Source organism: Phyllostomus discolor, chromosome 8, assembly GCF_004126475.2.
Source record: "Phyllostomus discolor isolate MPI-MPIP mPhyDis1 chromosome 8, mPhyDis1.pri.v3, whole genome shotgun sequence".
NCBI lineage: Eukaryota > Metazoa > Chordata > Mammalia > Chiroptera > Phyllostomidae > Phyllostomus > Phyllostomus discolor.
In genome coordinates, this window is record NC_040910.2 from 104,921,724 (window position 1) to 104,984,582 (window position 62,859).

The 62,859-nt window shown below is 49.0% G+C and overlaps 3 protein-coding genes across 5 annotated transcripts; all 3 read left to right on the forward strand.

The window, feature by feature from the left end:
* The first annotated feature begins 1,625 nt into the window (after positions 1-1,625).
* MSL1 (MSL complex subunit 1) lies at positions 1,626-14,494 on the forward strand. Of its 2 annotated transcripts, XM_028520922.2 has the most exons (9): positions 1,626-2,956; positions 5,459-5,682; positions 6,675-7,057; positions 8,972-9,019; positions 9,482-9,546; positions 10,603-10,670; positions 11,098-11,222; positions 11,394-11,466; positions 11,873-14,494. In XM_028520922.2, the coding sequence occupies exons 1-9, from the start codon at positions 2,189-2,191 to the stop codon at positions 11,961-11,963; spliced, it is 1,845 nt and encodes a 614-aa protein (XP_028376723.1). In that variant the 5' UTR covers positions 1,626-2,188; the 3' UTR covers positions 11,964-14,494. The 2 variants fall into 2 exon arrangements, with proteins under 2 accessions (XP_028376723.1, XP_028376724.1); XM_028520923.2 differs by lacking the exon at positions 8,972-9,019.
* Positions 14,495-15,492: 998 nt separating this feature from the next.
* On the forward strand, positions 15,493-37,391 carry CASC3 (CASC3 exon junction complex subunit). 2 transcript variants are annotated; one of them, XM_028519591.2, is made up of 14 exons: positions 15,497-15,859; positions 16,240-16,267; positions 16,609-16,646; positions 28,442-28,600; positions 28,691-28,830; positions 29,364-29,540; positions 29,694-30,379; positions 32,409-32,473; positions 32,965-33,079; positions 33,317-33,415; positions 33,643-33,857; positions 34,506-34,628; positions 34,783-34,846; positions 35,800-37,391. In XM_028519591.2, exons 1-13 carry the CDS (start codon positions 15,629-15,631, stop codon positions 34,804-34,806), a joined length of 2,100 nt encoding a protein of 699 aa, XP_028375392.1. In that variant the 5' UTR covers positions 15,497-15,628; the 3' UTR covers positions 34,807-34,846; positions 35,800-37,391. The 2 variants fall into 2 exon arrangements, with proteins under 2 accessions (XP_035889760.1, XP_028375392.1); XM_036033867.1 differs by having other exon boundaries at positions 15,493-15,859; positions 28,442-28,830.
* A 3,082-nt stretch (positions 37,392-40,473) lies between these two features.
* RAPGEFL1 (Rap guanine nucleotide exchange factor like 1) lies at positions 40,474-54,764 on the forward strand. Its single transcript, XM_028522123.2, has 15 exons — positions 40,474-41,397; positions 44,192-44,270; positions 45,160-45,295; positions 45,532-45,629; positions 47,941-48,053; positions 48,211-48,378; positions 49,080-49,177; positions 49,289-49,411; positions 50,198-50,376; positions 50,497-50,587; positions 51,064-51,114; positions 51,449-51,536; positions 51,726-51,790; positions 52,175-52,229; positions 52,711-54,764. Exons 1-15 carry the CDS (start codon positions 40,875-40,877, stop codon positions 52,833-52,835), a joined length of 1,992 nt encoding a protein of 663 aa, XP_028377924.1. The 5' UTR covers positions 40,474-40,874; the 3' UTR covers positions 52,836-54,764.
* Positions 54,765-62,859: the final 8,095 nt, after the last annotated feature.

Consider the following 62,859-nt stretch of genomic DNA (forward strand, 5'->3'; position numbering starts at 1 on the left):
TATGTCTCCTAGGTAGTTCAATATACAATTTATAAAAATATTTTTAAATTTATTTTTAGAGAGAGGGGAAAGGAGGAAGAAAGAGAGGGAAGGAAACATCAATGTATGGTTGCCTCTTGTGCTCCCCCTACTGGGGACCTGGCCCACAACCCAGGCATGTGCCTTGACTGGGAATTGAACCAGCAACCCATTATTGGGTCATCCCTGAGGCACTCAATCCACTGAGCCACACCAGCCAGGGTTGAATATACAATTTTGGGGTTAGGAAGAAGATACACATTTGAGAGTTATCAGTGTCGAGATGGTGTTGAAAGTCTTGATAATGGAAGCGATCACCATATGAGATCACCTCCCCCGCCACACCCCTTCATTGGAATCCCTAACCCCAATACTTCCCTTGCACATCTGAGGCCACAGAATCTGGTGAAGAGGACTGGTGCTGTCTTGGCTTCTTAATACACTCACACCCATTTGTTTCAGTTTCCAGCGCTTCATGCTTTGGGCCCACAAGGCAAAGACGTAGTTTTAATTAGAGGTTTCACATTAGGCCAAGAATGTTAGTCATCTTCATTTCCATATGGATTGAATATATATATATATATATATATATATACACACACACACTTCAGCAGAAAAGAGAAACAACCAATTAAAACTACTTAAAACTTTTTCCACGAGGAATTCTGCGGGGATTTACTGGCTAAAGTTGCCTGGAAATGAGACATAGACACACACACAATGAATACAGAGATAGGAAGAAGTGCTCATCATAGCAGAATATCCTAAAGTATTTCTATTCCCAGTAAAGGTAAAAAAAAAATCCTTTCTGAGACTTCCTTTGCTTCAACCTTTCATGAACCTCTCAATTCTAGAAGATGCTAGAAATGACAAGAAGGCTGGGGAGACGGCCGTGGGGAAAGAACTGTTGGTAACTGGCCATACTCGCTCAAGGGAGGCTGTGGCCAAGTCCCTCGGCAGCAGACATCATGGATCTTCCCCACTCTGGGAACCAGAGGTTCCTCCGTTTCTGGTCTGGAACCCTTGCGGAGCTGCTGGGGAGTGGAGGGGGGGACGGGGTTAGAATGCTGCCCCTGGGAAACACCCACAGGCTCCAAGAGGAGGCTGAATCCTGACGCTGCTCCAGGAGGTTTGCAGGGTTGCGGGGGCCGCTGGGCCGGGGAAGGGGCCGCCCAGCGTCGGCTGGGAGCGTGGGGCGACGGGTACACGTCCACGAAGGAGGGCGCCCCTGCCTCCCATAGCCCCCTTCCTCCCTCTCGACTCCGTTCTCTCGCCCCCTTGTTCCTTTGGAGCCCCCGCAGTCCCCATCCGCCGTCGCCCTCTCTCCCCTCCCCCGGCAGCCCACCTTCACCCCGCTGCTCCGCGGCCTCCTGGGTCCTCGGCCCCGATCCCCGGCCTCCCCTCGCCGGCCCCGGGCGGCCCCCTCCCCGCCCCCTCGCCGCGGCGGCGGCCCCTTTCACAATAGCGCGGCCCGCCTCCCTCCTCTCCGCTCCGGGTTCACTCCCGCCCGCTGCCCTCCCGGCGCATGCGCCCTCCGGTCAGCGGCGGCTGCGGCTGTGGCGGCCACGAGCGGCTCCGTTTTTTTAAAGGGAAACGCTGAGGCGCCGGGGGTGACTGTGGGGGAGGGGACCCCGAGCCGCGGAGACCCCCGGGGGAGGTGACAGACCCCCCTCCCGGAGTAGGAGGGCTTTGGGCGGACCCATCCCTCCCACCCCCCTCCCGAGGAGGAGCGGGGGGAAATGGAGGCTCGGGGCGGCTGAGGCGAGCTCCGGGGCGGGGGGCCGGGGCGGGGAAGGGGGGTGTGGGGTGGGGAGACGAGGCGGGCCCGGCCGGGGCCAGGGGGGGCCGAAGCGAGCTCCGGGGATGAGCTCGGGGGCGGCTGGGCGCGAGCTCCTGCCTCTGAGGCGAAGGCGGCGGCGGCGGCAGCAGAGGCGGCGGCGAGGCCCCCATGGGCCGGCGGCGGGCCTCAGCCGCGGCCTCCACTTCGCCGCGTGCCGGCGGGATGGCGCCCGGGCCCCGGGCGAGCCGCGTTAGCCGAGGCCTGCCGCTGCCGCGCTGCTGAGGCGAGCCCGCCAAACTCCCCTCCCCCTCCTCCGTCCTCGACCCCCCGCACCTCGCCCCTTCCCCACCCCCTCCTCAGTCTCGGTCCCCGGCGCCGCTCCGGACCACTATGACCATGAGATCCGCGGTGTTCAAGGCGGCCGCGGCGCCCGCCGGCGGCAACCCCGAGCAGCGACTGGACTACGAGCGGGCTGCGGCGCTGGGCGGGCCGGAGGACGAGCCCGGGGCGGCCGAAGCCCACTTCCTCCCCCGGCACCGTAAGCTCAAGGAGCCGGGGCCCCCGCTGGCCTCCTCGCAGGGCGGGAGCCCCGCGCCCTCTCCGGCCGGCTGCGGCGGCAAGGGCCGGGGCTTGTTGCTCCCGGCCGGCGCGGCCCCCGGGCAGCAGGAAGAGAGCTGGGGCGGCTCGGTGCCCTTGCCCTGTCCGCCCCCGGCCACCAAGCAGGCCGGCGTCGGCGGGGAGCCGGCGGCGGCCGGAGCCGGCTGCAGTCCTCGCCCCAAGTATCAGGCGGTGCTGCCCATTCAGACGGGCTCTCTCGTGGCGGCGGCCAAAGAGCCTACGCCCTGGGCCGGGGACAAGGGTGGGGCGGCTCCCCCGGCCGCCACCGCCTCGGACTCGGCGGGACCCCCACCACTACCTCTGCCCGGGCCGCCACCCCTCGCGCCCACCGCCACCGCCGGGACCCTGGCGGCCGGCGAGGGCAGATGGAAGAGTATGAGGAAGAGCCCTCTCGGCGGTGGCGGCGGCTCGGGAGCCTCCAGTCAGGCCGCCTGCCTCAAACAGATACTTCTGCTGCAATTGGACCTCATCGAGCAGCAGCAGCAGCAGCTGCAGGCTAAGGAAAAGGAGATCGAGGAGCTGAAGTCGGAGAGAGACACGGTACGCGAGGGGTTAATCGGCGTTCGGGCCGAGGGGCGAGTTGTGCGCATGCTCAGGGGAAGGGGGCTGTAGGAGGTTAAGGTCTCCCTGGGTTAGGGGTAAGGAGGCTGGCCACCAGCAGAGGAGTACCCTAGGTGCCGGGCCCTTCGGAGCCCGGCCCACAGACACGTTGGGTCGGAGGGAAGGGTTAAAGGGCACCCTCCCAGGGGGGTGGGAGGGGTGGGAAGGTTGCAGGTGCCAAAGGGTTAATTTAAAATGACAGCCCCAGACTTAGGGGACAGAGATGTAGAGTGGGAAAAGACCTGGCCTGTGAGGGGCTGGAAATGAAAAGGTGGGGTGATGTGTGGTGGCTTCATGGAGGGGTGAAATTAAAGAGCTTTTGTGTTAGGCACGCATCCTGGAGGAGAGGGCGTAGCAGCTGTTGCTCTCAGCACTGCTGTAGCATCTTTGGATAGAAGAGTGGTAGGCCTTTTCATTGGCAGAGGGGTAGAGGTGATTCACAGTGGAATCCTGTTTTAGTTTTCTTAGATGATGTGGAGAGAATTGCTGCTTTTGATTTCAGACAGTTTTTGATAGGAATCTGTCCTAAAACCTGACCCACTGACCAGCCCTCTTGTGTCAGAATGGTGTTTAGAGGCTGGAAGATTTTAAGGCATCAGGGGAAAGTAAGCTTATTAAATGTGTTAAGTTGACCCTCGCCCCCCCCAAAAAAACCCTCTAGATTTTAGAATCTTAAGGTAGTAGGGAAGTCATTTATTTTTTTTCTTTGTACTTCTGAGCAGCATGACTATTGGCTTGTTTTTACTGCAGCAGTAGTTAAGGGCATCTTATGTGTTGAAACATATTCCTTCAGATATCAGGAAAGCTGTGGGGATGGGGTGTTACTGTGCTAGCATACCTTACAGCTGCCTAAAAATAAACATGGTTTCTACAATTGTGTTAAGGTTGCAGCAGCCTCTCTCTCTCCCTCCCTCTCTCCCTCTCCCTCCCTCTCTCCCTCTCTCTCCCTCTCTCCCTCTCTCCCTCTCTCCCTCTCTCCCTCTCTCCATGGTTTGTGCCAAGGGCTGAGCAAGGGAGCAGAGGGCTATTCATTTTGTCTGCTCTCCAAATGAATCGCACCAGGCAGTGGCTGTTTTACTGGAGAATGCATTCTGCAAGGTGGAATGGGAGCTGGGGCAGGTCTCTTTTAAAATATCTCATGGTGTTGATTTGTGGAAGTTACTCAACATGGAGGTGGCACTGCTCAGCTACTGTACTGCAGTCTAGGGGTGTGATGGTACTGTAATTACAACACAGCATCTCCTTACATTGGAGGGGGGTGTGGGAGAAGGAATTAAGGAAATGTCACCCACAAATGGTGGTTAAGTAACGTTAAGGCTGTGAATCAAAACAGAAGGAGGTGAAATGAGAGTATGGTGGAGAGGGGGGCTCGCTCCTGGTTGTGGAGGTTTATACTCAGTTCCTGAGGTAATGGCCTCTGCTGATTTTCCTAGGCAGGAAAAGTGGGGTGAGTTAAGGATAGAGTGTCAGTCTGAACTTGGCATTCACTGCTCCTGTTGTGTATTGCAGTCTTAGTGTTGCTTAAGCTTGTTTCTCTTATTCCAGTTGTTTGGCCTCTACTGAAATCCGTGCAGCTAAATAGATGTAACAGAGGCAACATTAATATCACCGTCTAACCCAAATAAAATTCTTACTATAGGGTATAAGTAGCACAGTTGGCACCTTTTCTCAGGACATTTTAATGTGCAGTTTTCAATGATAATAGACATCCATTTTCTGTTTGATTATGTAGTTTTCCCTTTAGAGTTAAAAGACTTTATTTTTAGTCAATATTCAGATAGATATAATTTTCTTCGGTTATCTCAAGTGCAAAGCAGCAAGGCCATGTGCATATTTCATCATTGATGGGATTTAGGGGTAATGGTTTCTATTATAATTCTTCAAAATTGAGAGTTCATTGTTTAGGTGACAATCCCCCATGCCAGGCCCCTTTCAGCTAACACTGCAATCCCTATTGGCACCGTGGCTGTGTGAGCTTTTAATTCCTTCTCAATGTACGCTTTGGACTTTGCCCTTGTGTATAGCATTTTGGCGTGGAAGTAGAGAGGATAGGATCACTAGGGTCTCCTTAGAGAACCTAAGGTTAATTCTGGAAACTACCAAGCTGACTTAGAGCCACATGGTTAGCAGTAGCAGAGACCATGCCATTTAAAAGGCATGTTGTGGCCCCTCCCAGTAAAGAGGATCCTCTTTCAGAAGAATAAACTACAAATTCCCCCACATCCCTGCCCAACTAGGTTAGCCCCTAAAATTAAGCAGTGTACTTTGTCTTCTCTATTGTGTTTAAGGGAAACTATTTAGATTAATATCTGCCTATTAAAAGTAAGTTGAATTACTATGGTTCATGGAAAGAGATAAAAGACCATACAGATTCCTAAATGGGACTAAGTATCTGCACTTAATTTTTTGTTTTAAGCCTGCATTTTGCTACTCTCTTTTTAGCTTCTTGCTCGGATTGAACGTATGGAAAGGCGGATGCAGCTGGTAAAGAAGGATAACGAGAAAGAAAGGCATAAGCTGTTTCAGGGCTATGAAACTGAAGAGAGAGAGGAAACCGAGCTATCTGAGAAAATTAAACTGGAGTGCCAGCCAGAGCTTTCTGAGACATCCCAGACTCTGCCTCCCAAGCCTTTCTCATGTGGGCGGAGTGGAAAGGGACACAAAAGGTGTGCTGATAACTTTGTTCTGCTGTTTGCCCTGATGAGGACACTTGTTTCCAGTGACAGTAGGGGATTGGGACTTCAGAATTAGTTTTAATACAGTCATATTCTGAATTATGAGGTCTTCTGTGCTGAGAAAGTATCTTGAGACATTCTTGTTCAGGCTATAAAAACCTGTTAGGAACATTTTGGTCACAGTAATAATTGCAGAATGCAGAGTACCTCCTAAAGAGAATGGGCAACAAATGTGACAGCTGAGTTTCTTAAAGAAAACTATAGCAGTTCGCTTCAAGTTAGGAAGTGTTAAATTCCTTCATTGTGTTAGGCATTGGTGGATATAAAACAATAAAATCTAATTGTCCTTGTACTCAAAGAGATTAGCTGTGAGGATGACATAAATTTAAAAAACTAAGAATTCAGCTGCAATAAAATAGGCAGATAGACAACAGTGAGACAAAGTTTTGTAATATTCAGGGATATTAAAGATTATTTTGGGTTAAAATAGTGAAACTTAAAGAAGCAGGTGGATCTTGAAAAAGAAGTATAAAATTTAAGTTGGTAAAACGAAAAGATGACATTCTAGGAATATGGGGTGCTGGGAGAAAGAGTGAACAGATAGCAAGAAAAATTGAGATTGTATCTAGCAGGGTATAGGATGGGGGTGTGGAATAAGAGACTGGTGTCTGATTGACAGGAATGGAATAAGCACCTAATGTTAGCTCAAGGATCTTGAGTGAAATAGGGACCTTTTTAGGTTTGGTAGACAATAGGATACTATTGAGGTTTTAAGCATGGAAACTCACTTGTTCAACAGACATTTACTAAGGGCCTGTTACATCTACTGTTAAGCAGGATGCTGTTTCTGCTCATGATTGCCAAATGAACCTAGATGTTTCAATACCTGAATACAAGCTAGTTTTCTTACCCCAAAATGAAATCAAATCAGATTTTATCTAAAAGTGAATGAATTGTATTATGTTTTCTTCCCCATCTAATAGGAAATCCCCATTTGGAAGTACAGAAAGAAAGATTCCTGTTAAAAAACTGGCTCCTGAATTTTCAAAAGTCAAAACAAAAACTCCTAAGCACTCTCCCATTAAAGAGGAGCCCTGTGGTTCCTTATCTGAAACTGTTTGTAAACGTGAATTGAGGAGCCAAGAAACTCCAGAAAAGACCCGGTCTTCAGTGGACACCCCGCCAAGACTCTCCACTCCCCAGAAGGGACCCAGCACCCATCCCAAGGAGAAAGTCTTCTCAAGTGAGATAGAAGATTTGCCGTACCTTTCCACCACAGAAATGTATTTGTGTCGTTGGCACCAGCCTCCCCCATCACCGTTACCATTACGGGAATCCTCTCCAAAGAAGGAGGAGACTGTAGCAAGTAAGGCATAGAGAACACTTGCTCTTATACCCTAGTGGTGGCGGTCAAGCTAACAAGTGTGAAAATGCCTTTGGCATTTTTTAAAAAGTGCAATCAATAAAGCAGAGTTCTGTCAAGAATGAGTAAGTTAACAGCCAGAGACAGACACTGTGCAGGCATTGCAAATAGATGGAATTACAGCAAAATGTGCTCAATGTATTTGCCTGCTTACAACACTGGGAGATGTGTTTGCCAGTAAGTTGCTCATCACAAGAGCACCAGACTTGGGGGTGTAATCTCCGGCAACTTGCATGCCCTCTGAAAGAAGGGTTTTCTGTGCTGTGAAATGCATAGAACTTATACTTTGCCGTGCACGACTGTTCCTGCAATTGATATTGTGTGAAACCTGGGAGGGTGCGGTCTTTGGGTGTTCTCAGGGGCCAATGGTAATTTTTGGGTTGGGGAGCCAGCGTGGGGTGGGGAATTTTTCCTGGGCCTCCGCTCTTTAACTATATAAACATTCATCTGTATCTCTATGTCCCGGTCTGGGGGTGCAGGAGGAATCTGCCAAAGACCAAACAGTCTTACTTTATCTTAACTATACTTCACAAAGGTTCTAAATGTGAAGAGTTTACTTGGATTGCAGTAGCCCATTGGTTGTTCATATATTTAAATAAAATGGTCTACAAACTATTTTTCAAACAATAAGGACTATCTTGGGATATCTGAGCTGCCTGGGGAGGGTGTGGGGTGTGGGACCTTGGTCTTCATTCCCTTTTTTTCCTTTATGGCTTCCACACAGAGATGCTCCCCTATCTCCTACATCATTCAGTAACTGCAATGTGCCTTCAATTGTGCGATGTTAGTGTATGACAGTCACTACGCATGTTCTGGGGTGATGGTGGGGGAAGCCGTGGACAGAGCTGCAGCCCCAAGCTTCTACCACTGTGTCTTGCCCCAGCAGGGATGGGGATGGGAATCCATTCCTAAGATAAGAGCATTCTCCAGGTTTTGTTAGGCTGTTCTGGTGACAAAAGTAAGTGGGAAAGATAGATTACTTTTCTTAATCATCTGAAATTCATTAGGGCTCACATTCGAGTACATGAAATAGACCAGGATCCTGATCTAGGTTCAGGCTTTCTTGTTGGTTCAGTCAGTTGAACAGGTTCATCCTTAAGTTAACCTTCTTGCTGCCATGGCAATGCTGTGTAACAAGAGAAACCGTGAAGCAACTTCCCATCCGGGATTGGGAAATGGCTTGGCCCAGAGCTGTTCTGTGTGACTGGCTGGTTTTGAAAACCCTATCTGCCCTAGTACAGAAAATTTGAAGCACCTCTGAGATTGTGGGCATAGCGGTACAGAAGGAGTCTGACTTGGGGGGGATCCCAGCCCTTTGAGGAGCCTGAGTTGTGAATAACCTGTGAATCCTTATTCTTGATGCCCTATCTCAAGAGGAAGTCTCAATGGCTTGTTCTAAGGAAGCCAAAGTCTTTGTGCATGTTGTTCAGGCTGGACCAGCAAGGTAGTTTGTTTGGAGGGAGGAGGGAGCTGTTTAAGAAGACTACATATGTAAGTTTTGAGAACACTGATCTTTTATTTGAAAAATAGGGTCAACTTTTACTCACCTGCCATGTTCTGAGTTTAAGGTTTGATATCCTTGGCCATCAACTGTTGCAGGGAAACCACCCTAAATAATGAAGAAAAGAAGTCGTCTCAGTGTAAAAAAAAAAGTGGTGGGCTTATTTTCTTTTCTTTTGTCTGTCGTTCCCTCTTCCCCTCCCCCAGAGAGAAATTCTCAAAAGAACAACTCAAAAAAAAAAAGAAACCTAAAATGGCTTCCTAGTGAGAACTTCAGTGATGATCCTTTCCTCCATTTTGGGTATGGGCTTTTTTTCTTTTTACACTGAGATGATTCTTCTCTCCTGCATTATTTAGGGTGTCTGATGCCATCAAGTGTTGCAGGAGAAACTTCAGTCTTGGCTGGTGAGTAGAATAGGAACCGTGCTGGCTGGGCCTGGGGCGGGGGTCGGCGGGATGGTGGATGGTGGGGAGCTGCATTCCCCATCAGTTGGATGTGGGAGACCGAGACTCCTTGGTACGATTCCACTATAGACTTCCAAATGACTACACGTTTCAGTTGTTTTTCAGGAACTGCAATAGCATCCATTATATGAATTGTCAGGTATTGGCTTAGGGCTTTTTTTGCGATCCTGTGTTTGGCAGACTGCAATGGCATTTTAGGTTCTTTTATACCGTAGCGAGGACACTGAATGTGGCTTCAGGTGAGGCCATAGAATGGATTCCTATCACTTGGTAACTTTGTCTTACTGGGGACTGACCTCTTGTCCTAGTGAATAACAGGAGGGTTGTATGACCTTGGATTTAAGAGTGGTTCCACCCCTCCTCCTTTTCTTTTTCTTTTTCTTTTTCTTTTTTTTTTTCTAGTTCCTTCTTGGAGGGACCACTCAGTAGAGCCTCTAAGGGACCCAAATCCTTCAGACCTTTTGGAGGTAGGTACCCAGGACCTATCAGTGGAAGAGAGGGAGAGAAACAGTACAAATGGGGGTATAACTGGAATATGTCATAATAACTGTATGGATGGAGTAAATAAAACTTTAAAACCAGAAGATAACTTGAGAAATTACCCACTCCTACTCCTTTGTTGTGTAGATGAGAAAACTGAGGCCCAGAGTGGTTAAGTGATTTATTAAAAAGTCAGTAGTTAGGGAGTGTTCAAAGCTAGATTTCATGTTAAGTAGAAAAGTTAGCATGTACCACCCCTCAGCAACAAAATGATATATTCAAAACTTATTCGACTCTTAAAAGGATGATATTTATTTTAAACTCAGATCCTTTTTTTTTTTAAAGATTGTATTTATTTATTTTTAGGGAGAGAGAGAGAGAGGGAGAGAAACATCAATGTGCGGTTGCTGGGGGTTATGGCCTGCAACCCAGGAATGTACCCTGGCTGGGAATCGAACCTGGGACACTTTGGTTCCCAGCCCGTGCTCAATCCACTGAGCTATGCCAGCCAGGGCTAAACTCAGATTCTTATAAAATATGGAGGTAGAGAGGGCTTATGACAGTTTCACAGGTTATTTCAGTTTGGTGTGACTTTTTAAAAAAGATTTTATGTATTTTTAGAGAGGGGTAGGGAGGGAGAGAGGGAAACATCAATGTGTGGTTGCCTCTCGTGCACCCCCTACTGGGGACCTGGCCCGAAACCCAGGCATGTGCCCTGACTGGGAATCCAACTGGAAACCCTTCAGTTCGCAGGTGGGCACTCAATCCACTGAGCCATACCAGCCAGGGCAGTTTGACATGACTTTCACTTTGGAAAGTTATGGAAATGATTTTGAAATTGGGAGATTCTACAAGGGTGGGGGCAGGAGAAGGAAGGGGTATGTGTTTTGTTGATTGTGTTACCAGGAGGTTCCCATAATATCCATAGAACTCACAGACTCAGGTGGGACCTGAAGGTGAAAGATTTTACCTTCCTGGAAATGAGTTAGTATACATGTGTCGTGTGTTGATGAATAACTTATCAGCTACTATTCTTTACACAGAACCTAGATGACAGTGTGTTTTCAAAGCGGCATGCAAAACTGGAGCTGGATGAGAAGAGAAGGAAAAGGTGAGGCTAGAGATGTTCATCCTGCGAACCACTGAGCCCTGGGACTCCGACACCTCTCTCATCCATGCTGTGGAGAACCTTAGAGCTCTTAGCACTCTTAAATTACTGGCTTTCCAGTTGGTTGAGTGTCTTTGTTTGAAGTGGTACTTGTAGGTAAAATGTTTGGCCTTTTTCTTTGGGAATGCCCTTCCTCAGTTCTACTCTTGGTGGAACACCAACACGTGATTTGGACTGCTAGACCCAAACAGTCTTCCCTGACCAGGCAGGCAGTTCTCTTTAACATCGCCCATCTCCAGCCCCCTAACCCCAATCAAGAAAAGCCAGCCAAGAACTTCCTAGCACCTGGATTGTGTGAGTTGCTTTTATAGAGCAGGTTTTCAGTAATGTTGGGTTTGTTTGTTTTGTTTGTCTGGTTTGTTTTTCCCAGATGGGATATTCAGAGGATCAGGGAACAAAGAATTTTACAGCGATTGCAGCTCAGAATGTATAAAAAGAAAGGAATTCAGGAATCTGAGCCTGAGGTTACCTCATTTTTCCCTGAGCCAGATGATGGTAAGTTTTGTGTATCTCAAAGTAGATTTTTTTTTTTTAAGGATAAAAAGGGTGTAAATCTCCAGGTTACAGCTTGCTCTGAATGAATAAACAATATGTTGGAGCAGGTATAGTTGCCAGGCATTTCTCATCTATGTCACTAACAAGGTTGCATTTGGCTTTCTTCCATAGTTGAAAGTTTGATGATTACACCCTTCTTGCCTGTTGTAGCATTTGGACGACCGTTACCAAAATTAACTCCACAGTAAGTATAAAGGGTTCTTTTTCCCTCCCCTCTCAGGTAGTCAGCACTTCACCTCCCTTTTCAGACTGCATGTAAGCCTAGATATAAGTGGAGCCGGTGGCTTAGGGATAGCCATGGTTCTTTGACGGAAGAAGTGAGCCTACCTGGACAACTGGTTTTTACAGTGGTAAGATTCCCAGGCCTGGAATCTTAGGAGGATTGCTATATAAGTTAGAAATAGATTATTCAATCAGTTCAACAGCATAGTATTTCTCTAGCTTTGAGACAGGAAAGGCATTCCAAACTTGGGACTTGGGAGTCAGGGCAGGGAGTGGTGAGGGACATTGTGTCTTTTTTGGAGTTACTGTCATGCTCACACTGAATCCCTATAGTCTTGGAAGTTGATTTCTTTATCCTTTTTTGCCAGCAATTTTGAGCTGCCCTGGTTGGATGAGCGTAGCCGATGCAGGTTGGAGATCCAGAAGAAGCAAACACCTCACCGGACTTGTAGGAAATAACTGTGTTGGCAAGAACCTTCTGTCTTCAGATAGTTGTAGCATGCCATTCCCAGAGAGTGGCAGAGACCTGTATATGTGACCTGTGTCCTTAACGTATGTTATCATTCACTGATAGTGCCCTCCCATACTCCCTTGATCTTGGTTTTGTTTTCATCACTCTGATTTCACAAAATCTCTTTCATCAGGCTAATTGTGAATTACAGAGGGTGACTGGGATATCTTTTCCTCTTTGGGGGAAATGAGCTCTCAAGCTAAATCTCTAGGATGGCAGATGTGGAAGCTTCCGGGATCTGCCTCTGTACGTTTGCCTATGTTAAAGGGGTAAAAGGGCTCTTTCATTAGACTTGTGGAAGATAAAGCATCCCCTGCGTTTGGATCTGTGCTGCATGGCACTCTTCTCGCCCTGGTATACCCTTCCATATAGATTGAGTGTAGTGGTTTTTACCCTATACGAAACAAAATGAAGAAAAACCTCACCATAAGCTTAAGGACTAGATGAGGAATAATAAGTGAAGTGATGGAGCAAGTCATCTTCACAGGGTAGAAGAGATTGGAGAGTTTAGTTGGTAAATGTCTGAAAAGGCAGTTCTGCCTATGGCCATACCACCCAGAACATGCCCGATCTTTACTAAAAAGGAGTTCTCTTAAAACTATTCTGTGATAAAGCCATGTGGGAAGGGATGTTTGGCTGTGATTGTATTTTTAGTTAATGGGTAACTGAATTTCTTCCCCTACCCTTCAGAAAGTAACATTTTTGGAAAAGAGAATGGGGATGGTTAATTTTGGACAAGTTATGGCTCTAAATGAAAGCAGTTGGCATTTGGGGATGGCATGCCAGACCCTGCATAGATGTCCTTGTGTCCATCACTTCTCAAGTATTCCTTTGTTGGGCAATATCCTTTTAGCTGAGCTCTTGGTGATGGGATAGAGATTTAGGGAAGGTGGGAGGGTGTATGTGGAAATATGTGCTTCCTCTGGCTGGCAAATGTCTACATCTTGAAACAAACAGATGTACCTAATGAGCTTCTCCACTCACTTTGTAAAAACAGATTTGTATGTGTACCACCTTGGTCCACCACCACTACCACCACACACACCCCTTTCGTTAAAAAAGGTCAGGACAGCACTCCAGGCCACTTTGGTCTCAGTGTAAGATCCCTGTAACTATCTGGAAGGAAAAGAGAGCCAAGACCTCTGGTCTTAACTATACAGGAATTGCCTTTCTTTAGTCTTTAGGACTATTGTGTGAAAACAAGTAGGGGCCTAATCTCCTAGAAGATAGGGGCTTTTATCCTTGAAGAGAATGTCCCCAGATTATTAGCACTTTTAGAGGAGAAGCCAAGGTATGTAGGGTGTGTGGCCGGCCCATCGGTGGAGCGAGCATGAGAGAATGGGATACCATTGTGGGAAGAAATGACAAGTTCCTCAGGGGCCTCCCACTGCTAAAGCTTTTGTGAGTTGTTGATCTGTGCTCCCTGGGTTTGACTTTTAAAAGGAATTATTCCGGCAGCACATGTATTCTTGGATGATCTTGCTGCTCTTATTTCTCCGTGTGTGTGTGTGTATGTGTGTGCGCGCGTGTGTGTGGCTTTGGGTTTTCATTTGTAACTCCATCTCTTAGGAGAGTGGACTCTCCACAAGGGAACCTGCTGTGAACTTCATCGCAGCAAGAATGTAGAGAGAAATAGGACTTACTCCACTAGGGGCTGTCATCTCACACCTTAAGTAAAGAAAGATTTCTAGAAAAACTGGGCCAGATTGTCCACATTCTCCATCATTTTAACATGGCAAGTTGTTTGGCTTTCTTACTCTGATCTATGTTGTTTCTTTATAACGTGCCCAAGCAGAAAAAAGACCAGTCAGTGTCTCTTTTACTTTGTTCCTTGATTCCTCTCAGTTTCTCCTTGATTTTCAGCATTTGTTGGATTCCTACTTTGGATATGGGTTAGCAAATTAACCTTTTCTTTGTGCCCTACCAAAGTGACTCCTCAGCTTCTGAACTTGAGCTAGACTAAGAAGAATCCATGAGGTGCTATCAGGCCAGACTTAAGTGGATTCTATTTCGTTGGTTCTCCCTCTTCCTAGAACCTCTTACTTTATTGTCCCCTTTTCTAGATTCTCCTTTGATTTGGATACATTGAGGCTTGTTGATAAGGAGGTTGGAGAGTAGATTAGCAAAGTCCAAGAATGAAATTACAGTGTGTTAGGGTGTGGGGGGAAAATTAGTCTTATTTTTTCCCTACATGGGGTACAACACTGTGAAATTCAATCTTCAACTGAAGGTCCTGCAGTTCTCTTAAAACATAGTCCTTTGTTTCTTTCTTTAACAAAGTTTAAGCTAGTGTTAATAAATTAAAAAGAAAAATTGCTTGTCTGTCCACTTCACCTTTGTTTTAAACCAATTTCATATTGTTGTCTGTGTTGTAATTCATACTTTTGATACCATTTCTGATGTGTAAAATTGGTTGTCTTGTAAATATCTTATAAAGAGTTCAATTGTAAATAAACTATTGTGGCTGTTAATTTTTGAACTTCTGCTTCAATTTATTTCATTGGGAAGCATCAAACAATTCTATTTGTAGAGTTTTTTTTAAAGATTTTATTTGTTTATTTTTAGAGAAGGGAAGGGAGGAAGAGAGAGGGAAAGAAACGCTGGTGCCAGAGATGTCAATCATTCGCCTCTCCCTGGCCCCGCAACTGGGGACCTGGCCCACAACCCAGGCATGTGTCCCGACTGGGAATCGAACCGGCAATCCTTTGGTTCAGAGGTCGGCGCTCAGTCCACTGAGCCACACCCTCCGGCGTACAATAATATACAATAATACAAGAAGGAACTGTCACATACTCACGACTTGTAAAGCTACTTTTGCCGCACCCTGTACTCCGATTTCTTTTTCACTGGGGACAGATGCCTTGCCCAGATCAGAGCATTCCCTCACCTGGTTAACAAAAAGGAAAACTGTGTCAGTATACTGAATCACCGCGGTCTCGAATCATCTCTTCCAAAATCTTGGTGAGATGAGACTAGCGTCACACCAGGCGGCACTTTCGGGGAGGTGATGCAGCTGGGGCGGGGAGACACACGAAGAGAGCAGAGGAAACGGAAACGGGGAAATACTTCTACACTAAGTCCTCGGGCTTCGGGGCAAGACAACTGGTGTTGGCGTCCCCCTTTGGCTTAAAATGGGATAGTGTGGCAAGTCTGATGCGACTTGAAAGGTTTACCTTGATTCGTGATTTACTAAACAACTTCAGTAAAATGATTTGCCTCAAACGTAATCAGAAGCCAGCAACTGAAAAGCGAAACCATGAACAGCTCCAGCGCCGCAGCGAAGCTGTGACAGGTCGACGCCTTCACTCGGAAAGCTCAAGATGGCCGGGCGAGGAGCCTAAGGCGGCTGCCCACACGCAGAACCCCTCGCCCGGAGCCTAGCCCGAGGAAGTCAGGGCACGCGCCACGCCCCCCTCGCGTAACCGATGACGTAATCCCGCTCGTCCGCATACGTGCCGCAGGGCGCCAGACCCGCCCCCAACCCTCTATCTCCCGAAAAACCAGGCGATCAGTGTCATACGTGAAGCATGCCGGGACTAGCTTTCCAGCCTCCCAGCAGCCCCTGCGACGGGCATACGTAAGGAACTAGCTGGCTACGGCCGTTCTCCGTAAGATGGCGGACCGGCGGCGGCAGCGAGCTTCGCAGGACACAGAGGACGAAGAGTCTGGTGCTTCCGGCTCAGACAGCGGCGGTTCCCTGGCGCGGGGCGCCGGGGGCTGTAGCAGTAGCGCTGGAGGCAGCGGCAGCGGCTCTCTACCTTCCCAGCGCGGAGGCCGAGCCGGGGCCCTCCATCTGCGGCGGGTGGAGAGCGGGGGTGCCAGGAGCGCTGAAGAGTCTGAGTGTGTGAGTGCGCGCGGGCGGGGTGGGCCGGGCCGGGTGGCTAGCGGGCCTGGGGGCGTGGTGTAGGTGATGAGGGGAGGCTGCGAGCTGGTAGTGGTAGATGCTGAGGCATATAGTGTCGGAGAAGAGCACGGTTATCCAGTTGCAGTTTCCGTCCGGAGCTCCGAGGGAAGAGGAGGGGTTGGGGGTTTCTGGGAGGAGTGCAGAGCCGCCGCGGATGGACAGCGAATGTTTTATCCAGAAGCCAGGGACCGTATCTCCCTTGGAGGCTACTTGATAAAGATGTGCCATTCCTCATTTCCCTTTTTCACCGTTTTGTGTTGAGTCTTCAGCTCTCCACCCTCTGGAAATTACAAAACTAACCCATGACTTCTTTCCTTCAGGAGAGTGAAGATGGCATCGAGGGCGATGGTGAGTAGCATCCTCTTGAGTTTTTTGCCCAAACACCCGGGTCACCTATTTCTAGCAGTTGACATCCTCTCCTGCTTTTGTGGCTTTGGGGGACGGTGCTGCAGACTGGTTCTCTGTAGCATAGTACTAAAGAACATAGCTTTTAGCAGCATGATCTTAGTCAAGTCACTCGTTGAGCCCGTTTCGTGGCTGTAACTGGGGACTATAATTTTATCCACCTCATAAGTTGCTGGTATCAGAATTAAATGAGAATTTTAGCCTGACTTACAGCATACAGTCAGGAAATGTAATTATAATAATTTGTTACTTTTTTTTCTTTACACATTTCTGTTTTCTTTCAGCTGTTCTCTCGGATTATGAAAGTGCAGAAGACTCAGAAGTGAGTGTGATAGGTTCTTTTTCCTTTGGTGTAGGTTAGAAGATGTTATTTATATGTATGTGTGTATTTTTTCTTTTGAAAATGCATTTTAAAAACATGTATGTGCCTATGGTTCAGAAGTACCATGACCTGCTTGCTACTCCTTGTGCATTCTTCATTTATGCTTTTGAAAAGCTTACAGAAGGTGTAATTCAGCTAGAGTGAGGGAAACTTGATGCAGACCTCTTCAGGCCACATGTGTTCTGTTGTTCGTAGTTGCTGTTTGCCCAATCTGAAGAAAGTAAGTTTTTACATAAGAGAATGAGAACGTCCCTGAAGGCCTTCGCAGGATGTATGACAGTTCATTTTATGCTGCTTATATAGTTAAGCCAGCCCATTGGGTATTTTTTTGAGTGTATCCAGAAGCCCTCGGCAGGATTCCAACTGGCTTGTGTTAGAAACATTCCTCAGTTTATAGATGGGACTTTTCTCTCTATCTTTAGGTAAACATTTCCTTAAGCCAAGCTTTTGCAAACCTAATTGTTTTGATTGGTAAAACTACTAGAAATGCCATCAGAATGGCTGTTTCTTGGGATTGTTGAATAGAGTCTTGAGTTCTGGATTTTGGTTATGGAGTTTTATACAGGAAGAATTGGATTGTGGATCAAAGGTTCATTGTGTAAATTTTGTAGAACCATCACCACTTATCAGACTTTGCATTAAGATGCAACTGTGAACACTAACAAAATTCCTAAATTTGGGATTCTCATGAGTAAGGAGATGAAACACTCAGGCAGTCATAGGAATTGAATAGGAACATCCTGCTGGAGAATAGGGTTAAGTAAGGTATCAGTTGCTGGATACTGAATGCATCTTAGGCAGTCAGAAAAGAATAGATGGAAGTTAGAGGGAACAACAGGCATGAAAGCCCAGAGACAGGAGAGAAGGTTAAATATTGGAAACTTGCAAGTAGTTTGATGTGGCTGAACACTGTTGGAACAGGATGGATACATAAAGGCAAATTAGTGAAGGGGCTTACTTGTACTTTGCTCTGTGCCAGGAGCTGTATAGTCACTGAATGCCAGACAGACATGGTTCTACCCTCATGGAATGTACATTCTGGATCAGAGGGGGGGAATAGGCAGTTAAGGAATAATTGCAATAATGTTTGTTAAGGGCATGATATTGGAAGCATGAGGTGCTTCAGGAGTGCAGAGCAGGGGCAACTAACTGAGCTGAGGTTATTTGAAAGTGCTTGGAGGATGGGATGTTAAAATAGAGATTTGAAGGATGAGTGGGAGATAGCCAGGCATAGTTTTCTAAGCAGAGGGAAGGAACAGTGGGAAGAAGGTTGAGAAGGGATGGGCTGCATGGTGAGTGGGTGAATGTGAAAAATTTAGTATGACTGATAGTAAATGATACATCTGAGGTCCCAATCTTAATTTATTCTAAGGAAGTGAAAAAGATAATAAACTTTTAAACAGGAATGCATGTTTAGACTTAAATTTTAAAAACTGAGCTCGTCAGATCCAAGGAACACCTGCATCAGAGAACCTAGTGGCTAGTCCTCCTGAAGCAGGAGTCTTGCAGAGGGAGGGAAAACTCGGACGTTTATATTTTACGAGATCCCAGGTTGATGCTTATGCACAGAAATGTTTGAGAAATTATTATTTTTATAACAGTTGTTTTTATCTGTGATGGGGAATTGGTCTGAGGGCAACAGGATTGGAGACAGAAAAGCTAGTAAGAAAGATGTTGTGGAAGTCCAGAGGAGTGGTAGGTGTGTCACGGAGTGGAATGATGGAGGTGAAAAAGAAGTGGGCAGAACCGAAAGTTATTTAGGTTATGGAGTTGACAGAGTGAAGTGTTTGATGAAGTGACATATTTTTCTCTCGAGTCAGTGGTAAGTATCTGCAAGAGTAAAAGGGATGTGAGAAATTTTGGAGTGAGAGGTGGGGCAGTAGTCGCTGGAGAATGGAAACATTGGAAAGACTGCAGCCAGTGTAGAGTGTTCAGTGAGGTTGGGCGGTTTTGAATTTATACAGCTCTCACCATTCTGTATGTAAGTGAGTTTGAATGTTATCCTAATAGGAAAGAACTACTACTGAAGGTTCAAGTGTGAATGATGAATTGCAGGCGAGGCAGGATTGGAGGCAGGGAAAGCTGTTAAGAGGTTATTAGGATGGTCCAAGGGGCATGATGGTACCCTAAAGAAGGGACATGGCAGTGGGACTTGCAAACTGTGGACAGATTGGAGAGATATTAAATGGTATTAACAGAACTTCTTGATTGGTTGAATGTGAAGCCTGAATTAAGGAGGAGTCAGGGGGATGCCCAACTTGATGAAGGGTGGTATCCACTGAGAGTGGGACCATAGGACGGGGAGGTTTCAGAAGGGATAGTGGTGGGTTAAGTTTTGGATGTTTTGAGATTGAGGAACCCTGGGTTAGCTACCAGCCAAATGTGGCTATTTAAATCATTAAACTTGAGTTAAAACTTCAGTTCCTCACTTTTTTTAAAAGATTTTATTTACTTATTTATTTTTTTTTTAGAGAGGTAAGGGAGGGAGAAAGAAGAAACATCAGTGTGCGGTTGCTGGGGTCATGGCCTGCAACCCAGGCATGTACTCTGACTGGGAATCGAACCTGTGACACTTTGGTTTGCAACCTGCGCTTAATCCACTGAGAGTTCCTCACTCTTAATAGCTATATTTTATGTACTCATTATCCATATATGGCTGGTGGCTGCTGTATTGGACAGCAGATAAGAAAATTTTCATCATCACAGAAAGCCAATGAGATGTGCTGGTCTGGATTAAGATCAGAGAATGACCTGGCTGGCGTAGCTCAGTGGATTGAGTGCGGGCTGAGAACCAAAGTGTCCCAGGTTCGAGTCCCAGCCAGGGTACATTTCCTGGGTTGCAGGCCATAACCCCCAGCAAACCACACATGATGTTTCTCTCTCTCTCTCTCTCTCCCTCCCTTCCTTCCCTCTCTAAAAATAAATAAATAAAATCTTTAAAAAAAAATCAGAGAATGAGATCTGATGTCCTGATTTTCATAGTATCTATCACTGCTTGCATTTTCCTTTTGGTTACTAACTGTTTATACTTAGATACTGCAGCTTACTCTTGCCTATTTTTTTTTTTTAAGTTTGATCTCTTAATCTACAGGTTAGTTTTTCATCCCTTTTTTTCCCCCACAGTTTACATGTTGGAAAGATTTTGATGGCTGTCCACTCATGGTCCAGTACAATGTGCTCTCTCTGTCCCTTTGTATTTCCTGCAAATGAGTGTTTTCAGATTCATGAAAACAGTGTGAGCCAAAGAATTTATCTTGAGCAAAACTGATGATCACCTAATTTTCTTTCCCTTACAAGTCACTTGCTGTTTTGTCTATATGTATTGAGGATATTTTCTTTAAGGTCCAGTAATTCTACTAGAGTTTTCTTGGTACTGGTCATTCTGGGTCAGTGTTCGCAGATACGAGATGTGCTATTCTGCAGTATGCCATGGGGCTCCTAAATATTCTTTGCCTGTCTTCACTCTTTAACCCTTTCTTCTTAGTCTGTTTTATCTTTTCCTTCATTTCTTTTTTATTTTTTATTGATTTTAGAGAAACATCAATTGTTGTTGTACTAATTTAGGCATTCTTTGGTTGATTCTTGTATGTATCCTTACCAGGGTTGAACCTGCAACCTTGGTGTATTGGGATGGTGCTCCAACCAACTGGGCTACCCCGCCAAGGCTCTTTTTGATGTTTAAAATATTTTCTTTTCACCTTTTATTTCTCTTGTGGCATTATTGGGTTTATTAACTTTAGTGTTCCTTGTAGTTAGCCTCTATTTGAAATGTTTTTTTCCTTTAATTTTCAGTACCTTCCTGAGTTGTTTCATTTCATTTTTGAGTTCTGCTAATTCCGACTCTTCTTTCATGCCTTATATGATTTTCTTAATGTCTTTTAGTTCATTTTGAAACAGAAGTTATAATTTTGATATATGTGCATGTCTTTCTGGCATGCTTTTATTGTCTGCAGGAATGCTATTCTACTTTTTTTTTCTCATGATAATTTATAGGGGATTTGACCTCTGTATTTTTCTGTTAGTTTTATGTAAAATTAGTTTTTTTCATCTCTTAGAAGTGGCTCAGAATAGTTTTTTCTGATTTCACAGAGCTCCCTCTTCTGTTATTTTCCTGCAGTGTTAAGGAATATACAGTGACTTGATTTTTGAGACTTCCTGCTTTTATTTCTCTTATTAATTTGTTTTAGTCCTTCGTTCATTTCTTTTTTTTTTTTTTAACTCTCAGGGGAGAAAAAGCTTATTGATTTTTAGAGAGAGGGGGAGAGAGGGAGAGAGAGGAGGAGAGAAACATCTGCACAAGACAGAAACATTGTTGCCTCTTGTATGTGCCCTGACTGGACATCGAACCCACAACCTTTCAGTTTATGGGATGACACTCCACCCAAGTGAGCCACAACCAGCCAGTGCTTTTTGTTTTCTTAAATATGTTTTATTGTTTTTAGAGAGAGGGACGCAGGAGGGAAGAAGAGAGAAACATCAATTCGTTGCTCCACTTATCCATGCACTTATGTTGGCTAATCCTTGTATGTACCCTGACTGGGGATCAAACCCACAACCTTGGCATATCGGGACCATGCTCTCATCAACCGAGCTACCTGGCCAGGGTCTCCTTCATTTCTTTTATCCCTCTTCTGTTCAATCTGATTCTTACCTCAACAGTTTCTCTTCAGTGTGGAACCCCATCCTAGAAAGGAGCCATGGTAGCCAGGCTCCTTTCAGACAATTTCAAGGTTCGGTGGGGTTAGACTTCTCTAGCCCCAGTCAGACCTCCTTATTGCAGGATCCTTATGCTTGTGTGCTCCCAAAGGCAGTAATTACCTCCTGTCAGTCCTGCTCTCCACTGAACACCTGTTGATTATTTCAGTGTTCTCCTGTTTTCAGATCCATTTACTTCTCTGCTTTCTCTGGCACTGACACCAGTCTGATACAGGCCTTGTGGCTGTTGGTGCTTTGTTCTTTTGTGCATATGTTTTGGGTGTTGGGCATACCTCATAACCTAGTTTTGTTGTAAATGTTGTCAGAAAGGTTTTGATTTTGCTATCTATATGCTCTCATTTCATGTGGAGATTTAAAGAGATCAAAAACTATGCTACTGCCATTTTTTTTTTCAGAATCCTTTAAGAAAAAATATTTATTTTTAAAATTTTATTTATTGCCTGTACCAGTCTGGCTCAGTTGGTTGGGCATTGTTTCACAAAGGGAAAAGTTGCTGGTTCAATTCCCGGTCAGGGCACATGCCTGAGTTGCAGGTATGGTAAGAGAGGCAACCAGTTGGTATTTCTCTCTTGGGTTGCTGTTTCTCTCCCTCCCTCCCTTCCTCTCTCTCTAAAAATAAATAAAATACAAAAAAACTTTTTATTAATTGATTTTAGAGAGAGAGATACCAATTTGTTGTTCGCTTATTTATGCATTCATTGGTTGACTCTTGTATGTGCCCTCACTGGAGATCGAACCCACATCCTTTGTGTATCAGGATGATGTTCTTATTTATTTATTTATTTATTTATTTATTTAAATCATTGTTCAAGTACAGTTTTCTCCCTTTTTACTCCCATTCCAGCCCACTCACCCAACCCTCCCCACAGATGATGTTCTAATCTACTGACCTACCCAGCCAAGGTTTCTTCAAGAAAATTGTTTAAAGAATCTTGACTATAAGGGGAGTCTGGAGAGATAGCTGGAAGGAAGCCTATGAGGTTAAGAGAGTTTGGTGTTGTTTTTATTGTATTATTTTGTTTTGATTTGACTTTAGAGAGAGAGAGAGGCACATTGGTTTGTTCCACTTTTTAAACAATTTTTTAAAAAGATTATTTATTTTTAGAGAGGGAAGGGGGAGAGAGAGAGGGAGGGAGAGAAAGGGAGAGAAACATCAATGGGCGGTTGCTGGGGGTCATGGCCTGCAACCTAGGGTATGTGCCCTGACTGGGAATCGAACCTGCCATGCCTAGTTCAAAGCCCATGCTCAATCCACTGAGCTATGCCAGCCAGGGCTTTTTAAACTATTTTTTAAAAATACTTTAAATTTATTTTGTAAAGAGAAAGAGAGGGCTAGAAATATTAATATGCAAGAGAAACATTGATAGGTTGCATCACACACACCCCCAACTGGGGACCTGGTCTGCAACCCCAGCATGCGCCCTCACTGGGAATCAACAGAACCAGCAGCCTTTTGGTTTGCAGGCCAGCACTCAATCCACTGAGCCACACCAGCCAGGGCTGATGAGTGAAGTTTTTTTTAACTCCTTTTAGTGATGGTCCAGTAGTCTGGTCATAGGCCTAGAGAAAGGAGATGTTTGAGTTGGTCCTATCTCGGGCACATGGGAGTGGCACGTGAATTGAGAGTGTTATCAGTAGCGATTGGGGTGAATTGGCCACGGAATGTAAAGAGAGGAAAGCGAATGTGGGAAAGGACTGATTGATAGGGAGAAAGTGGGAAGGTCAAGAGAGTAGATATCTTGAGTTGTAGGTAGGTGAGAGGGTGAGGGAAAAACTGGGTAAAAAGAGGAATAATAGGGTTTTTGAAATTGCTTTATTGACATGCTATGGAAGTTATCCATTTAAATATACAATTCTGTAGTTTTTAGTATATTCACAGGTATATGTGGCCATCATCACAGTTTCGGAACATTTTCATCACCTCAGAAAGAAACCCTGTATTCTTTATCACCCCTGCCCCAGTTCCTCAATACACATCTCTACCAGCCCTAAGCAACCACAAGTCTACTTTCTGTGTCTAGAGATTTCCCCATTCTGGAATTTTATATGAATGGAATCATATAATATATGGAGTCTTGTGGCTGGCTTCATTCACTTAGCATGTTTCTAAATTGTAGCATGTATCAGTACTTCACCCCTTTTTCTGGCTGAATGAGGTTCCATTGTATGGATATGCCACATTTTGTTTACCCATCCATCCATTGACATTCAAGTTTCTAATTTTTTGTTACTAATGTGCAAGTTGTTGTGTGGACATACATTTACGTTTTTCTTGGGTATGTACCTAGGAATGGAATTGCTGAGTCGTATGGTAACCCCTGAATTGTTTGAGGAACTGCCAAACTGTTTTTCAAAGTAGCTGTACCAGTTTAAATTCCCAAAAGCAGTATATGGGAATCTAATTTCTCCACATGCTAAACAGCACTTGTTACTGTCTTGATTTTTTTTTTAATCCTTACCAAGGGACATGCTTATTGATTTTTAGGGGTGGGGTGAGAGCACGAGAAAGAGAAAGAAACATTGATTGGTTGCCTCCCATACATGCTCCAGCTGGGGACAGAACATGCAACCTAGGTATGCGCCCTGATCAGGAATTGAACCCATGACCTTTCGGTTTATGAGACGAAACTCTAACCAACAGGCTTTCTTGATTTTTTTATTCTAGCCATCTTAGTAGATGTAAAATGGTATCTCATTTTTATTTACATTTCCAGGATGACGGATGATGTTGAGCATTTTTTTTCTTGTGCTTATCAGCCAATTTGCTATTTGGGAAAATGGTGATTCTGATATTTTGTCCATTTTTAAAAGGGGTTGTCTTTGTACTGTTAAGTTGTAAGGGTTTTTTAATACATTTTAGATGCAAGGTCCTTATCAGATATATGGTTTCCAAATACTTTCCTATTCTGTGGGTTATCTTTTCATTTTCTTGATAGTGTAAGTTTTTAATTTTGAAGGTCAGTATATGTTTTTTCTTTTGTTGCTTGTGCTGTTGTGTCTAAGAAGGCTTTGCTGAATCCATGCCAAATCCAAAGTTGTGAAAGTTAACTCCTATGTTTTCTTCAAAGAGTTTCATAGTTTTAGTTCTTACATTTAGGTCTTTTTGAGTTAATTTTTGTATATGGAGTGAGATAAGGGTCTAACTTCATTCTTTTAAATGTGGCAGTTTTGACCAAAGTCTAGGGTATTTAAATTTAAGATTTAAAAAATGGATCAAGTTTACTTTAAAACCTACATAGCAGTACCAAGTATCGACGTTTTATGAGAGTTTGAGCCAAACTGGCCACATATGCCAGGGAACAAGATGTCAAATGCTTCTTTTATGCCTTTGAAGTTAAGGAGGGAAAGGAAGGAAGATCACATGGAAGTGCGGGAAAAGCAAGACGGGGATTGGATTACAGGATAGTGAACAAGATTGTATGCTCCCTTGAGGTTGCTTATTCAGAGGTGTCTTAACGTAGATGCATGGAAACAATGGACAGGGCTTGCTTAAGGCAAAGGTAAACCTTTTACTCAAGAAGTTATAGACCTGAGGTGTGACTACCCATTATGATCTGCCCTTAGGAACTTATGATCAGTTCACCCTGTGAGGTTACTTTCCATAGAACCCCTTCTTTCATCCACACAGGTAAGACTGGTCTGGAGTGTGGCCATGGAAATGGATGCCTGAAGTGGAGGTGAAGAATGTGAACTCATTGCTGAAGGCTTCAAGTGAAGGACAGGGTGGGCCCAGGCAGGAGCATGGAGGTATAGCCAGGTGATAGGAGCCCCAGAGGAACTCCCGGGAGTTTAAAATGAGGCTGGAGGAGTTGGATCTGGAGGAAACATTGAAAACAAGAAAGACACCAACTCCACCCTTTATTCTGATATACGTGGGAGTGGAAGGATGAGCCAAAACCTCCACAGTGAGAACTCAGCTAGGGAAGCAGTTGCTTCATGGGAGAGTTAGGCTTTGAAGTTGGGAACAGTGTACACTGAAGTGATGGAATCAACAGTAGGGGAGTTTGTCTCTGGAAAAGGGTTTCTTGTTTGTTTATTTGTTTGTTTTTAAGATTTTACTTATTTATTTTTAGAGAGAGTGGAAGGGAAGGAGAAAACCATCATTCTGTTGCCTTTCACACGTCCTCAACCTGGGACCTGACCCACAATGCAGATATGTACCCTGGCCAGGAATCGAACCACAACCTTTTGATTCATAGACTGGCGCGCAATACACTGAGCCACACCAGCCAGGGCCAGAAAAGTGTTTTGATGTCAGCCCTCAGCCAAAACAGCGTGGTGACCTTAGGATAGCACTTTTTTTTTGCAAATTCTCATCTGAGGATATGTTTATTGGTTTGAGAGAGAGAACGTCGATCACTTGCCTCCTGTATGTGCCCCGACTGGGGGTTCAACCTGCAACCTTTTGGGGTTCAAGGCAACGCTGACAGAGCCACCTGGTCAGGGCTGGGGTAGCACTTTCGCTTCAGTTATACCAGACTCTGACTCTGATTTGGAATATCCTCAGCACTATGCCGTTTGTATTTTTCTGTCCTGCCCTGGAAACAAAATTCATTTCTCATTTGGAATAAAAGAGTTGCCTCATTTGACATTCCACCACTAGATTAGAGGAGATAGAGCATAAAAACAAACTTTCCTCATTAATTGTGCTGATACTATTTTAAGATGTTTGAATTCAGTCAGTGTGTGTGTGGGTGTGTGATGAATTAAGGTCACATATACACACCAAGTAATATTGCAATTTCTGCTGCAGAACTAGCAGAGAAAATAGGATCAAGGAAAGAACTAAATGATTACCACCTACCTATCCCCATCTCAAGAGGAGGGAAAACTTATGATTGAGGCTAAATGGGAAGAATCAAGGGCAGCTGGTTGTTAAGAAGCACTGAGTAAAGGCTTGATTCTCACAGTGTGTGGGGGGTCAAACAGTCTTCCTCAGTTCTGTAGGTTTCATACCAGTATCACCTTTCTGATAATCTAACCCAAAATGCTTAAAGACCAAAATACCCAGAGGCTGAACAGGGGAAAATGATGAAAAGAAATTAATTGGCTTATCTGAACTAAGCAGGCTGACACAGCTCTGTTTGGAGAAAGGGCAGAAACCTAGTGCTTCTTGCTGCATCAGGAACCTCATAGTGAGTCTCTGATCAGACTGCTGAGGCCAGCCTGGGTTGGAGTTACAAAAAGGTCTGGTTCAGGTCAAGTGTCGGACTCAGTTGGAGAACAAGAGCAGTTACACACATATTGTAACAGGTGGCAGAGGTGTCTTCATACCCTGACATATCAACCCAGCAATGGAGACCAGACCACCTTCCCTTGAACTCATGCCTCTGTGTTCTCACAGTTCTCTAAACCCACCCCCCTAACTTATAGCTTTGCCTTCTTAGGTCCAAATCCTGGGAGGACAAGAAAGAGTACATCTCCATCTTCTTAGCATGAGCCTTAGCTGCCCCTTTTCCCTGCCTAGAATTAGCTGCACTCTTATTACCTGATGCTTTCTAGTGACTCCTACATAGGGGACAGTCTCAGGGCCCTCCTGTGTGCAGACAGACCCCCGCCTTCTCTGTCACAAGCAGGGTTATATAATCTTGATGTGTCGAGCGGAAAAGAGGATAGAGAAGAGAGAGAGCACTTGGGCTTTAATTTTTTTGTTTTGTTTCTAAGATGGAATTTTTAACTTGTTCTCTAAGGTTTCCCAAGTTCAAATTTTATGATTACATAATTTTGGACAGCGTTACCTGTGTTAAGGGGATCTCATGTTGCAGAAAATTTAGTGTGCATGTCATAGGCATCAAAAATGCGAGCCACTGTTTTCCAGCTTGAGGGTTAATAGCACCTTGGGAAGCCATAGATAGAGTTGGGGGAAGTTTGCAAATCCACTAGCTCAGCTCTCCTTATCCGTAGAATGACTACATCTCTCACCTTTACATACTACTATTTCGAGTATGTAAAAATTAACAAAATGTGCCCTGGCTGGCGTAGCTCAGTGGATTGAGCGCGGGCTGCAAACCAAAGTGTCGCAGGCTCGATTCCCAGTCAGGGTACATGCCTGGGTTGTAGGCCATGACCCCCAGCAACCACACATTGATGTTTCTCTTCTCTCTCTCTCCCTCCCCCCCCCCTCCGTCTCTAATAAATAATTAATAAAATCTTTTTAAAATTTAAAAAAAATAAATAAATTTTAAGTATTTTAAGTAGTATTGAATATATAGTAATTGTTTGTCATTATATGTTTTCTTAGTGGAACTACTGAGCCTCTGTCTCAGAGAGAGCCATGAAAAGTTTAGATCCTAAAAGGGGGTTCACATAATCTAAACTGTTGAGTTAGAATCTCTGTTCTAAGCCATTTTGAGTTGAGAAAATTCACAACTTGAGTTACAGCAGTTATTAGGCGCTGCATGTTTAAGAGACAATTCATGGAGCAGGAGAGAAACTATCAGCACAGATTAAGCTCTTTCTGTATGTAAGGTGCTTTACTGCCTCCCATCCGTATTCCCTGGGCTCCTTCCCCAGAGGCTGCCACTGATTGCATATCTTCCTGGGAAGCTTATATGAAGCTGTATGTGTGGATATGTTTTATGTGATTTTGTTTTCACAGTGCCCTTATCTTCTAGAAATTTTAGTAAAAATATTCTCTAGAAACTTTAGTAAGAATATTGATATGTTTGCCTTTTTTGGTGGGGGGGCAGTTTATTGATTCTAGAGAGAGAGGAAGGGCAGGAGAAAGTGAGGGAGAGAAACATTGATGAGAGAGAGAAACATAGATTGGTTGCCTTTTGCACATACCCTGACTGGGGACTGAATCTGCAACCCAGGCATATGCCCTGACCAGGAATTGAACCCACAACCTTTTGGTTTGCAGGATGACGCCCAATCAACTGAGCCACACCGGCCAGGGCGATATGTTTGCTTTTAATTCTTAAATTCCTTAGAAAATGTTTTCCTAAAGAATGGAAAATTTTAAAATGCACCTTTCAGATCTGTCAGATCTCCATAGTTGACAGAGAGACTTTTTTCAGGGCGAAGAAGGGGAGTACAGTGAAGAAGAAAACTCCAAAGTAGAGTTGAAATCAGAAGCCAATGATGCGGCTAATTCTTCAGCGAAAGAAGAGAAGGGAGAAGAAAAGCCTGACTCCAAAGGCACTGTAACAGGAGAGAGGCAGAGTGGGGACGGACAGGTCAGTACCCACCAAAGGCCTCCATTTTGGGGGCTGGAAGAGGGGCCCTCAACCTTGGAGGGAGTAAGGAAGCCTTTGCCTGTCCTTCAGGAGAGCACAGAGCCCGTGGAGAACAAAGTGCCCAAGCACTTGGATGACGACGAAGATCGGAAGAACCCAGCATACATACCACGGAAAGGGCTCTTCTTCGAGCACGACCTTCGAGGGCAAACTCAGGAGGAGGAAGTCAGGTAGTAGCCACTTGCTGCTGCTGTGTAGTGTGTACTTAGTGTTTTGTGTATGCTAGGTGCTTTGCTAAGTGCTTTACCTATGTTTTGCTTACCGCTCACAACATTTTTAAGGTTAGTGTTACCTCTTGTACAAATGAGGAAAGCGAGGCTTAGAATATTTGGTAACTCTTGGTGCAGCAGCTAGGATCCACACCTACACTGCCGCTGCCTTTCTTAACCTGGGGCTCAAGGCCTCGGCGGTACGAAGGACTTGCATGGGCTGCCTTACAGGAAAGAAGTGTTTTCAAGGGGCCAAGTAGTTTGAAGCGAAATCCTTCCTTGTTTCTATTCCTGTTTCACTTGAGCCCGGTAGGCCCTGAGGTGTCACGATGCACCCTGGCTTTTGGGAGACCTGTTCTGTACACAGTCTGTCAGGGGAGATGGAGAGACTACCTGAAGTTCCTTCTGTTTCCCTGCCCAATGCTGTTGTTTCGTAAACATCTTTACTTGACAGATTCTGCCTACCTAAGACACTTTTTCCTGGTTTTATCCAGACCCAAGGGGCGTCAGCGAAAGCTGTGGAAAGATGAGGGTCGCTGGGAGCATGACAAGTTCCGAGAAGACGAACAGGCCCCGAAGTCCCGACAGGAGCTCATTGCTCTTTATGGATACGACATCCGCTCAGCTCACAATCCTGATGACATTAAACCCCGAAGAGTCCGGAAACCTAGGTGAGGAAATTTTGGAATCTAGACTATTGGTATTTTAGCAAGAACTCTGCTTTTTAAAATACCAGACAGACTCCCGCCTGTGATTGAATAGGTGAGAAATATGGGAAGTCTTCGTGACCGTCAGTTTAAGACTTTTCTGTTCCATTTATTCAGGTTTGGGAGTCCTCCACAAAGAGAGCCAAACTGGACTGGTGAGCGGCCAAACAAGCCTTATCGCCACCAGGGTCCTGGGGGTACCCTACCACCAAGGACATTTATCAACAGGAAAGCTGCAGGTACTGGCCGCATGTCCACTCCCAGGAATTACTCTCGATCTGGGGGCTTCAAGGAAGGTCGTGCTGGATTTAGGCCTCTGGAGACCGGAGGGCAGCATGGTGGCCGGTCCGGTGAGACTGTGAAACACGAGACTAGTTACCGGTCACGACGCCTGGAGCAGACTCCTGTGCGGGACCCATCTCCAGAAGCAGATGCTCAAGTGCTTGGCAGTCCTGAGAAGGAAGAGGCAGCCTCAGAGATCCCAGCTCCTGCTCCTGACACTGCACCACCACCCCCCGACAGGCCTGTTGAGAAGAAATCCTATTCCCGGGCAAGAAGAACCAGAATCAAAGCTGGAGATGCAGTCAAGGTAGCAGAGGAGGTGCCTCCTCCCCCTGAAGGGCTGACCCCAGCACCTCAAGCCCCAGAAACTACTCCTCCTCCACCTGCTAAGACTGGGAACTGGGAAGCTCCAGTGGATTCCACCACAGGTGGGCTTGAGCAAGATGTGGCCCAACTAAACATAGCAGAACAGAATTGGAATCCAGGACAACCTTCATTCCTGCAACCACGTGAACTTAGGGGTAGGTACCTTAGGGTTATAACCAGATTTTTTTTTTTTTTTGCATCATTGGGTTTGGGAGCATGGGGCTTAAGTCTCTCAGGGATGTGGTGTCTGACAAAAAAAACATAGATTCCTAGGTATATTCATCCAAGGACCTCAGAGCAGTTTTATCTGTTACCTAAGACTAACCCACTGGTTTGCCTCTGTGAACTGGTTGGTCGCCATGTGAACTGGTAGTGAGCTCCTGGGTACAGGGTCCTTTACCACTCTCTATAGAAAAGTGGAAGAAGAAGGCGGCAGTGTTTTCATTATTGGAACTCATGGTTAAAGTTTGAAGGCAGAAACTCATTCATTTGAATTTGGATGAGAATCTTCTAATCTCTTTGAGAGGAAAGTCTTTCTAATTTCCTTAATTTTCTAGAGCCAGGCTGCCCAAAAGAACTTTCTGTAATGGTGGTGCTTTTGAATACTCGTAACATAGCCAAGGTGTCCTGAGTAACTGAAGTTTTCATCCCTTCCATTCCATTCCATTCCATTCCATTTATTTAAAAGGTTTTATTTTTTAGAGAGAAGGGAAGGGAGGGAGAAAGAGGGAGAGAAACATCATCAGTTGCCTACATCCTCAACTGGGGACCTCACATGCAACCCAGGCATATGCACTGACTGGGAATCAAACCAGTGACTTTTGGTGCAGGCCAGCGCTCTATCCACTGAGCCATACCAGCCAGGGCTGACTTTAAATTTTAATCGAAGTTTAAATAGCCACACATGTGACTAGTAGATACATTGGACAGCATGGTTCTAGAGACTAGAACCTATCTACCACCCATTTTGCCCATCTTCAGTCTTCCTCTAACCAGATAGATAAAAGGATCTTTTCCTTAGTTTCCGAAATCTCATTTGAATTTAAAGGTTGGAAATCCTCATGTAGACAGAGTTTCAGCATCCTTCTCTGGTGTGCGTGGTTTTTAAACAGCATAAACCAGTGCAGCCTAAACTGAACCTGCAGCTGCTCTTTGGATCGAGGAGCATACCCTTCTACTGATACCTTATTCTCATTGGAAGGCAGTCTCTAGAATGTAATTTTTTTTTTGTTCTGAGTCATTTTCAGCTAGAGGGGAATTTCTTCCCAAACTTTCAGGCCAGACCTCAGTGGCCAGAAATAATCAGGTAGATTTACAGAACATCCCTCACTGTCCAATTGTTGCTCAGAAACTTTTGGGCTGAGATTTTTTTTACTGTGGTTGATAATGTAATGTGGTAATTGTGACCTACAAGGGATTCTGCACAGGAAAGCATTTTGTGGGCAATCTTGACCTTGTATTTTCTCACTGAAATAATTTTTTTCATGTTCAAAGGCGTTACTGGTATATTAAAGTAATGGTATTAAGGTGATGGTCAGTGGAGGCAAATTTCCACACTGGTGGCATTGGCAGGAAGCAGAGATAGTTTAAAAGGGATTTTTTTTAATTAAAAAATGTTTTAAAGATTTTATTTATTTGTTTTAGATAGAGGGGAAGGGAGGGAGAAAGAGAGGGAGAGAAACATCAATGCGTAGCTAGCTGCCTCTCATGTGTCCCCTACTGGAGGCCTAACCTGGCCAGCAACCCATGCATGTGCTCTGACTGGGAATCGAACCAGCGACCCTTTAGTTTGCAGGCCAGTGCTCAGTCCACTGAGGTACACCAGCTAGGGCTAAAAAATTCTTTATTTAAAGATTTTATGTATTTATTTTTAGAGAGGAAGGGAGGGAGAAGGGTAGAGAACATTGGTGTGAGAAATGTTGATTGGTTGCCTCTTGCACATCCCCAGCCATGAACCAGGCCCTCGACCCAGGCATGTGCCCTGACTGGTAATCAAACCGTGACCTTTCAGTTTGGAGGCCAGCACTCAATCCACTAGCCACACCTGCCAGAGCAGGATTTCGTTAGTTTAAAAGCAGAAAGCCATTTACTGTGTTGGATTCTTCAGCCTGTCGTCTTCTTGATGGTATCTTTGAGTCTCACTGCTGTCTGCTCTGCAGGGGTGACTTTTCTGGTTTATTACAGGAATGCACAACCACATGCACATGGGAGCAGGACCGCCTCCTCAGTTCAACCGGATGGAAGAAATGGTACAGAAGGGGAAAGATATAGATGGGGGGTGCATGTAATAGCTTTTTTAAAAAAGATTTTTTATTTGTTCACTTTTATAGAGAGGGGAAGGAAGGGAGAAAGAGAGGGAGAGAAATATCATGTGATAGGTTGCCTCTCACACGCCCGCAACTGGGGACCTGGCCCACAACCCAGCATGTGCCTCAACCAGGAATTGAACCTGTGACCTTGCAGGCCAGCACTCAATCCACTGAGCCACACCAGCCAGGGCATGCGTGTAATAGCTTTTGAAGCTAGTTTTGCAATTACTCATGTTTTGTTTAATTTGGGTCTCAGAAATGCAGAGGGTTTAGGTTCAAATCTTAATGTTTTTCACTGATTTTTCAATTCATTTTGCAAATATTTTTTAAAGACATGCCACATACAAAGTCCCACCTAAAGTGGGGTGGGGACTCGAACGAGAGTTGGCCATCTGGAAGTCTGCTGGCTCAGGCCTGTTTCTTTATTTCAGGGTGTGCAGGGTGGGCGAGCCAAGCGCTATTCATCTCAGCGGCAGAGACCTGTGCCCGAGCCCCCTGCCCCCCCTGTGCATATCAGCATCATGGAGGGCCATTACTATGATCCACGTGAGTTCTCCCTCATACTTTGGGGTATCTTTTTTGGCACTTTGAAGCAAACTAAGAGACCAGCCTCCTGCCTCCTGAATTTCCATTCTGACTTCTCACAGTGGTTATTGTCTGGTTGCTGTTTTCTTCACATGGAAAATCGAGAACATTCTCTTAAAGGGTTTGGGGGACAGGGAGATTTGTCCATGTGATGTGAAGACTGAGAATTTATGAGAATCCCAATGTGATATCCTACAGTGCAGTTCCAGGGACCAATCTATACCCATGGTGACAGCCCTGCCCCACTGCCTCCTCAGGGCATGATTGTGCAGCCAGAAATGCACCTTCCCCACCCAGGTAAGCATTGCACCTCTCCTTGTATGCTTCCAGTACGTGAGTAGGTGTGTGGGGTATTTGCAAACCCCTCCTCCTGAGCTCTGTGCTGCTTGCCTATGAGACTGGCCACTCTGACTGCCTGGGCAACAGACCTCTAGGGGTCCTCCTGAGGACTTGCATCCTGGGCCTGTTTATACTGGAAACGCTGTTGTTTCTATTTCAATTTCTGTTTTCCTCTCCTTATTCAGGTTTACATCCCCATCAGACACCAGCGCCCCTGCCCAATCCGGGCCTCTATCCCCCACCAGTTTCCATGTCTCCAGGACAGCCACCGCCTCAGCAGTTGCTTGCTCCTACTTACTTCTCTGCTCCAGGAGTGATGAATTTTGGTAATCCCAGTTACCCTTATGCTCCGGGGGCACTGCCTCCCCCGCCACCTCCTCATCTATATCCTAATACACAGGTGAGATGGCTAATGAGCAGACTTTTATAGGTACACGTTCTTGAAATCGGACAGGAATGTGGTATGGGGAGAATGCTTAAGAAATATGAGAGAACACTTCAGTGCCACTGATTTGCATGTGGCTCCAGGACGCCTCTTGGTGGTCAGGAGCTGGAAATGCAGCTTATGTAATACCCATTATCTACTTACTCTCCTTCATTTTTTTAATGGTGTTTCATTTAAGTGTTTGGTATGTCTTAGGCGGCCATTTATTCAGCTGCATAAAGACACTGTATTCTATTTGCAGTCCTACCTGTCCCTGTGCCGCTCAACTCCCAGTAGGTTGAAATCATCTGGTATCCAGAGCGTCACTGCTGAGCTCAGCCATTTGTCAGCCGATGATAGGAATTAGAGGATGCTGGGCCGTGCTTTGAAGAAGCAGGAACCAGAGCATAATTAGGACATACTAAGACAGAAATGAGGAGTCATTTTATTTTTAAGGAGGGCAGCTTAGAGGTTTAAAAAACTATAAATTCCCCAGTTCTTCTGTTTTTGTGCCTGAATAACATTTTTGGTCACAGTTTACAGTTAGATTCCATTCGAATAACATTTTTTGTCACAGTTTAGATGAATTCCTAACTTTCAGTTCTGTCTTACTGGGGTACCCAGGCCCCATCACAGGTATACGGAGGAGTGACTTACTACAACCCGGCCCAGCAGCAGGTGCAGCCAAAGCCCTCCCCACCCCGGAGGACCCCCCAGCCGGTCACCATCAAGCCCCCCCCACCTGAGGTATGAGAGCTCCTTCCCGCACTTCAGGCCGAGGGTCACGTCCGCGGGCTTTCTCTTTCTTCAGGAAATTTCCTCCTGTTCTGGGTGTGTTTCTGTGGAAACACTCGTTTTGTTTTAAATGACTTAATAACAAATTCTAACTTTATTATTTCAGGTTGTAAGCAGAGGTTCCAGTTAATATGAGTTTCTGAATATTTTAAATCTAACATGATATAAAAGTAAGTGTACAGCTTAGTATGTTTCTTACAACATTTTTAAAACTAATGCTCATGCTTGCTTGCTTAACAAACAGTTGCCTCATTGATGCTTTAAGTTGTCATCATGAGTTATTTTGTGTGGGGTCCGGGGTGCTTAAAGGAGTCCCAGAATTTGCCAGTTTTTTTGTTTTGCAATTGCATTGAGCAGGGTTGAAGTAGAAACCATCTTAATGTGACAGAATTTCATTTGGGAAGCTGCAAGGAAAAAATACAGGAGGGCATTTTTTACTAAGGGAAAAGGAAATCTAAATTTGAGGTGAAGAGCCTTAAAAAAACAAATCCTACCATTTGCAACAGCATGGATGGATCTAGAGGGTATTATGCTAAGTGAAGTAAGTCAGTCAGAAAAGGACAAATACCGTATGGTTTCATTTATATGTGGAATCTAAAGAACAAAATGAAATTGAAACAGACTCATGGATACAGAGAGCAGACTGATGGTTGCCAGAGGGGAGAGGGGCCTGAGGCCTGGGTGGAAAGGGTCGCGGGACTGCCAGTTACAGGTTGGAAGTCACAGAGTGGCCGTGGGGACCGGACAGTGCGGCACAGGGAACACAGCCACTGCCGTGGGAACACCGCGTGTGGCACCAGGTGGGCACTGGACATACCAGGGGGAACACTGTGCAAAGTGTTTGATCGTCTAACCGCTCTGCTGAACACCTGAAACAATACAAAGTAGTGTTGAATGTAAGCTGTAATTGAAAAATAAAAGCAACTATATTTCAAAAATTGAGGTGTTAGAGCAGAGCCAATTCTAAAGGTCATGGAGGAGAAAGACCACGGGAGTTTTGTTTTTTTAGGGACATTACTTTAAAACACATTGTTTAGAATGTGGCTTTTTGCAGACAACTTGTAAATGACCGGAGGGCGCACTAACACTTTGGTGGCTCTTCCCCTTTCCCCACGCCTGTCAGAACTGCAGGGGCGAGAGCCCAGGAAAGGAGAGACATGCAGCCAGCTGTTTACTACCAGGAGGGCTTCAACAGTAGGGGGCGCTCCCGCCAGGAAGCAGCTGAATGAAGAGGACCCCTGCCTTCCTATGAGGATAAGGTCTGATACAGCGAGAAAGGGAGACACAAGCGGACTTCCACCCGTTTCCACTCTGCACTTGAGTGAGCCGTGCTCGGGGGAGCGGGGGCCCGGACTGCCCGGACCGCCGCGTCTGCGTCTGCGTCTGGAAGCCCAGGTTTTCGGCTCTTCACTTTGTCCTGGGAAACTTTGCTTCTCCCAGGGAAGCTCCTTCCTGTTTGTTTTGTTTTCTAAGATGTTTGTTTTTTAAAGCCTGGCTTGTTACTCTTAAATTAATATTCTTTAGTTTCTCCTTCTTTGTCTCTCTGTCTCTCTCTCTCTCTGCCTTTAAGTGAGACAAGTTTATTTTTCTGGTTTACTGCCTTCTCTGGTTCCCTTTTGGTTCTTCCCTCCAACCCAGATCATTGAGAATTTACCAGCTGAGCTGGTCTTTTCCCACCAAGTCTGCAGAGCTGGCCTTTCACTTTTGGTTGGCCTGTGTTATTGTGTACATGGATTCTCTTAACTCCTCAAAACTCAAAGTTTGTGGTAGGAGCCTTTCTTCTTGACTTGGTGGACTTCGGGCCTCTACTGAGAGCAAAGTCTCTACAGTGGGAAGAGATGGCGAATCAAGTGTTTCTGTGAGAAAGGGAGGGTGGGGTGAGAGCCTTTGCCCCTTAGGGATATGTATTCACAGAGTCCCTAGGGGGCTCAGTCTCTGAGGTAAGTGAAATCAGAGGGCCCTGCTTTTACTTCCATCCCTCCTGCCACACCCCGTTTTCCAGTTGCTGTGGACCAATGTATCTCTAGAGGCAAATACTATCCAGCAAGCAGTCTACCTGCCCTTTATTATTCATGTCTTTCCTGCCACAAGTGTTGTAGATGTTACTACCTTATTCTCCTGTCCTTGCAAACAGAAGAAGATACTGCACCTGGGCTTAAGGCCTAAGGAAGCCAGTCAGTTTGCAGCAAGGGCTCCTTCCCTCCCTGTCCATGGCACTGCACCACTCTCCTGCTGCCTCTGCGGAAGAGATTCCTGTTACTGCCACACTTGTGTCTGCTGGGGTGACTTGGCCACTGTCTCTGTCCTCTGTAGAACCTAAGGGAGAAGGTGGCAGCTGTGTCTCTCCCCAAGTTGTGTCACTATTCCTATTAAGCAGCTGGCCTGACCACTCTGAGTCACAGGTGTGTGGGGAGGGAGGAGAGGCACTCAAGCTGTAACCCCGAAGGAGGAAATAACTAAGAGATTCTCCCAGAGGTGGCCGGTGGTTGTGCCTTTTGTAGGCTGTTCCCTTTGCCTTAAACCTGACGATGTCTCCTCAAGCCTGTGGGCAGCATGCCCGGATTCCCAGACCTTAAGACACTGTGACAGTTGTCTGTTGGTTCGCTGTATTTTGTTGCAAGAATTCCTCCATGTGTGTTATTACTGTTTTAAAGGGTACACATTTGTGATGGGTATTGTGACTTGAAGATAATAAAATTTAGACTGTAAACTTGGCTTTTGTGCACGAGCGTTGATTTGAGAAGGAGGGAAAATGACTCCTTGGTTTCCCCAGAGTCAGTCACAGCTTGCACTGGCTCCGACTGATGCAGTGGAAGCCGCAGAGGTGAGGAGCCCCCGTGACACCTCAAGCCTGCCTGTGTTCCCCTCCCGTTACCTTCCCTAGCCACGTTCCGCACAGAGCCCGGGTAGCCTGCCGTGCCTTCGTTCGGGAGTGTGGGGCAGAAACTAGCGAGGCGCTGCTCACCCACGTGAACATCATGGCCCTCATGCCCGCCTTTGTCTGAAGCAAGTGCGTCTCCCAGGGTGATGTGCCAGATGTCAGTGCAACTGTACTAGGTCCCCACAGAGGGCGAGGCGCAGGTAGCTGGCTTTCTTGAAAAGTAAAGACTCACGCTGGCACTGAACTATCAGGGACCGCAGTCTAAGCAAGAGGCTCGTGTCAGTCTCAGTGCAGGCGGCGAGGACGGGTAATTGAAAGAGCCCCAGCTGTGGCTCATGCTGCCAGGTACCTCTGCCACTTGGCCTCTGATGAGTGCAGGGCAGTTCCTACCTTTGAAGGGACCGTTGACTCCTCCAGATCCTGGGTGGGTGGAAGTTCACTACAGAAGCTGTCCGCAGTGTGGGGGAGCAACTGGATTTCACACGGAGCTGGCAGCAACTGCTCTCGAGCCGCGCAAATCCTTGTGCACTCAGGGCATGGGCTTTGTGGCACATCTTAAAATGACAGTTGGGGTTCCCCTCTGCCCTTTGGTGGTGTTGCTGCTGCAGGGTGACTATGATTTTCCTGATCCCCATCCCCAGTTCCTTTTCAAATCGTGTCAGTTTGCTTCCCTCCCTCCCCACAGGGTGATGAGTATGGGCCTGATCCGGGGTCCTGCAGAGTGCAGCCAGCCTCGGGGTGGGTTACTGGCAGGAGGAATAAGCGTTTTAAGATGCTTCCTCCTCACCCCTGCCTCTTGCTTCCTCAGTTAGATCCCATTGCTCTCTGTTGCCCTGGTAACCGGCTCAGCAAGAAGAAATTCAAGCTCAGCAAAGCCCCCAGGTTCTCTGCCCTCCCAGCCTGCCTCTCAGTGGGCAGGAAAGAGGAGAGTAAGGGGCAGACAGAATTCACCTTAGGTAGCCTCGCTCTGTCCCCTTCTAGAAGTCCACGGTCTTCTCACCCACATCTCCTCACAGTTGCTAATTATACCACCATCTCTCCCTCAGTTTATTCCATGATAGAGGGTAGGTGCCCTGTCTGGCCTCGTCCCCTCCAGGGTCAGCGCACAGGTCTGCTACCTTGTGGGGGACTCAGAACAGCAAAGATTTGGAATACCAAAGTCTCCCAGGCTCTGCAGCCTCCTTGGTTTGGGGTGTCCCTCTCGGGCAGTGATTTTCAACCCTGGTTATCTGAATTACTTGGAGATCTCTTTAAAAATACCACCAACCTCGGCACCATCTCAGGATCTTTGAGAAGTGCCCCTGGGTTCCAGCGTGCAGTTGGGGCAAGTACCACTGCTGTTCAAGGAGGACCATGACTCGGTGTTGGCTCTCCTCTGACTCAAGGTCTTGAACTTAGCCTCTGCCTGATATCCTTGAGCAGTCAAAGGGTCCTGGGGTCTGCTCCCAAAGCTTCCAGTTTCTAGAAGTCTCTCTGCCCCTTTTATTTTCAGCCCCCACATTCTCCACACTCCCCAATTCTTCCTAGCCGACAATCCCAAATCCTGCCCAGAGAGGAGGTTACCAAGGCAACCAGCTTAATCTGGTAACTGTGGCATGTGCTAGGAGTGGAGCCCTCCCCTCTTCTTATTTGGTTCCTAAAGTGCTTGGGGAGGTCCAAGCCACTCTAGCCAGTTTCCCCTCTTAACCTCAGAGATATTGGGGTGTCTAATAAAAGGAGCCCAAGACACTGATACTTGGATCTTCATTCCAGCTTCTTAGCCAAAATTTGTGCTCGGTACGTACTGTTCCCTTTCTAAATCCACAAACAGATGGGTGTGCAAGCTCATTTCTGTGAACACATGCTCTAGCATACATAGGGCCAGAGATATGCACACACACCAATGTATGTGTAGTGCACACCCTGTTCAGTTCCACCACCACTCCTAGCCTTCAGCATTCCTGCCCCTGGCTGGTCGGTGTACAGTAAACACGGGTGCGCCCATGTCCAAGGTGCCTCAGCCCATCTGGAACCTGCTGCCACTCCCCAACCTTGTTACCTTAACCTTAATGTGCTCGCACTGAGTGTATCTCTTTACCCACCTCCTCCTTAAGAACAGAATGCTCCTGGCATAGGCATCGGGAATAAGCCTAATTTGGTGTGCAAATTTGGCCCCACTTTCCACACTCCATGGTTGTGTCAGCTCCGGGGGGCTCTCTATGCTTGCTGATGTCAGGTGGCGGCTGGAGCTTGTCACCCACCTCCACTGCCTTGCTTCTTCCTGCTGCCAGCCCGGCTTAGGTGCCCTCGCTCTCCTCTTCTCCTCCCCCTTGCCTACCGTCTCTTCTCATCCCAACTAGACCTGCCACAACCTGCTGCTCCCTGCCTGGCTCCTGCCTGCCTGCCTGCCAGTACCTGCCCTTCACAGGCCGGGCCCCCACCATCTATTGTGCCCTACCAGAAAGGGCAGATGAGTGCCACCCCCAGGCGAGTGTCAATCCACCTGAGGCCTTCCCAGTCCTTTTTAAAAGAAGAGAGGTAAAGACCACATATCCCTCTAAGTATGTCAACAGAGCACACCGCCAGGGTTGAGAGCGATTTCTGTAGGCCTCACCTGAGTTCAGGTAGGTGAGTCAAGCATGCAGGCCAGAGACCTGTCCTGGTTCTTTGAAATGGTACTAGAGTCCCTGTAAGCCCCCCAGCCAGGAATTCGTCTCTATTGGTATCGCTTCCTTAACTCGGCCCTTAATTTCTGCGTCTTCTCTGAACCCTCCACCCAATCCTATTCAGCCCCTTACAATCAATCCCATGTGGCCCCAGGATCTGCCCCAACGCCCAAGTTCAAGCCTCGCGCGGCCCAGGGGGCGGGTCCAGGAAGGGCAGAGGCGGGGACTGGGCGGGGACTGGAGGAGGGGGCGCGGTCTCAGTTCTGCCACCTTCCCGGCGGTCAGGAGCGCCGCCACCGCTGCCGCCGCGTCCTCTCAGCCTTGCGCTCCGCCCGCTGCCTCTTGTCGCCGCAGCCCGGCCCAGGAGCGCAGAGCCTGGGCACCAGCCCCGCAGCCTACCCACCCTTCGGGCCGTGTGACCGCTGCAGCCGGCATGGGGGGCCTCTAAGGACTGGCACCCCTTCCCTCTGGCACCTCCCCCCGGCCACTGGCCACTGGCCACTGGACTCCGGCCAGCGAGCCTCGGGCACCTCTGGCCCCCAGTCCGGCGCCTGGCACGGCCCTCCACTCTGCCCCTCCGGCTCTGAGCATCGTGTCCCCGCCCCCCCGCCCGCGCCTGGGACACCTAGGTCCCCCGGCGGCCCCCAGAAGAGGGGCGGGCGGGGGGGGGGCATGAAGCCGCTGGAGAAATTTCTGAAGAAGCAAACGTCGCAGCTGGCGGGGCGAACGGTGGCGGGAGGTCCCGGCGGGGGTCCGGGGAGCTGCGGCGGCGGGCCCGGAGGGGGTGGGGGGCCTGGCGGGGGCGGCGGTCTAGCCGGGGGACCGAGGCCACTGCAGCGGCGTCAGAGCGTGTCTCGCCTGCTGCTCCCAGCTTTCCTTCGCGAGCCCCCCGCTGAGCCAGGGCTGGAGCCGCCCACCGAGGAGGAAGGTGGAGAGCCGGTGGGGGTCCCGGAGGAGCCCGGCAGCGGGGGACCCTGCTGGCTGCAGTTAGAGGAGGTGCCAGGGCCCGGGCCGCTCGGGGGCGGGGGGCCCCTGCGCTCCCCTTCTTCGCACTCCTCGGATGAGCTGTCCCCGGGTGAGCCCCTGACTTCCCCACCCTGGGCCCCCCTGGGCGCCCCCGAGCGGCCGGAGCATCTTCTGAACCGGGTTCTGCAGCGGCTGGCCGGGGGGGCCACCAGGGACAGCGCCGCCTCAGGTAAGGAGTCGGCTAGCTCATCCATCCCGGAGTCGGGGGTTGCCCCTGGGTCCTCTTCCATGCCCTTGGAACATGGGGGTGACGCTATGCTGGAGCCTTGGCGTGGGGTCGAGTGGGCAGCTGAAGTGGGGTAGGGACTGCTCCGAGGAACAGACCCTTCTGCTGAAGGGAAGCGGCAGTGCCACCTCGCTCCCTGTAGCAGCCTCACCCACAGACCAACCTCTGCCTCTCCTTAAGCCACCCTTCCTTTCCCCTGGCTATCTTATCCTCCGTAGTCTCTCGGGTCCCTGATGTTGGTTACCTCCTTCTGGGGCCCCAAATTAGGGCCTGACACACTAAGATGGAAGCTGCCCGGAACAGCCCGTGTCCCCCTCCCCCCACGGAGGTGCCCGAGCCTGAAAGACCTTCCAGGAGTCCCCGATTCTGTTCAGAAACCCGGGGCAGAGGGCTGGCCCACTCCGTGGGGCAGCGCCAGACAGGCACAGGGCCCGAGCTGGCTTTGGGGCTCTGGCAAAGGAATTCATTGTCCTTAGCAGCTTGGGGGGTGGGGGGAGGAGGTGCTCTAGTTGGGGGCTGACTCAGAGGTGTTGTTGAGGTGGCCGGGCAGACACCAACGTCTGCTGGGGGGGTCTGAGCCTTTCCAACTCCTACCCTTCCCCTGGCAAGCCTCAGCACATGGCCTCTTTCAAAAAAAAATAACCACACCCTGAGAGGCTTATTCCCTAAATGATGATGCTATTTCACCACTCCCCACCAGCACCCCTACAAGGGGACCTGGAGGAAACCGAGGCCCCAAAATGCTGGCTAGGTGCTGAGGAAGAAGACCTGCAGGTCCTTAGGTCTAGTTCTCGTCGTGTCGCTAAGCACAGCGGGGTCTGGCGATTGGGAGCCCTGGCTGAGACTTTCAGGATAGAGATTTTCTTCTGCGTTCCCAGACCTGAGCAGGGAGCCCCCATCTAGGTGTGTGGAAGAGGGTTCCACTGCTCTAGACTTTTCTGGAGACCCAGGTCCTCGCCTGTGGCTCAGGCGGCAGGTGCCCTGGGGAGCTGACACCTTTTGGATTTAATTAGAAAAATATCAGACACACACAGCTCTCCTAACCATAACTTCCCGCCTACACTACACACCCCGTGTCTCTATGACACATTCCCTGGGGAGGCTGTGCGTTGGACTGGAGCCTGCCTTGGAAGAGACAGACGCCAAACTGGTGCCCCCACAGCCACATGTCCCCCGCTGCACCCCGTGCTCTTCCTCCTTCGCTCTGGCTCAGTTCGCCTGCGGGATGAAGAGCATAGGAAGGGTGCTGGGCATCGCCCTTCCTAGTCCCTCAGCCCTGGAGCTGGACATCAGGGCGGGAGGCAGGTTTGACTGTCAGACTCGCTCTAAGAACACGGCAGGGTAGCTGGGCAGAGCGGTAAAGGGAGAAAGTCTTTTTTTTTTTTGGTGCCTGGTGCCACAGACTCTGCTCAGGGTTTCCCAGGGAAGGACTCCTGAACTGATTGTCACCTGTGCCATCTGGCCTGGCAGGCTGGATTCCCAGAGTAACTGGTTTAGGGAACCCTAAACCAGTCCAAGAGTGAATGAGAATCAGCGTAACCTGTCACTCTGACAGTCTCCAATACAACCAGTGTAATTAAGCCATGTCGGTGCCCTCCCAGGGAGTGCGTGTGGGAGGAGAGGACCTACAGAAGGGACCCTACACTAGCCATTCTCTCGGCAGCCTAAGCAGCCCCGTTTTACCTACCACTGGTTCTCCCTGACACCCTCTGCCTCAGGCATGTTGAGAGCAAACACAGAGACTCCAGAGTGTGGGCTCTTAGTCCAGCTCCAGGCAAGTCTCTCCCAGCCCTGAGCCTTGGCTTCTTCTCATTTGTGCAATGAGAGTTGACGTCGTGGAGGCCTCCTTTTCCACCTTCTTGGTGAGGATCGGAGGCCAGGGGAAGGGGAGCCAAGGGCCCGCAGAGGCCTTGGTTCTGTCCCGGGGCAGTGCCTGGGGACCTGGCCCTAACCTGTCCTGATGAGGACACCTGGCTCCCTCCCTGCGCCCGGCCTGTGTGTGCCAGGTCGCCCTGCCCTACCCCAGAGCTGGATGCAAGTCAGGGCGACCTCGTACCTGGCTAACTGGCTGAGCCAGGCCCAGGCGGAGGTGTAGAGGGGAAAGGGGGGCGGGGAGGAGCCACTCCTCCCCACCCTTCCCGTCATTAACTCTACCATCTCTGGGCATCCAGAGGACACAGGGTTTCTCTTAAAAGGCTTTAGGATCAAAGAGATGGCAGTTGCTCCATCTTCTTTTTAATGGGGCTGGTTCTCACCTGCCTAGTTGGAACTCAAAGTTGTCAGGTAGGGATTGGGGAGGGGAGGAGGGACACACACGCTCTGCTGACCCCAACCTCTGTGTTTGGAAGTTGTGTCCGTCTAGAGACCCTTGTGTGAGCTGCATCTATGGGGGGGGGGGTGGGGGCAGATCTCAAGCTTGGTGTATTATCTGAACAGCTTCCCACACTCACAGAAGAGAAGTGGGCGTGGCCACCAGAGTGCCCCTTCCTTCCCTCCAGCTGCCTTGGCAGCTGCCAATCCCACCCCCGCAGCGGCTGCTCAGAACCTTCACAAGTGTGTGTGTGTGTGTGTGTGTGTGTGTGCATGCACGCGTGCAGAGCATGATGGGGCAAGCGGCTGGAACTCCAGTCTGGCCAATGAGAACTCGCCCTTGGAGGCAAGAAAGCAGGGTGGGGAGTGTCTGGCTGGGTCCTGGAGGTGCCCTTCTGACATCAGTGGCACCAATTGATCTCCACAGATATCCTGCTGGATGACATCGTCCTCACCCATTCTCTCTTCCTCCCCACGGAGAAGTTTCTGCAGGAGCTACATCAGTAATATCCTTTTGTGGGGCTTGCAAAAGGGGAGGTCGGGAGGAGGCCGCTCCCACCACCCAATGTGTGATGCCAGGACCTAGGCTCTCCCTTGCAACGCATACTTGGGTTTCAGCCCCGGTGTTTCTGCTCAGCAGCTGTGTGTCCTCCAGCAGATCACCTGACCTCCCAGGGCCTCAGTTTCCTCTGCTAGAAAATGAGGGTAGATAGCACCTGCTCCGCCTCCCTCCCGGGCTGCCGTGGAGATAGACCTGATCACAGATGTGGGAGTGCTTTGGAGAGGGCAAAGCCCTGTGCAAATGTGAGGTATTATTATTCTATTAAGAGTGCCTCTCTCCCCACTGAATTGTTGCTCCAAATGTCTGGTTGCCCGGTGCGTTATTACAGGGTCTGAGGCAAACACCAGGGCATGGCTGTGCTTCCGCGGGGCCTGCTGGAGACAGGCCTCTGGTTGGGCTATTCATAGGGTCTCATGTAAGCATAGGGCCTCTTACCGAGTTATTTTAGGACCTAATTGCAAACGTCAGGCCACCGAGCAGAATATCATAGGCCTTACACTGGGGTATGGTCAGGTCTGTGGTGAGCACCATTGGCCTTCATCAGCCTGCTGTGAGCTCCAGGCGTGGGCCGGCGGGGGCTGGCTGGGTCCAGACAGGGTATCCTCAAATGAAGTGCAGAGGTGGGAGCTGGATGTGGTCAATTGGGTGTCATTTCCCCCTACTCTGAGCTGGGGTGTGAGGGGAGGGGGGTCTTGGTTTCGGGGACCCCAGGATCTTCTTTCTCCCGGGCCCCAAACCTAGAGAACATTTGGGGGTGGTTTAGCCTCCCATCTCCCCCTCCCAGTTCCCTCAGGTCTGCCTGCCCAGGGCGTTTTTCTTAACTCAGGGGTCAGCTTTGTTTGGGCAGGAGGCAAGGAGGGCCCCGAGGGGCGGGGCCAGAAGCAGGCCTGCCTCGCCATGCTCCTTCATTTCCTGGACACCTACCAGGGGCTGCTGCAGGAGGAGGAGGGGGCTGGCCGCATCATCAAGGTGGGCCTGGGAAGAAAAGGTGGGTGGGTGAGCAGGCTCTTGGCTCTGGAAGGGGGCCCCTTTGAAGGAGCCGTACTTGTCAAGCTGGGTGCTAGAAGGAAAAGATGCCCAAGGGGTCTTCGTTTATATGGTTCTCCTGCATCGGAAGGCGTGCGGCCCCTGCTCTGCTCCAGCCCTTACAGAGAGTCATGCTTGGGATGCGACCCCTGCCCTCACCGCTCTCCTCCTCTCCCCAGGATCTGTACCTGCTGATTATGAAGGATGAGTCCCTTTACCAGGACCTCCGAGAGGACACCCTGAGGCTGCACCAGCTTGTGGAAACCGTGGAGCTGAAGTGAGGGGAAAGGGTTGGGAAGGGGACAGGAAAGAAGTCCCCTGTGTTCCTCTCTCACAGGGGCTGCCTCTGGCCTTTGGACTCCAATACGGTTTTTATTTCTGTCCCGTTCTCTCGCTGGAGAGTAGCACAAAACACTGTCTCTGGCCACTTTTTTGTTTATTCCAGTGGCGTACTGGCAAATATTGAACCACCAGCATTTCAGGGGGAAAAACAAACAAAAAACCCTGATTTGTGTAGCTTTTGCTGATTTCCATGGCATAAATTTTCTCACCATAGCTGGTTTCAAGCTCCCAACATGCTGTCACTGGATGTTCAGTTGGGCAGAGATGTAAATAACCTGAAGAGCGGAGATAACAGTGAAACGCAGTAAGACAGGAGACTGCATTTTTTGGTAAAAATTTGGATGTAAGATTAGAAACCCTCCACACTCAGTGGATTGAGCGTGGGCTGCGAACCAAAATGTCGCAGGTTCAATTCCCAGTCAGGGTACATGTCTGGGTTGCAGGCCATGACCCCCAGCAACCGCACATTGATGTTTCTCTCTCTCTCTTTCTCCCTCCCTTCCCTCTCTAAAAATAAATAAATAAAATCTTAAAAAAAAAAGAAAAAAGAAACCCTCCACACACATACTTTAAAAAACAAACAAACCTCTGTGCACTGGGTTGTTTAATGTCCATGCATCTTTTTTTTTTTATTGATTTTTAGAGAGAGAGAGGAAGAGGGAGAGAGACACATTGATTTGTCGTTCCACTCACTGATGAATTCATTGGTTGACTCTCTCATGTGCCCTGACTGGGGATCGAACTTGCAACCTTGGCCTATGGGACCGGTATTATAACCAAATGAGTTATCTGGCCAGGGTCTTTTTTTTTTAAGTTAAAGTATCTCTCTCTTTTTTTTTTTTTAAGATTTTTATTCATTTATTTTTAGAGAGGGAAGGTGGAGGGAGAGAGAAACATCAATGTGCAGTTGCCTGGGGCCGTGGCCTGCAACTCAGGCATGTGCCCTGACTGGGAATTGAACCTGCGATGCTTTGGTTCGCAGCCCGAGCTCAAGCCACTGAACTACGCCAACCAGGTGGCCAGGGTCTTGCATACACCTTTTAAATAGCTTTATTTAGAAACCATGTGGGAAAATTTAACAATCCACTTTCTTGAGCCAATATGAACTGGCTCCAGGACTCCGCTGCGTCTGTCAGTCATCCTTCCATCCAACCATCCGTCTGTCCATCTGTGCATCCACACCTTCGGCCCTTTCGATTTCTCTCCCCTCCGTCCCCCCCACTACAACCTCGGTATCTCTCACCTGGATTATGGCCACAGCCTCCGATCCAGGGCTTCAGCTGATGGTCTCGTGTCTGTCCCTCCCTCCTGATGTTGCCACCAGAGAGATCGTTCCATTTTCACATTGTGCTCCTGTTCCAAAACCATCATGGTTGCCCGTGACCTGCAGGACAAAGTTGCAACATCCCAGTGCAGCCTTCAGCACCCTTTCCTTTCTGCCTCCCATTAGTCCTTCCCGTCTCCATGCCCGCAGAGCCCTATAACTACAACACTCCCGACACGCCCCGTTCCCCGAACTTCTGTGCTTGCCCAGCTTCCTGCTGTCACTTACAGGGTCCATTCCAGAAGGACCTCCTCCCACGCCCTCCTCTTCCTGTTGTCCCTCAAGGGCCAGGTCACGTGCCATCTTCTCAGTGAAGGTTCCCCAGATCCTCCCTTTTCGGAAGAGAGTCCTCCGTCCCCCCCACACCAACATAACTCTCCATTCGCCTTTTTTATATCACCCGACACGTGCCTTGTGTTGGAGGTAGCTGTATGCATGTCTGTCTCCCTCCCAGACTGTGAAGTTCTCTTGTTGGCAAAATTCAGCAAACGGCTGATGACCTACACTTACCATGGGCCAAGCAATGTGCTGGGCTTGGAGGATGAAAAAATAAAATTCAGTAAGAACTAATCCCAGCCCTTCCAAAACAAAAAGTGCTCAATCACGCAGGAGAGATAAGACACAAACATAAACAAATATTAGACCATTGTCCTATTCCCCACCCTACCCCCTGGCCAAATTGACCTTTTCTGGCGAGTGGAGTGGATCAGATAAGAGTTCGTGGAAAAGGTGGCATTTAATTTGGGTCACTTGGACAGTTGTCCCCTGCTGGCTGTCATCCTCACTTCAAACCCCCTCCACCACTCTCTGAACTGATGCCAGTGCATCCTTGACCCAGTTCTGATGTCCCTGCTTGATGTTGCCTGCCCGGTGCCCCGTATGCCTGGCAGGGCTTCCTGATGCCCAGCTGTGTCCATGCCAGGATCCCAGAGGAGAGCCAGCCGCCCAACAAGCAGGTGAAGCCCCTCTTCCGCCACTTCCGTCGGATAGACTCCTGCCTACAGACCCGAGTGGCCTTCCGGGGCTCCGATGAGAGTGAGTGTGCCAGTCCTTTCCACAGCATCTTTTTCACAGGCCAACCAGTTTAGGGGTAGCGGTGGGATGAAGTGGGGAACACGGGTTTCCGGGAGGGTGCTGTGACAGTGCTGTCGTTCTGCCCTCCGATGACGGCCCCCTTCCTGTCTCTGTCCAGTCTTCTGCCGGGTCTACATGCCTGACCACTCTTACGTGACCATACGCAGCCGCCTCTCAGCGTCTGTGCAGGACATCCTGGGCTCCGTGACCGAGAAACTGCAGTACTCTGAGGAGCCTGCGGGGCGTGAGGACTCCCTCATCCTGGTGGCTGTGGCCTCTTCAGGAGGTGAGGGTCAGGAAGAGCTCAGCGGGGGCCCCGGGACAGGGAACCCACAAGTCCTGTGCTCCTCCGGGGCAGGGTAAAGACTGACATCTGGGCCCTGGCTGCTCAAACGGTGGGGCTGGGCCCATCTGCGTGGGCATCACCTGGGAGCTTATTAAAAACGCAGTATTTCAGACCCCGCTACAGACCTGCGGAATCGGCATGTGCATTTTAACAAGACCCCCAGGCTATTAGTTGATGCACATTCAAATTTGGGAGGCAGTGGTCCAGGACACTTGGGTGCTGAGCTGAGTGCCTGCCTCGCTCACGTTGGGATCTAGTCCCTTAATCTCTTGGAGTACCTAAAGGTGCTCTGGGTTTGAGGCTAAAGACACAGGTCGGGCCTCCAATCCCTGTGGGAAGGCAAAAAGCCTGCAATGTCGCCACAGCCTCACTTCCCTCTAAGACAGGAAAAAGCCCTGCTCTTCTAGCGACGCAGGAATGAAAGAACACGGGAAGAGCTGTGAAAAAACATTGGGAGCAAAAAAAGGAGGCTATCAATACAAAAGTAGTCGTTGTTTGAAAGCTTCCCTAAGAGCAGGGCGTAGACTGGCCATCCTACGAGTCCCGTTAGCCTGGAATGCGTCCACACAGGGTGAGACGTTTCGGGATGTGTGAGGGTGCGGGTGGCCGGGGCTGAGGCAGAGCAGCTCATTTTTCCGCAGAGAAGGTCCTTCTCCAGCCAACGGAAGACTGCGTCTTCACCACCCTGGGCATCAACAGCCACCTGTTCGCCTGCACCCGGGACAGCTTTGAGGCTCTGGTAAGGCAGCCCGTGCCAGGCCCTGGCCAGGCGTGAGGGCTGTGAGGGGCTGTGAGCAGACCCCCGCAAGCCCAGAGGGGAGCCCAGCCCTGTCCCCGTGCCTGCCACCAGGTGCCCCTCCCCGAGGAAATCCAGGTCTCTCCCGGAGACACAGAGATCCACCGCGTGGAGCCTGAGGACGTGGCCAACCACCTCACCGCTTTCCACTGGGAGCTATTCCGATGTGTGCACGAGGTGAGGACGGAGACTGGTGCTGGGCGAGGGGCCAGGCGGGAGAAATGGGCCAAATGCGGGGGCCTGGAGGGAGGCAGCTTCTGCAGCTGAAGTCCCTGGTTGGAACACTCCCTTGCCGCATGCTCTGGGGCAACGGAGCACCGAAACCTCTCCAAGCCTTGGTCCCCTTCCTCTAAGAAAAGAGCAAAGAGAGAGGCCCCCTAGCAGGGTGGTTCAGGGCTCAAAAAGTGCTGCTTACACGGACCCTGGGCCATGGTTAGTGTTTGTCAAATATCCACTTTTTTAAAAAAGATTATTTATTTATTTATTTTTAGAGAGGAAAGGGAGAGAGAGAGGGAGAGAGAGAGAGAGAGGGAGAGAGAGAGGGAGAGAGAAACATCAATGTGCGGTTGCTGGGGGCCATGGCCTGCAACCCAGGCATGTGCCCTGACTGGGAATTGAACTTGAGATGCCTGGTTCGCAGTCTGCGCTCAATCCAATGAGCCAGCCAGGGCAAATACCCACTATTAGAGAAATAAACTATGGCAGCGGCAGTAGTGTCTACAGATGGGTTAAGTGCCTGGCACCTTGTGAGTCTTCAGTAAATGGTCAAGTGTTATTCACGGTGGTTGTCTGCCCCCTCCCCATCTCTACTGCATCCTGTCCTGTCCCCACCTTTTCTATTTTCTACCCCTTCTGCCCCCACCCTCCTGCCTTTCCCTCACCACCACCGCCTTGCACTGCCACCTTCCCGCCCACGCCGCCCACGCCCCGGGCTCCCCCCTGCCGCCGTCGCCCTGGGGGCAGCTGGAGTTCGTGGACTACGTGTTCCATGGGGAGCGCGGCCGCCGGGAGACGGCCAACCTGGAGCTGCTCCTGCAGCGCTGCAGCGAGGTCACCCACTGGGTGGCCACAGAGGTACTGCTCTGCGAGGCTTCGGGCAAGCGTGTGCAGCTGCTCAAGAAGTTCATCAAGATCGCTGCCATGTGAGTGCAGATGGCAGGGGTGGGGTGGGGCGGGGTGGGAGCACTGAGGCCGGTGTGGGGCAGGATGGTGCGATGGCCACCTGACTGCCCTCTGACCCCCCTCCGCTCCCAATCCTGCAGCTGCAAGCAAAACCAGGACCTGCTGACCTTCTACGCTGTGGTCATGGGGCTGGACAACGCTGCGGTCAGCCGCCTGCGGCTCACCTGGGAGGTAATGCGGCCCCTTTCCTTTCCTTTCCTTTCCTCTCCTGCCAGCTGTGCTGGCCCACCTGGGGGTCTGAGCCTCCAGCCTCAGTCTTGATAGCCTCGGCTCACCTGAGGGGGAAGGAGGTGCCCGTGCAGCCCCAGGGCAGGCCGCTCTGGCCCTGAGCAGATTAGTAACAAGGCTGAATCCCACCTGAGTGTGAGGGCAGGTAGCCCGGGCTGTGGCATTTCTGCCAGCAGTCAGTGAGGTGCCTCGGTGCATGGCCGAGGCCTCAATTTCCCCAGAGTGATTAGTTTCTCTGGGCTGCTCCTAGCTCCGCAGACCCAGCCAAGGGTGACTCCACACCCCCAGCCACCTGCTTCCCAGCCCCCTGCAAGACATGTGGGCCCTGTCCCCTCCGGCACCTGGGGGCTAGTCGGAAGCTCCCAGGAAACTCAAGGAGCTCTACTCTGACATTCCTTCTTCCTTCACACTCTCCGCAGAAGCTGCCAGGGAAATTCAAGAACTTGTTCCGCAAATTTGAGAACTTGACAGTGAGTGGGTTTGGCTCTTTTATCTGCCCCTGGACTTGTATACCAGAGACGCTCAGTTCCCGCAAACCTCCTTCCTCAAGCTTCCCTTTCAAGGGTTTTAGTGCCAAGACCCCCCTCCTCTCCGCACCGTGCTGGAGGATGGCTACCTGGTCTTCCCTGGAGGTGGTGGGGGGACATTCAAGGCCCCCAGGACACCCTCAGCGAGACACCCCTTCAGGTCCCTTATCTCATTGGAGATGTAGCTGGGGGAGGGGAATGAGGGAGGGAACGGGGGAATGTCTTGGGGGTACCCTGGGCCCATCTGTCCCTTTATCTGTCTCCTGCGGAATGCCAGGACCCCTGTAGGAACCACAAAAGCTACCGAGAAGTGATCTCCAAGATGAAACCTCCTGTGATTCCTTTTGTGCCTCTGATCCTCAAAGGTGAGGCTGTTCCCAAACTATGCTCCCCTGTCCACGTTCTGCACGCGCCAGTTCTGACTCCCATCCTCACCCAGTGCAGCTCGCAGTGCCCAGGGGAGAGACGCCCCCGAGACAGAGTAGATGCCAGGGGAGGGGGAGGGCAGCTTGGACTTCCTCGCTCACTCTCTTGCTTCTCTTCCCGCCCCCTAGACCTGACTTTCCTGCACGAGGGGAGTAAGACCCTTGTGGACGGTTTGGTGAATATCGAGAAACTGGTGAGTGGCACCGCCAACCCCGGTCCTGGGAGTCGGGGGATGGTACCCTCCCCCTCTCCTGGCACCCCCTCCAGAGACAGCAGCCTTTCTCCGCGGTGCCCAGCTTGCCTGACAGACTCCTGACTGTCTCCCCGGTGGCATCGCTGTAGCAACCCGCCCCCGGGCGGCAACGCTCACAGGCAGCCTGGGGGGCGACCCTACCTCCCCCTCATCTGGCACCCTGTTACACCCACTCCTTTGGTGCTTTGCAGACCCTCCAGATTTGGGGACTGGAGGGAGTCAACCCAATGGAACTGGAGATTGGAGGGAGGGGAGCCTGGGTGGGGGTCGGGGGGGAGCGTCTTTCTGTGCCCTTTTCAGGGCTCAGTCCTTGTCGTCTTGCAGCATTCTGTGGCTGAAAAAGTGAGGACAGTCCGAAAATACCGGAGCCGGCCCCTCTGTGAGTACCCAGGGTTCTTTTTTTATTTTTAAAGATTTTATTTACTTATTTTTAGAGAGGGAAGGGAGGGAGAAAGAGAGAGAGAGAGAGAGAAACATCAGTGTGCGGTCACTGGGGGCCCTTGCTGGGGGCCGTGGCCTGCAACCCAGGCATGTGCCCTGACTGGGAACCGAACCTGCGATCCTTTGGTTCGCAGCCTGAGCTCAATCCACTGAGCTACGCTAGCCAGGGCTATACCCAGGATTCTGAGAGCACCACAGGTTGAGTTTCCGCACCACGGGAGGGTCCTGGGGAGAAATCCCCGCTCAGATGTTTATGTCCTTAAACTTGTCAGTTTTCCATTCTCTTGGCCTCCCCGGGCCCCCCTCCCTCCCCGCCGCTCAGCACCTGTCCCAGTCTGCGCCTTGTCCTCCGGCCATTGCGTGTGGAGAGGAAGAAGAGAATGTGGCGGCCTAATCGCCTCTCTCCCCCTGTGCCCCAGGCCTGGACATGGAGGCGTCCCCCCATGACCTGCAGACCAAGGCCTACGTGCGCCAGTTCCAGGTCATCGACAACCAGAACCTCCTCTTCGAGCTTTCCTACAAGCTGGAGGCTAACAGTCAGTGAGGACGGAGGTTTCCATCGGCCCCCGCCAGGGTCCTTGGGCCCCTGACACGCAAGCACTTTGCACGATGTCCCAACCCACCTCCAGAATCCTTCCGCTGGAGCAGCTTTCCATCCCTCGGGGAAGAGCCAGATGGACTTACCCCTGGACTCACAGGCCTGTTCATCCTGCTGAAGTCCTCTGCCCACCACCCCAGTCCTTCAGACCAAAACCACACTCGGCTGGTTCCTGCCCCTGCAGGGAAAGGGGGCAGAGAGCTCCTTCCTCTGTCGCCTCCCATTGAGGTCTGTTCCCGATATAGAATTTCCAGCCTCCTCTTCCAACTGCAGCAGGAAGGAAAGCTGCCCACCCTTCCGTCTAGTTCTGCAGAACCGAATAGGGGGAGAGACTGGCAACCTTCCTCTCCACCACCTGTCCCGTTTCATTTCTCCCTGGCCGGGGCTGGGACCCCTGGATGTTAACCCCTCCACCCCCGGATACTGTATTTCCCGTGTGTGTGCATGTGTGTGTGCGTGTGCGTGTGCCCCGCCCCCCCCTTAAGCAGCAGGAGTGAATCTGGTAATTGAGGGAGGGTGTTGTGTGTGCCAGGGTGGGGGAGGTCTTTATGTTGGTGCTACCCTTGTCTACTCTGCCCCTGGGTCGGTGCAGTGTGGGTACCTTCCCCACCCCCACCCCCCACTCCCTGCTCAGTTACTCCTGCTGCCCTGCACCCCGGGCTCGTGGACAAAGCTGCTCTTGAGGACAGGGAGCAGCAGCAGGTGGGAGGGGTTACCCATCACCCCTTGCAAGCCCCCCAGTCAGGCCTCCCGAAGGTCCCTGGGTGGGCTTCAACGAGAGGGTAGAAGATGCTCAGGGAAACACAGGCCTAAGCTGCCTACAGGATCCTCCCTCTGTGTTACAGTGGGGTGCGGCACGGTGGTATCAGGAGTTAGGGGTATCTGTTCCCCACACTCCTGCTTCTAGGGTGTCTCATGGCTAAGAAGGGAGTGGTCATTCCCCTTCTGGCTCTGTCTGACACTAAGATCATGATCTGTCCTTTTCCCTGTCTTGACTCCCCCTTGGTCCTCCCCATCAGAGCTGGGGTGGGGCGGATCCCCATACCTGGGGGCAGGCAGACCCCCGACATAGCGGGAGGGAACGGCGGAGACTGTGAAGGCAGACTGGACCTTCGCGATGCCTGGATTACCTCTCTGTCTCTCCTTCCTCTCCCACGTGGGCCTCCAGGGCCGAGGGGTGCCGGGGCTCCTGGCAGCTACTGGGTGGGGCTTCCTGGCGCATCCTCACCCTCCTTTCTGGCACCACCTCTTTCCCTTCCGAAGAGGCAGCGGCAGCAGCAGAGCAGCAGGAGCGAAACGGCTGCTGATCCTGCTCTGAGGGTGTATATATTTTTTACCAAAAGCTCTGGAATTGTAATTTATTTTTTAAAACTCCAAGAGGGAAAGAGCCTTGTATCATATGTAAACAATGTATCATAGGTTCTGTTGTACAGCCCCTTTTCTACAGTGGCCTGTCTTGTTCCTGCCGCAGAAAAAAAAAATGTCTGTGGACTCCCCACCCCCACTCCCACGGACGCAGTCACTGTGTCCCACCCTCTGCATCCTTTACAGACGGTGACCAAGACCCTCCTCTTGCTCCCTGCGGCCTCCGTGCAACTGCTGATGTGCCCTCCTCTCCCTGCAGCCGCCCCTCCTCCCGACCCCTCTCAACCGCCTTCTCACTCCAGCTGCCACAGCGCTCCTCCCACGCGGGGCCCCACCAGGCCAGTCTCCCCTAAACCTTGACACCTGCCCTGCTGCTTCCCCGGGGCCTCCGGACCGCTCCCCGTGCCCACAGCTTTAACAGAGTGAACCATGTGTACTGTACGGGCTCCGTTGGCTCTGCAGACACTGCGGGGTGGAAAAAAAGCCAATAAAGTCTATGAATCAACCCTCCTGCTGTTCTCCATTCTGTTTCTTTGAGAGCCGGGAAGGACTGAGGGCGGGGAGAGGGGACCGCTGCAGGGTGCTAGGCCCCTCAGGAAGATGGTTCTGGAGTGACTTTGAAAATGTGCATGGGAGGAGAGGATGCCAACCTCAGGAGACGGGTCACAGCACTCCCAGAACTCGGAGGAGCGAGTGTTTTAGCTCTTCCGTGGTCCAGGTGCCATGGATAAGCGATCTTGTTTAATCCTAACACTGTAAGGAAGAAGGTGGAGGCTGGGCAGTTCTAACCTAAGATCCAAGTTACAGGGCAAGCGAGGGGGGGGGGATCTGGGCCGCCCACCCAGATGCGTGCACTGCAGACAGCGTGCGCGACTCCGGCAACCGATATTTACCGGTTCCGTTAAGGGGCGGGGCATCTAGAACCCACGCTCCGGGAGACGTCATATATACGCCAACAGCAGCGCCGGAGCCCTTGACCTTCCCTCGTCCTACGTCTGTTGTTTCCTCAGTCTTCTGTATGTCGGAATAGGGTCTTCTTATCCACCCAGGTTTCCCGGGCAAGAAGCCATACAGGACTCTCCCTTAACGGCTCTCTCTCTTTCTCGTCCTCACTCGTCCGCCAGTCCCGTCGGCTACGGTTCCAGAACATACCGGGACTGGTCCGCTGTTGCTGTGACTGTGACTCCTCTGTCACCAGCCAGTCCGGACTGCTTTCGTGGCTTCTTCCCTGGACGACTACACTAGCCTTGTACCTGTGCTCTCAGCTTCCTCACTCCACCCCGCCCCTACCCCCACCCCAGTTAGTTCTCCACACTGCAGCCAGGGTGCTCTTTTAAAAACCGAAATCGGATCATCTATGGCTGGAAGTAGAAAGAGAGGCAATGCCCAGTATCAGTGAGGATGTGGAGCCGCTGGAACTTTTATACACTGCCGGTGGGAGTGCAAGGTGGGGTGACTTCAGGGAGCTGTCTGACCTCGCATTTCTGCTCCTGGGTGTGTGTCCGAGAGAAACAATGCTTCCGTCCACCAGAAGACGTGCACCAATGGTCGTAGTTTAATTTGCAGTAAAGAAATTGGAACAAAAACCCCACGTGTCCTTCAACAACTGAATGGACAGATCAGTTGTGGTATAGTATTTTTTTTAGATTTTATTTATTTATTTTTAGAAAGAGGGAAGGGAGGGAGAAACAGAAGGAGATAAACATCAACATGTGGTTGCCTCTCGTGCGCCCCCCACTGGGGACCTGGCCCACAACCCAGGCATGTGCCCTGATTGGGAGTTGAACCAGTGACCCTTTGGTTTGCAGGCTGGAGCTCAATTCCCTGGACTACACCAGCCAGGGCTGTTGTATAGTCTTAAAATGGAATACTACATAGTGATAAGAAGGAACAAACAACTACTACCTGCAGAAATGAATATTATGGACATAATATTGAGTAGAAGAAGCCAGACACATAAGACTAAATACTGTAGGGTTCCGCTTAAGGGAAGTTCAAGATCAGGCAAGATTAATCTACGGGGACAGAAGTAAAAATAGTAGTTACTCAGTGGAGTGGGGGAGAGTATTGGTTGGGAAGGGGCATGGAGGAGCCCTCTGTGGTGATGGAAATCTTCTATATTTTGACCTGGGGCTGGCACGTGTGTGTGTGCACGTATTCATTGAGTTGTTCATGTGAGATTTATCCCTTTCACTGTAGCTATTTTATACTTCAACTAAAACAATTTGGATGATGACGCTCCCTTTTCTGATGATGCTTAGGTGAAAAATCAAACCCATCTCCTACCCCCTCTCCCCTCACTCACTCCTCTCCAGCCACACTGACCACTTTCCTGATCCTAAAACACCTAACACTCATTCTTGACTCAGGGAGTTTACCTTTGCTCTTCCCTGAGCCTTTCCTGACCTCTCTGAGCCCACCCCACCTCAGCCCTTACTCTCTATCCCCTTATCCTTTGGTATTTTCTTCAAGACACTTACTACTGCCTGACACTGTGTATACCTTGTGTATCTGCTTTGTGGTGACTCCCCGGCCAGAATGTTAGCCCTGTGAGTCTCTCTTGTTCACTATTCAGCACCTAGAACAGTACTTGGCGGAGAGAAGACACTCAATACATATTTGCTGAATGAATAAATTAGCTTGGTTGCAATAGGAGCCGCGAGAGCAGCACGAGGCACAGGATGATAGGTGCTCTGGGAATTAAGCCAAGGAGAGTCACTGGTGGTCTAGGGACGGCGGTGGGGCACCATAAGAAACACTTTTTGGAAGAGGTGACCCAGTTCTCGAAGCAGCAGAGGGATGGATGGCCGGAGTGGGGAAGCGGGAAGTCAGGAGGGCAGGAGCAGCGGCCTGGGTTACCCCCTCATCCCCATCTCAGCTGTGATCCCACCCATTGCACCTTGCAGGGGTGGTGATACAAGCTGGCGTTTGGAAGAATGTCCTTTGCCACTCGCTGTGCTGGGCATCGTGTGCATTCTCTCATGTAATCTTCTCAAGAAACCCGGGAGGCCGGCTCTGCCAGCTCTGCTTTCCAGATGAGAACTGTGGTCTGGGGAGACTTCTCATCAGACGTACAGAGAGGCCAGCTCACCAGCCCTGAGCCTCACAGCTGGCAGGGACTCAAACCCGGTTATTCTGACTCCAGAGCCACAGTTCAAGGTCTGCACAATCCCAGGGTCTTGAATAGCTGAGAGACGTCCACCATGTGCTCACCAGGCTGCAGTGGCCACCTGACTATCACTGAGGAAACTACCCTTTCTGGTCCCTTCCCTCCAACCCACCTGTGTTCTACTTCCTTATGGGGAGAGTGGCTGAAGACTTGACCGGTGGTCTGAGGGTTATGGGGATGGATGGGGAGAAAAGGAGCATGGCACCTGCTAGGCTGTCCAGGCAATGGTGACAATAATTTGGGGCAGTCAGAAGACCATGGTAGCAAGATGCCTGCTCTCTTGATCAGGAGTTATGTAAAGAGTAAAGAATTAATGCCATTTTAATCCACCAGGTGTCGCTACCGAGATTACTTTCTCACCAGGCTTGGGACAGGGGAGAGGCCTGGGGCAGGGAGAGTGGGTTAGACAGAGCGTTTCTTGGGGGGGCTCTTGAATCTGTTTGAGAGGATCTGTCCCCAAATAGGAGTAAGAAGTTTGACCAGAAGAACTTGTATCTTTTACTCTCTTCATCTCTACTGGCTCTTTCCCATTTAGTACTTAAACCCTCTCGAGTCTCGATTTTTAAAAAACATGTTCCTTAAGCCCACATGCCTGTTCTAGCCGCTGTCCCCTCTCTCACTTTCGTTCACGGCCCAACTTGTTCCAAGGGTTGGCTCCGCTCACTGTCTCCACTTCCCCATCTCCCATTCATTCCTTTTTTATTTTGTCTTGTTTCCCCAACTTTTCATCATGAAATGTTTCAAACACGGAAATGTTGAAAGATTAGTACAATGAATACTCTTAAACCTTTCTAGCTTCTATAATTAACATTTTGCTAACTTGCTTTTGTTCTCTGTGTGTGTCTCTCTTTCTACTTCCACACACACATTTTTTCTTTTGCCAAGCTCTCTGAAAGTAAGTTGCCTCCGTGGTGGTCTCCTAAGAATAAGGGCATTCTCCTACATGCACATCCACCCACCACCATCGTGCCTTAAGAAAATCAATATATTTCTATGATATCATTTAATTTTTAGTCTATATTCACTTTTCCCAGATTGTCTCAAAAAATCTGTTAAAAAAGTTAAACCCTCCTGATCCAATCTAGTTCCATGCATTGCATTCTGTTGTTATATCGCTCCAGTCTCTTTTATTCTAGACTAGCTCATTTTCTATTCTTCTTTTTCCATGACACTGGCTTTTCAAAGTCTAGGACAGATACCTTGTAAAATGCCCCCAATTCTTTACTTGTCTGGTCGTTTCCCCGTGCCCTTGCCCGCTTGCACCTTCATCCCTTCTATGGAGTGAAAGTTCTGTCTAGAGAAGCACTGCCCAGTACAGCTATTGCGTGAGCCACATATGTAGTTTCGGTTCTTCTAGTGGTCCCATTAAAAAAAGTAAGAAGAGGGCCCTGGCTGGTATGGCTCAGTGGATTGAGCACAGGCCTGCGAACCAAAGCTTTGCTGGTTCGATGCCCAGTCAGCACACATGCCTGGATTGCAGGCCAGGTCCCCAGTGGGGGGGTATGCTAGAGGCGACCACACATTGATGTTTCACTCCCCCTCTTTCTCCCATCCCCTCTCTCTAAAAATAAATAAAGTCTAAAAAATAAATTAAAAAGTTAGAAGAAATAGGTGAAGTTAATTTTAACAATATATATTTTATTGGGCTCAATATATCCAAAATATCATTTCTACATGTAATCAACATAAAAATATTAGTGAGGTATTTTACATTCTCTTTTGTATTGTCTTTAAAATCTGGTGTGCCTTTCATACTTACAGCATATCTCCATTTGGACGAGTTACATTTTAATTGTTCACAAGTGCACAGGTTTAATTTACACAAGTGGCTAGTGGCTCCCAACTGGACAACATAGTTCCAGTGGTTTTCTGGAGCATTAATATTCTAGAGAAGAACACTTCATGGGTGATGCTATTAACTGCATTACACTGAGAGGCTGGCCCATGTTAGCGATGTGCGAGTTTGACCCCTGGTTCAGGGGGCACTACCAGAGCTCTCCAGTTAGAAGACACTTTGTTTTCCTTTGCAGTTAATGTCTGGTAATTTTTGCATCAACTCTCCAGTGTATCCCAATCATTCACTCTTGTTAAAAACTTACTTTTAAATATACTATATAATATATTTCGCTCATACACAATATTTATTGACTAACACGATGAAGACCTGTTTCTCCACCACCCAACTTAAGAAATGAAAACTTACCTGGTACCTGTCCCTGTCCACATCTCTTTCCTTTCTTGTCGGGGACAACCACTTCCCCAAGTGTGTGATCATTGTCATGCATACAAAAAAGGATTTTATTTATTTTTAGAGAGATGAGGAGGGAGAAAAAGAGGGAGAGAAACACTGATGTGTGAGTGGTCACCTCTCACATGGCCCCAGCTGGGGGACCTGGCCCACAACCCAGGTACGTGCCCTGACTGGGAGTCAAACTGCTGACTCTTTGGTTCGCAGGGCAGCACTCAGTTCACTGAGCCACACCAGCCAGAGCTCATTGTCATGCATTTTTGTGAACTTTAACTATGTATGTATAATCTCAAAACAATATAGTGTTTTGCATATTTTTGAGTAACAGCGTTCTTGAAATACAATTCACATACCATATAACTCACTGTTTAAGGTATACAGTCTAGCAAATCCACAGAGTTGTGCAACCATCACCACAGTGGATTTTAGAACGTTTCCGTCACCCCCAAAAGAAACTCTCCACACAAGGATGTTCAAAGCAGCAGTATTCAAAATAGCCAGAAAGTGGAAAGTGTCTGCCAGTGTCTGTCAGCTGATGAATGGGTAAACCAAAATGTGGTGTATCCATCATATGGGATATTATTTGACCATGAAAAGGAATAAGGGACTAATACATGCTACGGCATGGATATACCTTGAAAATATTATGATGAATGTAAGCTGGATACAAAAGGTAGTGTATTGTATGATTCCATTTATAGGAAATGTCCAGAACAGGCAAACCCACAGAGACAGAGAGAGGGTTAGTGGTTGCTAGGGGACGGGAGGAGGGCAAATGGGTACACAGTTTCTTTTGGGGGTGATGGAAATGTGACAGAATTAGATAGTGGTGATAGTTGCGTAACATTGTGAATGTACTAAAAACCACTTTAAAGTGATTGAAATGATTTCATGCTATGTGAATTTTATTTACTTGACTTGCAGACACTCTAATCTTCACCTCCATCTTCACGCTGTGTTCTCCTGTGGGTCTCTGAGTCCGCTCCCCTTCTTACAAGGACAGCAGTCATTGAATTTAGGGCTCCTCCTGATCTAACGTGACCCCACCTCAATCTAGAATGACTTCAATTTAACTAATTACATCTGCAGAGAACTAGTTCCAAATAAGGTCAAATTCTGAGGTTCTGGGTGAACGTGAATTTTTGGAGGGCATTATTCAAGCCACTGCAAGATCCTTTGCCCATTTAAAAAAATTATTTGTTTTCAGTGAGAGGGGAAGGGAAAAAGAAAGAAAGGGAGAGAAACAACAATGTGTGGTTGCTTCTTGCACGCCCCTTACTGGGGACCTGGCCCTCAACCCAGGCATGTGCCCTGACTGGGAATGAACCGGTGACCCTTTGGTTCACAGGCTGGCGCTCAACCCATTGAGCTACACCAGCCAGGGCCCTTTGCCCATTTTTTAGTTGGGTTGTTTGTCTTTTTATTAAGTGAATTTTAAAAGTTTTTCATATTTGCACATTTTAAAACTTTATATAAATGCTACAGTATGTAGCGTTCAGCAAGTTTTCTCCTGAACGTTATGTGTGTGACACTCATCCAAGTCAATATGTGTAACTCTAAGGAAAAAATGTGCACCTGCAGTTTGTTTGGTTTTGTTGCTTTACGTTTTTTCCCTTTCACTCTTCAACCCAGTGCCTCTGCTTCTGCCTTCACGACTCACTGGAACTATTCTCACTGAGGTCACTGACTCCCACGTTACCAAACCCAAGGAACACATCTTACTGTTCCTCTCTGTGGCGTTTGGTATTTCTGACCATTCTTTCTCGAACACTCATCGCGCTCTCAGGACACCACACTTTCAGGATTTCCTTGTCCTCCTCCTCAATCTCCCTTGCTAGCCTTCTCCCTCGGCTGGGTTCTTGCACATGGAGTTCCTTGGGTCTGTCCTAAGTCCTCTTTTCCTCCCTCCATAAACCTGGGCTTAGATTTCATCCATATATTTCATCCATAATAATTGCTGCATCACAAATTATTCCGAACTTAGTGGCTTAAAACCACAACCATTTTATAGCTTCTCACGATCCTCTGGGTTGATGGGGGCTCAGCTGAACAGTCTCGCTGTCTCACTTGGGGTGTCTCATGTGGCTGCAGTCAGAAGGTGACTGGAGCTGTCCAACATGGCTGGCTCACTCGTCCGAGACCCTGGCGGGAACAGCTGGAATACTGGGTCGGCTGGACCTCTCTGTACGTCAAGGCCCCTCCTCCAGGTGGTCTGTACAGAAGAGTAGCTGACTTCTCACATGGGAGCTTAGGGGGCCCCAAAGCACAAGAAGCTGCCAGCTCTTCTCAAAGCTCACATCTGGACCTGGTACGGTATCACTTCCACTGCATTAAAAGGAGTCACAGGCCAGCCAATTTCACTGAATACCAGGAGTCCTGCGTCTATGGGAGCTGTCTTTGGAGACGAGCTACCACAGTTGATGGGTCCAAAATTGCTACAACTGCTCTTCTAAGTTCCAGACCTAAACATTCAGTCGCCCTATAGACCTCTCTTCCTACCCTGGACCTCTCTCACCGAGTGTGCATACAGTTCAGACGTATTCGATTCAGTCTGATCTCGGTTTTTCAGAGGAGGAGCCCAAGGCTGGTGGACGTTGAGTCAACTGCCCAAAACCTCACCCTATTCAGTAGTGGGGAGAAGTGAGACTTGAGGCCGTGGGCTGTGCAGACAGGCAGCCCCATGTTCAAGGCCTTTGTGCCCAGCCAATGCCTAGCTGCCATCAGTGCCGGCCACCATCGCTTCTCACTTAGATGTCCATGGCAGCTCCCCAACTGGGGTTCCTGCTGCCAACCTGGCCCCATCTAATCTGCCCCCCACGCTTCAGTGAGAGGGATCTTTCTGGAGGGCATAGTGGGTTATGGCTCTACTGAGCTTAAACCTTTCAATGGTTTTCCTCTTGAGCTCGAGATGAAATTCAGCTTTTTATAGCCGATAACACAATCCTTCACAAACTGGCTCTTGTTAACTAGGCAGCATAGCATGGGACAAGGGTCCTTTATCTCTCTGGGAGGGCATCCTGGAATCTGTAGTGGTCTTTTGTTTACCACAATGACAAGCATGGCATTTGGTGGGCAGGGGTCAAGGTGCTGGAGTACTCCAATGTGAGGAGTGGGTCCACCAAGAATAATCCTGGGATGCACATGTCTTTCAGTGTCTTACTGGACAGTCCATGTGGAAGAACCTATTC

Bases quoted from the DNA above. Each gene is read 5' to 3' on its own strand.
- MSL1 (XM_028520922.2), top strand. From the start codon at position 2,189: ATGACCATGAGATCCGCGGTGTTCAAGGCGGCCGCGGCGCCCGCCGGC. The intron at 2,957-5,458 runs GTACGCGAGGGG...CTCTCTTTTTAG, and splicing joins TGAAGTCGGAGAGAGACACG to CTTCTTGCTCGGATTGAACG. The intron at 11,223-11,393 runs GTAAGTTTTGTG...TTTCTTCCATAG, and splicing joins TTTCCCTGAGCCAGATGATG to TTGAAAGTTTGATGATTACA.
- CASC3 (XM_036033867.1), top strand. From the start codon at position 15,629: ATGGCGGACCGGCGGCGGCAGCGAGCTTCGCAGGACACAGAGGACGAA. The intron at 30,380-32,408 runs GTAGGTACCTTA...GGTTTATTACAG, and splicing joins GCAACCACGTGAACTTAGGG to GAATGCACAACCACATGCAC. The intron at 34,629-34,782 runs GTATGAGAGCTC...TTATTATTTCAG, and splicing joins TCAAGCCCCCCCCACCTGAG to GTTGTAAGCAGAGGTTCCAG.
- RAPGEFL1 (XM_028522123.2), top strand. From the start codon at position 40,875: ATGAAGCCGCTGGAGAAATTTCTGAAGAAGCAAACGTCGCAGCTGGCG. The intron at 50,588-51,063 runs GTAATGCGGCCC...CACTCTCCGCAG, and splicing joins GCCTGCGGCTCACCTGGGAG to AAGCTGCCAGGGAAATTCAA. The intron at 51,537-51,725 runs GTGAGGCTGTTC...CCCGCCCCCTAG, and splicing joins TGTGCCTCTGATCCTCAAAG to ACCTGACTTTCCTGCACGAG.